The 72,089-nt window shown below is 33.8% G+C and overlaps 2 protein-coding genes, 3 long non-coding RNA genes and 1 pseudogene across 5 annotated transcripts; 1 reads left to right on the forward strand and 5 right to left on the reverse strand.

Moving 5' to 3' along the window:
• Positions 1–4,446: 4,446 nt before the first annotated feature.
• On the reverse strand, positions 4,447–5,000 carry LOC25497759 (uncharacterized). The gene is made up of 2 exons (XR_003006910.2): positions 4,857–5,000; positions 4,447–4,740 (listed from the first exon to the last, which is right to left on the reverse strand). It is a non-coding gene; the product is annotated as an uncharacterized lncRNA (long non-coding RNA).
• Positions 5,001–20,536: 15,536 nt separating this feature from the next.
• On the forward strand, positions 20,537–22,518 carry LOC25497760 (probable endo-1,3(4)-beta-glucanase ARB_01444; annotated as a pseudogene).
• A 1,882-nt stretch (positions 22,519–24,400) lies between these two features.
• On the reverse strand, positions 24,401–24,910 carry LOC25497761 (agamous-like MADS-box protein AGL62). The gene has a single exon (XM_013592482.1). It carries the CDS (start codon positions 24,908–24,910, stop codon positions 24,401–24,403), a length of 510 nt encoding a protein of 169 aa, XP_013447936.1.
• Positions 24,911–46,232: 21,322 nt separating this feature from the next.
• On the reverse strand, positions 46,233–46,858 carry LOC25497763 (uncharacterized). The gene is made up of 2 exons (XR_003007284.2): positions 46,699–46,858; positions 46,233–46,518 (listed from the first exon to the last, which is right to left on the reverse strand). It is a non-coding gene; the product is annotated as an uncharacterized lncRNA (long non-coding RNA).
• Positions 46,859–52,188: 5,330 nt separating this feature from the next.
• Positions 52,189–53,972, reverse strand: LOC25497764 (uncharacterized). The gene is made up of 2 exons (XR_003006674.2): positions 53,829–53,972; positions 52,189–52,534 (listed from the first exon to the last, which is right to left on the reverse strand). It is a non-coding gene; the product is annotated as an uncharacterized lncRNA (long non-coding RNA).
• Positions 53,973–67,856: 13,884 nt separating this feature from the next.
• Positions 67,857–69,547, reverse strand: LOC25497765 (EPIDERMAL PATTERNING FACTOR-like protein 4). The gene is made up of 3 exons (XM_013592486.3): positions 69,249–69,547; positions 69,082–69,125; positions 67,857–68,200 (listed from the first exon to the last, which is right to left on the reverse strand). Exons 1-3 carry the CDS (start codon positions 69,349–69,351, stop codon positions 67,955–67,957), a joined length of 393 nt encoding a protein of 130 aa, XP_013447940.1. The 5' UTR covers positions 69,352–69,547; the 3' UTR covers positions 67,857–67,954.
• Between the last annotated feature and the right edge of the window lie 2,542 nt (positions 69,548–72,089).

The following is a 72,089-nucleotide window of genomic DNA, read 5'->3' on the forward strand; positions in this document are numbered from 1 at the left end:
TAAATCGTTTTGGCACGTAGGCCCCATCAAAATATTTCAATAGTTAATCAACATTATAAAAATAACACAAATGTTCACGTAAGAGAATGAAGCATGCATAACAAACACCCCATCCCGTTACGTATCAGAGCGACCTAGACGACTCAGTGAGGCAAGGCCACTCACGACAGCAAACTGCACACTTAAGCACGATCACCTGCAAGTTACTCATACGACGAGCAACATTTTCAAGCAGAAGGGGTGAGATTTCATAACATAATAACATTAATCAATATAATTCGAAATCATAATTAACATCATAATCAGTCTTAATCAACATTGCATCTTTGATAAACAATTATCAAGTAATCACAGCTTCAATCATCATCAATAACATAAACATCTTTAAACTCGACAAATGCGACAATGCAACTTAGACACTTATATGCATGTGGTACCAATCATCATCATAGTATTAATATACTTTAATCGTTGGGAGGACAAAGCTCCTATCGTGTGGAGGACAAAGCTCCGATCGTGGTGAGGACAAAGCTCAATGTATGCTAATGCATGGACTCTATCAACAAAACATCTTAATCAACTTATCACTTATACATCCAATAATTTGGAGTTCATCATCAACTTAATTCAGACTCATGCAACTTAGTTAAATAACAATTGCAGCATAATCAAATCACATCAAGCTTAATAACAATTCATTTTCAACAATTTCTTGATCATTCAATAATAATTCAAGTAAATGCAATCAATCCATAATTTACTTTATATTCACTTAAAATTTCATAAAAGCTTCACAGTTCTCAGTTAATATCTTTATTAGGTCTCATTAGTACCTAAAGTTCCTTTCCTAACCAATCCAAACAACTCAGGTCTCACAATCTTCAAATGCACTCAGTTCTGGAAGTGCTCGCGAGGCGAGAGCATCTGCTCGCTATGGCGAGTACAAGCCAGATTTCCAACTAAGGTCGTTCCAGGTTCAATCTCGTTCTAAATCATTCTCTAATCAATAGTAGACACCTAAAGGTACTCAAAGGCATCTAAGGTTCAACTCAAAAGTCAAAAACTCAGAAAACGACATGCTCGCTATGGCGAGTAGGGTTGCGAGGGGTTTTGGCTCGCGTGGCGAGCGATGAACTTCATCATTCGCGAGGCGAGGATCATCACTCGCCAGGGCGAGCGATGAACATAGGCTCGGGAAGAATGCAGTTCTTCTGAAAAATCCATCTAATCTTATGGTTTCAAGCCTAATTTCGTTTCCAGAATTCATCCTAAACATATTCTAAGGTTATAGGACAGTTTCTACATCAATCTAATCCAGTTTTACCGTTTGATCATCAAATTTAGGGATTTGACCTAATTTCAAAACTTTTCTAAATCAATCCTAACTTTGTCAATTAATCATCAGAATTATAGCAATCAACATTACTGAATTATTAGTCTCACCCTTACCTTAGTTTGAAGAAATCGCAGCCCTCTCTCTAGCTCTTCTCTTGGTTTTCCTTCTTTTCCAAAAACAGTCGTACGTGCAATTGTTTTTTTTCTAAAACTAGGTCTATCTCTTTTATACCTCTTTCTAATATCTTATCTTATCTCACTTTCTCCCCCAAAACTCTCTAAAATCTCAAAACAGCCCTCAACTAAATATTTTTATTTTCTTATCAAATCTTATTTTATTTAACAATAAGATAAGTCTCATAATCTTATCAAATCATCAAAACACATCAAATCATTCAAATCAACTAAATCATCTTAAATCAACAAAACTCACACATATATTATATAAATATAATATAATTGCCTAAACTTGATTAAATAAATAATTAAACGAAAGTGGGCGTTACAAATCATGCTTGAATCCTTTCTTTCCTTAACCATGATTCTAAATCCATTATTTTGTGTTAAGACTTGATTTCACCATATTTGATCCTTAAATAAAATAACCAACGATTTGAAGCACGAAAGTTCTAAAAAGACACTAAAACACATAAGATTTCTAATAAACTAAACACTTAACCACATAATTATTGACTTATCAGTAGTAGAAGTTGGTGCTTATACATAATGGTGTTGGTTTAGAGGTGGGGAACTGGTTTGAAGAGTATTTACTAAGAAAGGTTGGAAATTGCGCATATATTTTTTTCTCGTCGGATTTGTGGTTAGGGGAGAATACTCTGCGTGAGCAGTTTAGGTGGTTGTATAATTTGTTTATTCATAGTTGGAGAACAATGACAAAGATTTTTACTTCTTAATGTGACTTTGCAGGTTAATATTGATGATAAGTGGCGTTGACAGTTAGACCCGGTTGATGGATACACAGTTCGTGGTGTGTACCATTTTGTCACTGCTTAGGAATCACACCGTTTTGCTGCAGCTTCAGAATTCATCTGGCATAAACATGTCCACTTGAAGGTTTTATTATTTGCTTGGTGTCTTCTTCACAATAGGTTGCCTACTAAGGATAATCGGTTTATACATGACATAATATGTTTAGACGCGGCATAATCGCTCACGAATCACAAATTCGTGTGAGTGGGTGTTGTAATGTTGAAACAACAACTCATTTGTTTCTAATTTGCAATATTTTCACTTCCTTTTGACACCTTGTGATGAGTGCCACGGAGCCGTCGGAAGCAAATTATGAATATTGTTGGTGGAAATGGTGAAAAGACTAAAAAATGAAGAAATGAAATGGATAGACAGGGACGCCACACTTTCTAATCCAAGAAAGTGATAAGTCTATGGATGCGAGGATCGCCACAAGAAATATGATTTCTTGATAAGATCAAGGATGGTTCAATCCAGAACCACAAGAGACAAAGCTCTCAATACACATATGTGTAAAATTCTATAAAATTCAACTTCTTTACATATCATTTTCGTGCTCTATTTATATGAGTTTATTACATGATGATTTTGACTCTAAAACTCTTAGAAAATGAAAGGAAATGCAGCCACTAATTACAATAATGTTTTGGTGGCTGATTAATTCAAATAAAAGTTTACAAAATGACTCTCTAAGTTGGTGGCTAATCAATGCATGAGGTGGTTACATATTCATTTGGACATTGATTTGTGAAGGCTTATTATTTCTAGACGTTACAATTCCACAAACACCTCCTTTAATTCTTCAGCTTACACACTTTAACCACGTTTTCAACTTACAACTCATTTTAAGCCATTAAATATTCCGAATTTGCACTTGAGTCAAACAGATGAAATGTAGAGAATTTCGTAAGCTTTCCAACGAGTTAAAGATCACCTCAAACGAACATCGGAAGCTCCAGACATAGCCAAAACAAGACAGACATATCATGATCTACGAAAATAAAACTTTGAACCCAAAGTTAATTTGGTTCTTTTATTCCACAATAACTTTATTATTATTGTCAAGAGAGAGAATTTTAGGATCACATCGTGCTCTATTTATATGAGCTTATTACATGATGATTTTGACTCTAAAACTCTTAGAAAATGAAAGGAAATGCAGCCACTAATTACAATAATTTTTTGGTGGCTGATTAATGCAAATAAAAGGTTACAAAATGACTCTCTAAGTTGGTGGCTAATAAATGCATGAGGAGGTTACATATTCATTTGCACATTGATTTGTAAAGGCTGATTATTTCTAGACGTTACAATTCCACAAACACCTCCTTTAATTCTTCAGGTTACACAATTTAACCACGTTTTCAACTTACAACTCATTTTAAACCATTAAATATTCCGAATTTGCACTTGAGTCAAACAGATGAAATGTAGAGAATTTCGTAAGTTTTCCAACGAGTTAAAGATCACCTCAAACGGACATCCAGAGCTCCAGATATAGCCAAAACAAGACAGACATATCATGACCTACGAAAATAAAACTTTGAACCCAAAATTAATTTGGTTCTTTTATTCCACAATGACTTTATTATTCTTGTCAAGAGAGAGAATTTTAGGATCACATCACCTTGTGCATAATTGGTTAAATTTTTCTTCGATTGATCCCTGTGAAATTTCAGATCATTTTCATTAGTTTTCTCTGTCAACAAGTGTTTCTAAAGCACAACAATCCTTAATGCATTTAGTTTGGTTCTCTTGTGCTTGAGTTCTATGGAATTAAAGTAATAGCATAGTTTTTAATAATAAGGAAAAATCAATCCCTCAGCTTCTGGATAAAATCAAGCTGCTTTCTTTTTGTTGACTAAAAGCAAAATATGCTAATTTTATTGTATATTACCATAGTTGATGGCTTTGTCCTCTTCTTTGTTTCGACATTAATTAATTTCTTTCTTTTTCATTATTTTTTTTCTTCAGATATTGTTATTGTAGTAAACTTTGATGTTTTTCTCAATACATCTTGTGCTAGGAGAATGCTTTTTGGGTGTTAATATATATCTTGTTTTGTTAAAAAAAAACTTACTTATTGAATACTAAAACTAAAACATATATATAAAAGTAAAATAGTCGGAATTAAATTATAACAAATTTATAATAATTAAAATACAAGCACACACTAGAATATAACATAAATAGTATATGAGTATCACTTAAATTTGTCAAAAACAATAAATAAATAGTATCAATTAATATTCATTGTTTTAATGAGAATTCCATATTTTTCAACAACATATCATAAATAGTGGTGGCAACGTGGATCGTCTTGCCTCACAGCATAAGTCACTATTCCCCTCTTACACGGAGGTCGTTTATTTTCTTGACCAAGGAATCTTTTATTTGGACCCATTTCATTTGCACCTACAAAATAATTAAATTTTAAAATTCAGGGAAGCTTAACTATATGATTCATTCTCCATAATTGTGTAAATTCAAATAATTTAAAATTGATATTATATTTGGTGAAGTTCACTTACCTGAGTAGAATTCAGAAACATTAGGAATGTTCCTTGCTAATGGTTTGGTAGAAAAACTCAACACACAAAGAAAGAGAACCCCCCAAATCAGGAAGAACCTCTTTGAAGACATTATTCTTGCTACAACATATGTTCAACACATGATGTAATTTATAATCGAAAATTAGTGGTGGTGGTTGCTTAATTGCTTTTTAAAGTATTTTTTTAGTTTGATTTTGGCGCTACTTTTGACTTTGCTAGGTTGTGTCCTTCTTGGATGTTTCCTTGTAAACCAAGTCAATGCTTTGAGTGACAAAGACAATGTTGTCAAAATCGCATTTTTGAGTGGTCAGTCTCTAATATGGCGATAGAGTTATTAATCAAAGAGGAATGCTAGCGATACTCATTTTTAAATACTCTCTGTAGCACTCACTATTTAATTGGATAAAAAATCAATGTATGTTCCACCACTTTGTGCGGGTTCTGTTTCCAATGTGTATACCCACAATGATTTAAACCAATAAGATAATAAATACTAGAGAAAGTGCTCAAAAAAGAGTATTGTTAGCTCTACTCTTAATTAGATTATATAACTTGGTTGTATAACTCAATTTTAAATAAAAAAATTGTCAATATTAAATCGGATTGGATCAACTCTTATTTAGACACAAATCTAAATAAAAATTATATTGACAAGCACATAGATGGTAAAATTTAAAAGTAAAATGTATTAAATAATGTGAATTAATTATTTTTCATTAAAATTTTATCATTTATGTGTAAGTCCAAATACTTTTGATTATAGTTATTTTCTAATCGGTCCTTAAAAAAAAGTATTTCTCATAAATTGTCACCTATAAATAATTATGACACTTATAAAAGATAAAACATACTTCTATAAAACATTGTTGTTAGCATGTTTTTCATAATTTAAATTAAAGATAAATATATTAGTGTATAAAGTATATTTTCTGACACGAGGTATGTAAAATATTTGAACTTATGATTATATTATATTGAGAGGTGTTTTTTTACCAAACATTTTGAGGTGGTGGTGGTAGGCGATGGTTAACTATTCTGGCATGTGTTTAGGTGAGGTATCATTAATCATTTGACAATATGTTCGTCATTCGGTTTGTTTCCCTATGGTTGATCTTCAACTATTTCAAACCATTTTATTCCGTTTAACTATTTAACAGACGATTTAAAGGTTGGACGATCTATTATGTTTGTAATTTGGTTTTCATGTTTTGGGTAATATGAAAAGAACAAAATACTACAATATTTAGCAAAATAGAAGACTCTATTCATGTTGGAACATGTGTGGAAATTGAGTTAAAAGACTAAACACAAATTCCCATGTTGGGTAGAACTAGTGTTGTGTGAATTGAAAAAAGTGGAAGTTCCACATCGGATGAAATACACACATTAGTAGTGTTTATATAGTCCAGGTGTACATCTAAGAGGTACATAGTTATGTGAATGAAGTAAGCACTAGAGAAAAAATATATATTGATATATATTTTATTATTTGGAAATGATAAATTAAATAATTAATTTAATCATTATTAGAAAGTGCTTTCTTAGTCCCAAGTTTTGCTAAAATATTTTGGATTGCAATCTAGAATATTTTGGAACACAATTTGAAATATTTGGGTAGGCAATCTAATAAATTTTAGTACATGATCTGAAATATATTTTGATACTCAGTAATATATTTATGTACTGAATAGTATATTTTTGTACTCAATATGATATATTTTGAGACTCAATTTGAGATATTTTTGTACTAGATCTAATATGAGAATTACTTGCTCCCAAAGTTTCTCACTTATTAGTTGTGAACTTTATCTATAAATAGAGAGCTCACACAGTGCATTCCACAAATCGAAATTCACAGTTGATGCTTCCTGTGTTTTTTCCTCTCTTCTCCCTCCTTCGACTTGTGTTGACAAGTCTTCTCCTTTTTCTACTCCTTTCCGTCCCTTCGGAATTAAGAGTGTTCTTAAGACCATATAGTCCCTTGTAGATATATTTTCCCTTCGGAATCAAGAATGGTCTTAAGAGCATAGCCCCTCAATTATTTATGTCTTTTTAGAATAAATAATATTTTAAGATCATAGTCCCTTTTCGGTATAATAAGAATGGTCTTAAACATATATATTCTTCTTCAATTCTTGAAGAAGTTAGATGTTAGAATGGTCGTAACACCATATTTGAGTGGTTGAAATACCATATTGATATTTGGAGAAGTTAAAAAATTAGAATGGTGGTAACATCATATTTGAGTGGTCTCAACACCATAATAGAGTGGTCATAGTACCATATTGGTTTCAGTATTAAAAGAGTGGTCTTAGTACCATATTAAAAGTGTAATTCTCGAACGGTTTTCTACAGTGCAGTAGTCAACCGTACAGTTGCAGCAGCTGGACTTGTTTTATCCTGGAGGCGGCGTGGTTGATAGTCTGTCTTGCACAATTTTGGGCAGTGCCACGAAACGTCTTAAAGAGAGCGACCTGGTCGTGACTCAACCTAGTAACAACTTCGGTAGAAAACAGAATTTGGAAAACCAAAATACAACAGTTTGAAAATCCAAAAACAACAATTCATCATTTATTAGATAAAGTCATGTTACTATCCTACCGGCGGCCGAAGGCTAAATAAGTTAATTCAAATTTTGATTATCATGGCCGGTGGCTCTGAGGAATGCTTATTGTTATTACTATATTTTATTTTGCCTTGTTAAAAAGATACATATATGACATGTGCTCCTCTTAAATATTCTAAAAATTAATCTTTAAATTACAAAAAAATAAAATAAAAATCAAACGGGGCCAAAATAATGTTAACCTGCTATACGAGGGATTTGCTCTTCTCCTAAAGGGAATTGCTCAGTCCCATGTGTTGTGCCTAAAATACCCGCCACGTGACTTAAGTCATGTTCGGTAGTATTAGGTCACGTTGAACCAGTCACGTTGAGGCAACGTGAGTTAAGCCACGTAGGTACAAAGCCAACATGAGTTAACTCATGTTGGTTTTAGGTAAGTTAAGATTTCATCAATTCTTAACAATGATGCTATTTTTTTAATACCCCAAACGTACAATATGTTATGTTCATTTTTTTAAAAGCATGCCATGCCTTAGAAACATCAATAACTACAACTCATTCATGATCCAAAATAAATCATAACTAAAAATACACAAGTACGCGTAATAAATTCCAAAATTAATAGAATACGACAAATTTATTTAGTTTTAGTTTTATCTCCGTTCAAATAAACGAAACAAAACGTTGCATTACATTACATTCTCCCTAAATATGTGGTATCATCGTGATGTTGTATTTAAATTAAATTTTTGAAATTTTGCCAAAAATGTCTTATACTTACCGTGGCGTCGCTCCAAAGCCTGCATGCCACGTGTCTACCGAAATTCGATAGAAGCGACGTTGAGGCTGTAGGCCCCCTAGGAAAACCCTCCAGTTTGGCCTTCTCTTGGGCCTCATGTTGGGCCTCATTATGTTGAGGATGAAGTTGCTCGTGCTGTTGTTTAGGGTCCAATATCTAGGACATATCCGCCTAGGAAGACGTCCTCTCCACATCCTCACTCCTACTGCTCATAACGCCATGCCGGCTCTCAACTTGTTCGGTCTCTCAAATATATCTACACAAAATAAAACATGTAAAAGATCAATGATTTTCATAAGGACATTGTGTCATTTCTAACTAATGAACAACAACAACAATTCACATTGTATTTGTACCCAAACTACTACATTGTGTCATTTCATTCTCTAAGCTACCACATTGCACTCAAACTCACTATAATCAATATTAACAATTCAATTTCATCATTAACAATGCAAAAAACAAACAAATTTGTTGGTCGGTATGACAATGTAATACGCAATAGAGGGGGTGCATAGCATTTTAAAAATCAATTCGAGTTTGTAGCGAAAGCGTTTTTAGAAAAGGTATTTTACGACTTGTTGGATTAAGCACGATTCAATAATAATGAACAAAACTCACAAGACTACATTTAAGCTAATATTAACTTTGAATTGAGAGATTCTAAGTAATCTTAATACAACCCAATATTAACACAATTCACACAAATTACAAAACAAGCAAAATCTCAAACCAAACCTAGAAACAATTAATCAATAATACTAATTAACACAATTGTGTAAGTGTTTGATAAATTGTCAATGAATTAGAACCAAGTGTGATCTTATAGTGATGTTAGACAAATCAAAATCAAGTTTAAAGAGTTAAACCTAGACCACACTTAATTTCATCACTATCAATTTATCAAGCTTCAAATACACAATTAAGCAAAATTAAAGAGGATTGAGAAGAGAGAAAACACCGAGATTTATAGTAGTTCACCCTTTCGTCATTGCTTTGGGCTACGTCTACTCTTCTTGATGGAAAACGCCTCCACCAAGGACTTCCACTAGAATATTGAATGTTTGATTACAATGTGATGACAAGAATTCCTTGAAACTACCCTAGTTATTCAATTCTTATGCAATCACTCCCCCAATTTTCAAAACCTTTTGAAATTGGTGCTTCTTGATGTCTTCGAATCTTTGATTACTTGTGCAACACTTGAAGTTCTTAACTCAAACTCTTTGATGTTCCATCCGACAATTAGATCCCTTTAAACACAAGAACTTTATAAAGAACACCCAAGACATTTGGAGGTGGAATGAGATTATTCACTTCACTTTAGAACCTTGATTAACGCAATCGATTTCCTTGAAGCAACTAACAATTCCTATAGCGCTCTAGCAATCTTATGACTCAAAAAACAAAGTGATTCTAAGAAAAAGTGTTTAATGAGGTTTAGAGACTCTAGAGAGAATCGATGTAACTAATTCAATGAGTTGGGTGTTATGAGGAAGTGAGTATATATAGAAAAGGGTGCAAGTGAAAATTTTCGTCCAAAAACAACTATGTGAATCGATTCACTAAATGTGTGAATCGAGTCAGATAGCTAAAAGACAAGCTAGAAGACTATGAAGATGCTATGAAGATTGAAACACATCAGACCAAAAATGAATCGATTCAAAAGATCCAGGATGAAGATTGAAATGATTCAAATAAATTTTAGTCGATTCAATCTTAAGTAAGAGAGTTTTATTGAAACGATTCAAAGTAATTTGACTCGATTCAGTCTTGACACAATTCAGAAAATCATGAAACGATTCACCTCAAGTCAGAGACTTTTGATGATACGATTCAGATTTGGATGAATCGATTCACAAGCTTGAAAAAAGGGTCATGCATGCAAAAATTCTATCCAAGACACAAGGAACACATTAGACATGGATTGTTGAGTGCTTTCACAAGATTTTATGCTATATTGCTTAGAACATAAACAACCAACAAATAAAACAATATAAAGGAACTATAAACTGCTATATCCTAACATCATCAAAACAAGAACCTAAAGCAATACAAGCTTCAAAATCTCCTTTGAGATATTTTATCAAACACCTAGAGTTCAACATAAAATCTAACAATTTCTAGCTCTAACCTAACCACATTTGAGTCAAACTTACACTAATCAACATCTAAACAACAATTTCTAAGTTAATTGATCATTAACAAGCAAAAATCTAACATGCAAATCAACCTTAATACCTTAAAATTCCACAACTTTTATCAAAAAATCTAATATTTAAATAAAAAAAACCACTGCCAAATGTTTATAATCACTTGCTTGATGTTGGAGTTGAAATTGAACTTGATTTACATGAGTTTGTGGGAATTCAAATTTAGGAGAAGTTGGGAGAATTTGAATGTGAATGGTTTCTATTTTTGTGTTGTTCTATAGCAGAACGCTACGTGATTTAAGTCATGTTGGTATATACCGAACGTGAGTTAATTCACATTAGCTCAACATGATTTAACTTATGTTGATATATAACAGTCACGTGAAGATATTTTTGAAAATGTCTATAAGAGTGAGCATTTTTGTTTGTGGGAAAAGCAATTTCGCTATACAAAAAGCCAATTTCAAAGTACAACTTTACACCATTTCCTAAAGTCCATATAAAAAAAAAAGCAAATTTTTTATACTCTTTTATATTACTTTATTTTGACAATTTGAAAGTACCACTCTGTTCACATTTTATTTATAAGGTAATATTTTATATATATAATGAGGTAATATTTTTGTTGCTACTCATAATTTACTATATTTTGACAATTTCAACTTTGACTTCATTTTATTTTCAATAGGTAATGCGTCCGTCGAATCAATCCAATCTCAAGTTCTATAATTATTATCACTCTGTTATGGAAAGCTGAGAAACTAGTTTATAGTTTATAATTTTATTTGGTTAAAATATATGTATTTGGTAAATATTTTTCTTTTTTTAATTTATAGTTTATTTCACGAGCCTATAATTTATTTGCACACATTATTATAAAAAATGTTTCAATTTATAACTTATACTTTACAATTTTTATTCCATTTTTACTCTTATCATTTTAACTAATATCCATGTTTGTTCTTTATAATTAATTAGTTTATTATAATTTAAAGCAAAACGAAGGCTTCTATTGTACTTCATGTACGCACGACACCACCATATATATATATATAACCTATTTTCGTTGTAGTCTTTTTGGTTGTTATTAAACATTTTTGTTTCTAATTTTATCGATTAATTAATTTAGCGAAAAAATTAATTTATTAATTTATAAAATATATATTAAATTAAAAATTACCAAATATCTTAAATATTAATTGCTATAAAATTTATTATGAATTAAAAATTTTCTTTTATGTTTTTTTTTTTATCAAAGCACAAAGATATTAAAAGATTGGAGAGGCCCGAACCAATCTAGAGAGGTAAACCAGAGCTATCTCTAGAAAGAAGAGAGCCTAAGAATAGAGGAGGGTCATTCCACCATTGAGAGGTAAAGCTAGGCAACCCATAGCCATTTTTAGCCAAAACATATGCAACCCATAGCCCTATGAATATGTGTACAAATAGTATTGAGATTTCTAGCTATCTTGCAATTGTTACAGCGATTCCTTAAGGGCCAATGCACTCTAGTATTCAGGTTGAAGGCTCTAAACAACAGTAAGGAGTCACTTTAAATCCAAATAATAGTGAGGTGCAATAACAGAACCTCTCCAATAGTATACATTGTTCTAGTGAGCTCGGTGATCAATGCAGTAGCATGACCTAAGTTCTGCACAAATCCCCAAGGAAGTGTGGTACATTGTTCCAATAGTATACATAGTACACATTGTTCCAACCAGACATAGGAAAAAGCCAGTAAACATCATCAATGCTACTCCTAAAAGGATTAGGCCTGAAAGGAATGTAAAAAAGCTAGGATACTTTATAGTCAGTCATATAGGAAGTGTGAGCTTGTAGGGACTTAAAACTGCAACTAAATTCCAATATCACATTATTGATCAGGTGATCTTTAGAGTTGATATTGTCATTGAAATACCTCCTATTTCTTTCTATGCAATTTTTCCAGACAATTTGTAGGACCGCAGCTATAAGAATCTATTGCACTAGATTGCTTTAGTTCCTTACACAATTATTGATCAAAGGAAGCCAATATGAACAATCAATACATTTATCAAAGAGAAGGGTATGAGTTTGTGGAGTGAAGCATCCCATTCCTCTTCCTAATAAATCATCTTACCTACATAGATTGCTTTCAATTTCCTTTCTTAGCACTTTCTCTCTCTAAGCTCTCTCTAAACCAAACAACTTTCAGCAGCTTTTCCCCCAATCCACAACCAAGGCAAATCGATGGTGGTACGATGAGATTTTCACACCATACCACTGTCTCACCCTACCTCACTCCTCTGATGCTTGCTCTCATCCCGTTGTTATTCTTCCTCAAATCTCGTCGTCAGCCCTCGTTCTTCGACAACCAGATCATCCATCATAGAGTGGTTGGTTGTTGGCGTTCTGGGGTTTGGTTTACTCACGAGTTCGTTTGGGTTTGTAGGTGTGTTGCTCTGGACTGTGGGTTTGAGTGGGGTGCGTGGATCTCGCCGGACAAGAGGTTGTGTGGTGCTGCATCGAGACTGCATCTCCATACCACCTTCTTCAGTCCCCCTCTAGGTCTTTGTCGGTGTTCATTTCTGTGTTTTTTGGTCCATTTTTTGTCCTTGTTTTTCTTCGATATGTCCAGATCTGAACTCATTCTCGTTTTTTGGTGGTGATGAAGTGGTGGTGGTGAGGAGGTCACGAGTTATGGTGGCTCGATGGTGGTGAGAAGATTGTGATGTGGAGTGTCTTGAGGAGTACGTAAGTTATGATGATGGGGTGGTGGTTTTCGGTGGAATGATGTGTATGGTGGTGGCGATGTAGTGCAGAATTGAAGGCGGTGACCATGGATATGGGAGGGGGTGTTTTGGTGATGTTTGGTCGTGAGATATGGCGGTGATGGGGTGTTAGGTTCTACAGTGGTGACATACGGGGTTTTGGGTGGTTTTGTGGTGGTGACAGGCAGCTGTTTCTGGTGTTTTAATGGTGGTTTTATGGTGGTTATTGGTAGGAAGTGGTGGTTCACGGGGTGGGTCAGTGGTGTAGTGACGTGGTTTGTCGTGGTTGTAAGGGTGTGGTTTAGAAGGTATCATGGTAGAAATTATGGACTCAGAGCGGACGTCAAATCTCTTGGTGGACTGGAGTTGATCAAGGGGGTACAAGTGTTGTTTAGATAGGGTTATGGATGTTTTAACGGTGTTTTTTGGGGTGGTGGTGAGCTCGTGGTGTGGTGAGTTTTGGTTGTAGTGTTTTTGTTGTTAGACGCCTATGCTTTGGGTCCATGTTCACCATCACTAGCTTTTATGTTGGCTGCTTCGACTATGGGTGGTTTTTTAAATGAGCCTTTTCTTTTTTGACATGTTTTCTGTTTTCACCACTGTCCCACCTGTCGATATCCTTTCAGGATTTTTTCCTGGATTATGGTGGGCCGATTGATTTCGCTTCGAGATCATGAGTTAGTATCTAGTTGCAAGTTTTTTGAATGGTTATGGTGTCTTCTCCGGTGGATCAAAGGTGAAGGGTACCTTACTGATTTGGTTTTTGAAGTATAGTGGACCGATCGCTTTTGATTTGAGATCATGAGTTAGTGTTTGACTCAAGTTTGTTTTGGGTGTTCCGCATATATACAGCGTCTTTGTTTTGTAGTTTCTGAATGACCGGTCTCTGTTCGTCTTGTGCAGGGATTAGGTTTTCTAATAAAATTTGCCTTTAACCATTACATAATTTCCAAATTTTCAGTGTTACATGGTAGTTGAAAAAGATGTGTGAAGAGGTTTCTTCATGTTGCCTGCAAAAACAGCTGACAAAAACAATATAACAACCTTCTTTCTTAAGATTCTTATCGGTTGGTAGCTCGTTATGAGGTAACCTCTAGAATATGAAGGATCTAGAAGGTGGAACAAAAATGTTTGTATTCTTATAGAAATGGATGAAGGGAGTATAACCTAATATATTTTCATATTTATTTAACTCACCTTTCGTTTTCCATTCCTTCTAATAAGAGTATAGGTCAGGCTAACAAATGTCTTGCATTTGTTATGGAAGACAAAAGTAGTAGGTTTGCATTGGATTCAACAATATTGTACCTTTAAAGAAGTCAAATTCATCACTTTTCTCCACTTAACAATGCAATATTTCAATTTTTATCCTTTTAACCAATGTCTGAGGGACCCTCTAACCTCTCTTTAGCATATCATTAAATTTCAATTCGTCCCCAACATCATATACCATCATTATATTAAGAAAAATGCTAACTTGTGCTTAAGACACAGTTAATGAGTCAAAAGTATAAATTTTTTGTTGTAATTAATGCATTTGAATTTAATTTTTTTACTTTTGATTAATTAAATGAACAAAATTTAAGAAAAAATTTCTACTTTTGAGTTGCTTAACATATGCCCTAAATGTGCAAGTTAGCATTACCCTTTGTATTAAACCAAAAACAACCATCAATAAACACATCCAAAACCCTAAACCCTATGCTAACAGGGCATTTGGGAAAGAACCATCAAATATTGTAATCCCTCTGTCCCAAATTATATGTCATTTTAAAAAAAAATTGTCCCAAATTATATGTGGCTTTACAATACTAATGAAAACTTATTGTTACTTTTTGTATTATATGTTTAAATATTTATTACTCTATTTTCTTTAATATCTATTTTATACTCCATCCGTCCTATAACAACTGAGTCATTTGCAAAAAAAATATTATCCTAAAAAATTGACTTATTTCACTTTTCAATACATTATTAATTACTTTTTACTAATTATAATTTTAATTAGTACTATTTTCATCACTCCTAATTCGATATGTTCTACTTTACATTTATCATAAGGGAAAATGCACCAATAGTTCACAAGACACTCAAAACCATTTTTCTCTCTCTTTCGCTTGTACATTTTTTCTTAATATGTGTGAAATGAATAAAATGCTCGGGTTTTTTTTTCTAGATTACCCTATCTTGTTTAGAGGGTATTTACCCTCTCATGATATAAACCAATCAAAATGTAATATACATTGACAACATTAAATGTCATAAATGAGTCAATTTTTTCTAAGAAAAAAATCAATTATAATTATAAGGTAACTTTTAATACTGTTAATTTTTATTTAATTATAGACATGATTACATTAGAGATCCTTTATCTTATTTATTTGTAACATTTTGGTCCTTTATCTTTATTTTTTTTCCGTTTAGGTCTTTTATCTCTTATAAAAGCACATATACAACCTTTTTCTCATTTTTTTTTTTTAAAAAAAAACACAATTTTATTTTTTCAAATAGGCTAAAATATGGTTTTGCTCCCTGCAAATATGTCTCGTTTTGATTTTAGTCCCTGCAAAAAGAATTTGTTGTTTTTGGTCCCTGCAAATATGCCTCATTTTGGTTTTGGTCCCTGACTCCACTTTTGTGATGATTTGCACACGTGGCACATGATGACTGAACCCATTTATTAGAGAAATAGTCCCTGCAAAATATTTTGTTTTTGGAAATAATCCATGCAGGGACTATTTCCAAAAACAAAATATTTTGCAGGGACCAAAAACAACAAATTTTTTTTACAGGGACTAAAACCAAAACGAGGCATATTTGCAGGGACCAAAACCATATTTTAGCCTTTAAAATATATATTTATTAAAAATGAAAAAAAATCCAGAAATATGATGAAGATGTTCATGATCTTCATCTTCTTCCTTTGAATATTCATCATCTTCATTGAATCAAAAAAAAAATCTACACAAGTATCATGAATTAATGTTATATTCACCTCAAATATTCTTTTAAACACAGAAATCAAAACCCTGTAGAGAAAGAGATTTAGTTTCATCGCAAAAAAAAAAAAAGATTGTCACACCGTATATTATTATTATTATTATTTTCTAACTCAATATTCAAATCCGGCATAAAAATAACCCCAAAATTGAGAGCAGCTTTGCACATCAATTTTGTTGTTTCTAGAACAATCTTAACTTTCGTAAAGCATAACCCTTCCGCCAGTGACTAAGCATCCACCATCTGCCTTGCAACGTTTGTGAAATTAAGGTTTGGCTTAATAGGTCATTTGGACCCTTAATTAATTTCAAGTTTTCATTTTGGTCCTATTTTTTAATTTTTTTTTTGGAGAAATCAAAATGGATATATAGATATAACAATAGTGTAGCTCCATGCACAAGGAGTGCAAAGAACACCACTGACAAAGTTTACAGAATCAAAGTCCTACAAGAGATCCAACAAACATAAAAAATAAATCAGCAGACACCCATACAAGGCAGCGGGTATCTCCACCAATCATGATAACAATAATGAAAAGAAGCTTGTTTAGCTTTAAGCCACATAAAGATAATAACTTGCCTTTCTCTAAAAGGACCAAGGATGAAGACACCGTCTCTTTGAAAATACGGTTATTTCTTTCCTTCCAGATTATTCTGACATAAACAAACCATATAACCTTGAAGATCGAATGGGTAGCACTCGGCATCCCTGCCATGAAGGAAACCTGAATGAAATGATCACGAAGCTGACAAAGAGGGACCATCGACAGCCTTATCCAATTCCAGACAAGAACCCACAGTGTATAGGCCATATCACAAGCAATAAATAGGTGTGTAGCTGTTTCGGAAGCTCCACACCCGGTTACACAAAACAAATTGTTAGCATAATAAAACTCATGTTTTGGTCCTTTAATTGTCTCTCCGTCGGTCAAAAAAATCTCTCGCTGTTAAATTTAACTTCAAGTGCCTATGGTCCACCATAGACCTTATTAATTTCTCTAGTTTAAACCGTTTGATATTTTTTTTCTAAAAATACAACCATTAGATCATGCATGTCTACTATATCTAATCGTATACGACCACCAACTATTTTTTCAAATTTCTTCATCTTCTTCCCTCATTCTCTTCATCATCTTCATCATCTTCATCACCATCTTCATACCTTCATCAACACAAACCTAAAAAAATCCAGAAAATTATTAAATATTAAAACTCACTTTATTTTTCTAAAAAAATCTGGATCTTCATCTCTTCCAACATTCAAAGAAATCGAAAAGAAAAAAACCATAAAAATCCCAAAAACAATTTCCATCAAATTCAAATAGTTAATTCATAATATGCAAAATCCAAATCAATAACAATAACACAAGCTTCTCCTTCTTAGGTTGAATCCAAATGTGGATTCAATCCTCAAACACAAAGGATGTTCAAAGAAACAGTTAGTAATCATTCTTATTTTTTCCATAGAAATCATTCTTTCCATCGAAATTCCTATTTTTTCAAAAGAAACATAACTGCAAAATTACAATTGTAGAGAAGCAGTTAACTCACTCCATCAACTCCATAGCAATTGAAAAAATAAACGGTTAATTCTTTTCTTCTCCGTGATTCAGTTTCATACAAAATTTTGCAATCCTTACCACATTCCATTGAATTCTCACTCAATTTCCTTCATCAACAAAACATAATCCCAATTCGATTTAATCCGTTTCAATCCCAACCAAAAAAACACCTAATTCCCCTTGAACCCCGACGATGACACCGCACCTCATGCGACATCCCCTCCGTCCCGTCTTCCACCCTCGTTATGTTGTTAAGTTTTGAATTTTTTGAATCTAGGTTGTGAAGTGGAGTGTTTGAGTAGTGTTGATGGAGTGGTTGAAGAGATAATGAATATTCAATTTCATAGATCTTTACCTGTTAGGCAGGGTATTGATGAAGTTGAAACAACAAAAAGGGTTGTTTTGGATGTTGAAAAGGAAACCTGAATGAGGAAAATGAATCCATAATTTGAGAGTTTAATTTTGATGGTAGAGAGGAAATTTGTTTAAGAATATTTAATAATGATTAATGATGTTCCTATTTTTATAATATGAATTGAGAATGGTGGAGGAATTAAGAACATGTAAATGATTTTTGATTTTCTGGGTTTTTTTTGGATTTTTTTATGAATGTTCTTGAAGATTGTATAAAGAAGTTGGGGAAGAAGATGAAGAAATGGAAAAAAAAATTAAGTTTTGATGATTCATTGGAAGATACAATAGACTTGCATGATCCAACGGTCCTCTCTCTTAAAAAAAGATCAAATGGTTAAAATTGAAAAATTAATAAGGTCTATGGTGGACTATCTATAATGTTGGTCCACCATAGACATTTGAAGTTAAATTTAACAGTCTGGATTTATTTGACCGACGGAGACAAACGTGAGGGACCAAAACATGAGTTTTTTTAGTTATGGAACTAAGATGAAAACTTGAAATTAATTAGAGGACCAAATGACCTATTAAGCCTTAAGGTTTTGATTTTTGTGTTTAAAAGAAGATTTGAGGTGAATATAACATTAATTCACGATATTTAGAGATATATTTTAGTAGAATTTTTTTTATTTAAAGAAGATGATGAAGATTCAAAGGAAGAAGATGAAGATGATGAACATCTTCATCATATTTCTGAATTTTTTTTCATATTTAATAAAAAATGAGAAAAAAGATGTATATGTGCTTCTAAGAGAGATAAATGACCTAAACGGGAAAAAATAAAGATAAAAGACCAAATTGTTACAAATAAATAAGATAAAGGACCCATAATGTAATTTTGCCTTAATTATATTTAGGTGTTCAATCTTAATTAATTTACACTATAAGACTGGCTTAGAACAATTAAAATTTCACATAATTTTTTTTTCATCTGAATGTCCTTAAATTTATCAGTTATATTCATAAAATTTCTTCTTCCCATTTTGATTGTTCAATTTTGTCGTTCCCAACTGCCGCATTTTTCAATTTTCGTGAGAATCGTCGTCGTTCGTTTGAGTCCAAATATCTTGAAAATTGTCGTTATTTCCAGTACCACGTCAGGTATGGTGACTTGATTTTTCTTTTTGATTTGATTTTTCTTGGTTGTGAGGTAGTTAATTATAACAATTGAGTAAGTCATCTGTTGTACTTTGAGGGCTTCTAGCAGGTGTTACCGCTGTGTTGTTGTGGGAGTCTGCTAGCATATTTTTGGTTGCTGCTGAAATGGTTATATGTGATGAGGCTTTTGTTCGTTTGTTTGGACTTAAAGACTTTGGCTGATAGTGAGGCAGGTCTATGCGTGTTATCAGATTTTATTAGGTTGGCTGCTTAAATAAAAAAAATAAGTCACGATACCTGACGCATTTCTAGAAACAACGACAATTCTCACTATAATTGGATGCGGCAGTTTGGAACGACAAAATTGAACAATCAAAATGGGAAGAAGAATGAAAAAGAAACAAGAATTGATCAATAGGAAAGAATAAAGAAGAAATTTGAATGAAAGAGATGTTTTTGTTCTAACGTTCGGGGTTCTGGAATGGAAGAAATTTTATGAATGTAAGTGATGAATTTAAGGACATCCAGATGAAAGAAATTTGATGTAAAATTTTATTTGTTATAAGTCTTGTGGTGTAAATTAATTAAGATTGAACACCTTAATATAAAAAAAATAAAAATATCATTTGCTGTTTAAAAAAAAAAATTAAAAGTATTAAAAGTTACCTTATGATTAAGATTAACTCTCCTTCAAAAAAAAAAAGAAGATTAAGATTAACTCTTTTTATTTTTAGAAAAAATCTACTCATTTATTTGACATTTAATGTTACTTATGTATATTACATTTTGATTGGTTGATATCATGAGAGAGTAATTACCCTCTAAACAAGAGAGGGTAATATAGGCCTCACCAATGCTCGATTATAATGGGACGGATGAAGTACCATTTATCAAGAACAGTTTTGTACAACAACCCGTAATATCTCTTTCTTGTATAAAATTAATGACATTTTTTAATACGCATAAAATAACGAAAACATCATATAATTTGAGACGAAAGGAGTAAAATTATTTTAAAACTTATGTTGTCAATGTAAAAAATAATCATTTAAATGCAAAAAAAAAAATTTCCTTACTTTTTTTTTAAAGGAAACCAAAGATTAATGTAAAACCTTGCAATTTCCAAACCATAACGGTTTAATACTACTAGTGCATCATTTTCTAAACCATGACGGTTCAATACTTCTACTAGTTGACAGAGCAAAACCCTACACCTTCTATTCTAAACACTAAATTTTACACATCACTGAACTGAATCTATAACTTTCATCATTTTCTAAACCCTAAAATCTTGATTTTCCTTTCACCACTAGTTACAATGTCTACTAGCAACAACAAAAAGAGCAAACCTTTTCAATTCCCAGTGGCTAATTCCACTCTCCTCCCCGAACCTTCCAATTTCTTCTCTCCAAATCTTCTATCTACACCCCTCCCTACAAACTCTTTCTTCCAAAACTTTGTTCTCAAAAATGGTGACCAATATGAATACATTCACCCTTATCTCGTCAAATCGTCGAACTCATCACTTTCTCTTTCGTATCCATCTATATCTTCAAACTCTACAGTCATATCTCAACTCTTTCAACCTGATATAACTATCTCCTCTATCGAAAAAACCTACTCTTCATCCCATTTCAATCATAAAATATCTTCTTACAGTGATCTTAGTGTTACTTTGGACATTCCTTCATCGAACTTGCGTTTTTATCTTGTTAGGGGAAGTCCATTTCTGACTTTATCCGTAACAAAACCAACACCTCTTTCAATAACAACAATCCATGCAATTCTCTCTTCATCATTCAATGGTTCCCTAAGAAAACACACTTTTCAGCTTAACAATGGTCAAACATGGATTTTCTATGCTTCTTCTCCTATCATGTTGAATCATGGTGTTTCTGAGATCACTTCTGAAGCATTTTGTGGTGTAATTAGGATTGCTTTGTTGCCGGATTCTGATTCAAAAAATGAAGCTGTTCTTGACAAGTTTAGCACTTGTTACCCTTTATCAGGTAAAGTTATTTTTGGAAAACCGTTTTCTGTGGAGTATAAGTGGAAGAAGGAAGGGTGTGGTGAATTGTTAATGGTGGCTCACGCTCTCCATCTTCGCCTTTTGTATGATATTGATTGTGATGTTACGGTATTGACTTGTTTTAAGTATAAAAGCATTGATGGTGATCTTGTTGGTATTGGCGCGATTTGTGGCATTTAAAAACTGATCCGGTTTCTGTAACATGGCTATCTACAAATGGCGTGAAGGAAGAACACCATAAAGAAATCGTTTCATCGCTTTTGAGTGATGTTGAGGGTCTAAATTCATCTTTAATAACAACAACATCTTCATACTTTTATGGAAAATTGATTGCAAGAGCAGCTAGGCTTGCATTGATAGCTGAAGACGTTTTTTTCTTTGATATGGTTCCAAATGTTAAGATTAAGAAGTTTTTGAAAGAAACTATTGAACCGTGGTTTGATGGAACTTTCAAAGAAAATGGATTTCTGTATGATCAGAAATGGGGAGGAATTGTAACCAAACAAGACTTTGCTGCTGATTCCAATGATAGTTTTGGTTCTGAATTTTATAATGCCCAACTTCATCATTTGGGATATTTCCTTTATGGGATTGCTGTTATGGTTAAGCTCGATCCCGATTGGGGTAGAAAGTATAAGCCTCAAGCCTATTCACTTATGGAAGATTTCGTGAACTTAAGCACATGTTCAAACCCTAATTACACGCGTTTGCGGTGTTTTGATCTTTACAAGCTGCATTCATGGGCAGGAGGATTAAAAGAGTTTCCAGAAGGAAGATATCAGAAAGGAACGAGTGAAGCTATTAATGCATACTATGCAGCTACATTGATCGGTTTAGCTTATGGTGATGCCAATGTTGTTTCAATTGGATCAACACTTTTTGCTTTGGAAATTCAAGCTGCTCAAAATTGGTGGCATCTAAGAGAAGAAGGGTATTTGTACGAAGAAGAATTTACGAAAGAGAATAGAATGATGGGAATTTTGTGGTCTAATAAAAGAGAAACTAATCTATGGTTTGGTCATTCTGGTGCTAGACAGTGTTTACTTGGCATACAAGTTTTACCATTGTTGCCGATTACAGAAGTGCTTTTTTCCGATGTTGATTATGTGAAGCAACTTGTCGAGTGGCGAGTGTCTGCTTTGGAAGAGGATGGCATTGGAGAAGGTTGGAAGGGTTTTTTGTATGCTTTGCAGGGAATTTATGATAAGGATGGTGCTTTGGAGAAGATAAGAAAGTTAAATGTGCTGACATGCTCAATACAAAATATATGAAAAAGAACATTATATGAGATTGATGGAATATGAAAGTACAGTAGAAAGTGCTGCAAGAGGCGCTCCAAAATAATCACTACCTCTATTCATTTGTAATACTTGATGATTTAATGTTCAATTTGCACTATATACTAGCAACCTTAAAGTGTTGGCGAGTGGCTAGCTAGCAGTTGAAGAGTTTGAAGTATGGGGTTGATGCATCATTGATTGTTGTCAGTCTGAAACGAACCCCTTTGCAGTAGTTTTGACGCGCATGTCGATCCCATGCTTCGTTTCATTGAGGCGACGTGCTTGATAGTACTCACGTATATGGTTACTTCTTCGAGGATCATCCCATGACATTGGATTGATCTTTTTGAATTCCGGCAATCTTAGGACGTCGATTCTTGCTTCTTCTTTAACTATATATGCCCAAAGGTTGGGGTTTTAGGGAGTTTCATTCTTTTTTCTTGATAGGTGCTTCGTTTTATTTTGCCTTTCCTTCTTGGAATCGTAGAAAAAAATATCTTCATCAACCTTCACGGTGATACTGATCGATGAAGGGTTCTTTTGGTTTTTGGTCATGTCGTTCCTTCCTCAGGCTTCGACGATCCTGATTTAATTTGTTATCACATCGAGTCAGGTGGTGGCGCTGAAGGTGTGATCTCATAAACCAGAAGAACCCCATATTGAAGGGTTCACAAACCAAAAGAACACCATTGAGTCCCTTTTTGATCTAGCATATAACGTTATGGTCAATTTGAAGGTGTGAAACGACTTCATTTTTTTTTTTCCGAAGTGGTTCCAAAGGTAGACAAGGTTGTTGATGTTATTAAACATATTTCTTGGAAATGGTTTTTAGCTAGAAAGAAATGAGATCCTTGTCTCTTTTTTTTAAAGATTTGTATTTGTCATTAGACTAGATTTTTTCACCCTTGTAGGGTTTTTTTTTTTTTTTTTGAAATGATGTAGGGTTTGTTTTTAGTACTACTCGTTATATATATATATATATATATATATTGTCAAGTAGTCTAGTGGCTGGATTCACACACATTATGTATGGAGAAGTGGGAAATTTGGGGTTCGAACTCCAGCCCCTACACAAATTATCTCTGATAGCTACCAACTGAGCTACACTTACGGGACCCTCATTATATATATTAATTAATATATCCTTCTTTACCATTAAAATAAATGTTATTAATTAAAATGACATCAATAATCACTACAATTGATTTTCTCATTTCTTAACAAAAAAAATCCTATAATTGATTGTCTCATATGAGATTTGAACTTCGAAGTTAATAAAAAAAAAATATCAAATTTTTATTTTTGAAGAAACATTGAATAATACATGAACATTAATTTTGAGAGATGACTATAGACATTTTTTAATTTAATTTTATGGAAAGTATTAGTGTATATATTTTATGATTTAAAGGATTATATATATACTTTTATAACATAAAAGACTAATTTAAAACTAAAAACCCTAAAAGAAATTTTTCAAAAAAAAGTTAAACTTTAAGACTACATAATGCATTTTTTTTTTTAACTGAACCAATACATTCTCTCTAAGCCTGAAATTAGGTTTGGTTGATCTAGATCGGTGCTAGCCAACTCATGCCTGTTTTGCTCTTTCTACCTCATTAATTAACTACTATTTTAACTGGTAATTGACAACAAAATATAATTTATAAGAAAATACCATGATGATATGATTAAAAATTAATATAAATAACATGTGAGAAAAACCCAACCAAATTTTATTACCATTAAACAAAAGGTTAATGGAAGTATACATAGTGCAGACTGAAAGATCACAAACAGAAAAGAAAAGAAAAAAAACCTAATGAAAGTTTGATATAACACAAGGAAACTATGATAAACAAACTAAAAAAGTTCATTCATCCAGATCAAGAAATTCCATGGTCCTGCAAAGCATTGGTTCATTAAGGTTAGTCTTTAACTCTTTAATGGATTCCATAAATTGTTCAAGCTCTTCAATACTCATATCATCAATGGAATCATTCCACCAATCGCTTTTGTTCAAATTTTGAACATCGGCTAGTTTCTTCTTCTCCGACTCCAACATTTTTAATGCCTCCTCATATCGTCTATTGTACTCTTCATATGATGAAGTCTTCGAATCCTCAAACTCAGTGGTTTCGTTGATGTAGCTATTAAGAATTGTGTCGATGTTGGGTTGACCAAAGCAAAATAGTTTGTCGGACGGGGAAAACACCACCATGGCTACATGTGCGTCACATAAGACACAAAGTTCACTTGCTTTTTTGAATAGACCTTGTCTTCGCTTTGAGAATGTGACTTGTCTGTTCGATGCTTTGTCAATCTTCTTGATCTCGATCTTCTTGTGCCCTACACTTTTCTTTCTTTGGTTATCCATATTCATGGTGAAATTTGGAGTAGTGTATTGTGAATCCCTCAAGGATTTATTTATAGGGGAAGAACCGCGTTAGTCTTAACATGCCATAAAGTAAGATCCTACAATTTCTCCCTATCAAAGATTATTCCTTTCACGGTGTATTGCATAATTATTTAGATTCCTTTTATTGTCAAAATAGTTTTTTTTTGTCAAGTAGCCTAGCGGCCAGAGAAATTCACCTTAAGGTGAATAAATGAGGTGTTTGGGGTTCGAACCCTAGTCCCTGCATAAATATGCATTATCCCTTACCAAGTGAGCTAAGCTCACGGAGACATCAAAATAATTTTAATTAAGCGTAAATAATAAAAAATGACACGTAGGTTTTATAAAATAACATCCTACAATTCCTCCGTATCAAAGATGGTAAATCAATTAAGTATTAATTTATTTAAGGAAAGTATTAATTTTTTTTATCTCCTGAAATTGTTTAGTTTATAAAAACAATTTTAATTGCTGTATAAAAAAACTAAACAATTTTCAACACTTCCGCCTCCATTCACTTTGTGGTTGCATGTGGTTTTGCACGGGTCACCTAACATTGCTGTTGTTATATAAGAAATAATTAGATTGTTAATATTGTTGGTTTAAGGATATTAAATGAAAATTATCAATATTAATGTAGTGTTTTTATTAAATATTTTTCTTTTATATATACAAAAATTTGTTAAATGGTTTAATCTTGTTAGTTGTTGATTAATAATTTACTTGTATATGCGAAAACAAGTTTTTATGTACATATATAACAATCCCTAAAAAAAAAAGTATATATATAACAAAGTCGATATACTAAAATTTTAAAAACTCATGACTATTTTCAAAATATCAAAATTTATGTAGTGCTTCTATTAAATAACTTTTTATTTTATATGTAAAATATTATTCACTGTTTGCATCTCACCCATTGCGGATTTTTTTTTTGAACACTCGGTATCCGATATATCCGTTGTAGATTTTATGTGCTTATATATGTAGAAACAAATTTTATATACATATACGAGAAAATCGATATGATAAAATATTGAAAACTCATGACTATTTTCAAAATATAAAATTAAGGTAGTGTTTCTATTAAATAACGTTTTATTTTATATGCAAAACACCGTTCAATGTTTGCACCACACCCGTTGCAGAGTTTATGTGCTTATTTCTGTATAAACAAAATTTTATATACATAAATGAGAAAGACGAGAAAGACGATATGATACAATTTTGGAAACTTGTGAAAATTTTCAAACAATAAACATTAATCTACTGTTTATATTAAATAACTTTGTATTTTATATGCAAAACATCGTTCAATGTTTGCACCGCATCTGTTGTAGATTTTATGTACTTACATCTACATAAACAAATTGTTATATACATATGTGAGAAAGTTGATATGATAAATTTTCTAAAATTCGTGACAATTTGAAAATATCTACATTAATCTAGTGTTTCCATTAAATAAATTTTTATTTTATATTGAAAACAGTGTTAGATATTTGTTTCCTTCCTTCCTTAAAAAAATGTTAGATATTTGCAGTACATCCGTTGATGATTTTATATGCAGAAGAAATTTTTTATATACTGTTAGGAAATATCTATCTTATGCATAGTTGACTCTCCTTAATGTGTATATATTTACCTTCTCTAATAGTTAACTCTAGTTATTTTCCTTTCAATGCACAGTAAATTAGATCCCACTGATTGAGGATCATGGCTGTCATGACTTAGGATTAGCTTAACATACGTCTGTAAATATATTATATATATATGGCCTAGAGTTACATCACTACAAGAAAAATGCCCATTTGCTAGGGATTTTGACAGGGGTATTTTACCCCTGGCAAATTTACCAGGGAAAATGCCAAGAAAATTCCTCACAAACGGATTTTCAGAAATGCGGGGACCACTTACCATAACACAGGGGTTGTCCCTCGCAAAAAGACACAGCCCCTGTCTTTAATTTAAGCGCCAAACTTAAAATTCAAAAAATCTGATTGTGCAGGCTTTTTCAGGAAAAAACGAGGGGCATATACAGGGATTGGCCGTGGCTTAATGAAAAAGTAAGAGAATATCTGCAAAACTGTGTGTTTGACATGACAAAATCCTGCAAAAGCTGAACTGCCACTACTGTTACTACACAATAGCTGGGACTAGGCTAGGTGTAGGATGTTGACTATTTTTGCGTGGGGTTTCCCCCCTGTGTGTACCCTTGGTAAATTTTTTTCCCTATAAATTTAGATGCCCATTGACAAACCGTGTTCCTTTAATATTCTTCAAGACATTGAAATTTTTTTTACTCAAGTTTCTTCATACACTCTTCAACATCAATAAACTTCTCTAATTTGGTAAAATTTTCATCACTTCTTATATTTTGTGTTTTTATTTTTTTACTACTTATTACTTCTCTAATTTTCATGATCTGTTTTTATTATTCTCATCACTTCTCTAATTTTCATGATCTGGTTTTATTTTGTGCAAAAAAGAATTCTATTTTTTTAATAATAAAACTGTTAAAGAAAATGATATTTTAGAAGAAAAAAAATGTTAAAACTAGAGAACAAAAATGAATAATAATATATACTGTTATTTTTTTTCTTTTGAAATTCAAATAAATAAATGTTATATAAAATGATATATGCTGGTTTTTTTTTCTCACAAGAAATGATATATGTTGATGATGTTAGATGTTATTTACATGATATTTCCAATTATTTATGGAGTATATGTTGATGATTATGTGCTTTGTGTTTGTAGGTAGATTTGTTGATTATATTTATAGTTAGAGTAGAACACCAATTAAGTTTATAGTATACAGAATTTTTTATTTAATTTAGAATTGATATCTATTGTAAAAAAAATATAGCATTTTTATATTTATTATAGAAAACTGTTGATTTGCTAATTAAAACAGTTTTTTTAAAACTTAATTTTTAATTTAGGGAAATTCGATTTTTAAAAATAGTGTATTAAAAATCAGTTTTTTTTTTAATTAAAACTATGTTAAAATTATTTTTTTATAAAAAAATAAAGCTGTTTTTTAATAAATTAAAATCTGTTTTTAAATTAATTTTTTTTATAAAAACAATAATATAATATAAAAATGCCTATTGTTTGAAAAGAAGGGACTCAAAAATAGTATATAATAACAATTCATAAAAATTCGATTTTGTAATTAATTTAAATACATTTTATTAATTAAAATTATTTTTAAAATATTTAATTAATTAATAAAAAAATTGGTTTTATTAATAATACATTTTTTTTAAAAATAATAATTTACCGTTTGCCAGGGGTTAAATCCCTCGCAAGTCCCTGGTATATACTGATCTGATTTGATGTTCCATCAGTCAGTCGTCGCGTCAGTCAGAGCAGATTGCATAGCTGCAGAAAAAGTGAGGGAATATGCCAAGGGTTAAGACAGGGACAAAGCCAGGCCATATCCCAGGGGTTGAGCCCCTCGTTTTTTTCCCAGGGGTTACACCCCTGGCAAAATGTTTGCGACGAGCGCTTTTGCCAGTACTTCCGCCCCTGGCAAATTCCCTCACAAACATCCCTTTTCCCAGGGATTCTGTCCTTTTGTCAGGGATTTTGCCCCTGGCAAAAGGTAATGTTTCTTGTAGTGCATACAGTATAATATATATATACACAGAATTCTATTCCAAATTGTTCTTCTCATATTCTATATTCCATTTTCATACTGTTGTCTTAAGATGGCATCAGAGCTCGATCAGGAAACTGAAAAATCAAACAACAACAGTAACAAATCAAATAACAAAAACAACTCTGATATGGATTCATCAAATCCATATTACATTCACCCTTCAGATCATCCTGGTCACTTGCTTGTCCCAACAAAATTGAATGGCACTAATTACTCATCATGGAGCAGATCGATGGTTCATGCCCTCACAGCCAAAAACAAAGTGGGTTTTATCAATGGATCCATCAAAACACCATCAGAAGTAGATCAACCTGCAGAATATGCTCTATGGAATCGGTGCAACAGCATGATTTTATCGTGGCTCACACATTCTGTAGAACCAGATCTGGCCAAGGGAGTCATTCATGCCAAGACTGCTTGTCAGGTTTGGGAAGATTTTAAAGATCAATTTTCACAGAAAAATATTCCAGCAATATATCAGATTCAAAAGTCATTGGCCTCTTTATCCCAAGACACCATGTCAGCCTCAACCTATTTTACAAAAATCAAAGGCCTTTGGGATGAATTGGAAACATACCGCACTCTTCCTACTTGCAGCCAGATGAAGGCACATGATGAATAAAGGGAAGAAGATCGCTTGATGCAGTTTCTCATGGGCCTTAACGATTCTTACAGCACTGTTCGCAGCAATATTCTCATGATGTCACCATTACCCAACGTTCGACAAGCCTACTCTCTAGTCATTCAAGAAGAAACACAACGCCAAATGACTTCTGAAACAACAGAGAATTTCTCCATTGCTGCTGCAATCCACACTCATCAAAACAATTTCTCCAACAAGCTTGTCAAAGACAAGCGCTGTGAACACTGTAATAGAGAGGGCCACGCAATTGATAATTGCCGAACTCTAAAGTTTCACTGCAGTTTTTGCAATAAGAAAGGGCACACAGAGGATCGATGCAGGTTTAAAAACGGAATATGGGGTTCCAACAACATGGGAAATCAAAGCAGCAATGCGAACCAATCACAACAGCAACAACATGGACCTCGCAGCGCTGCATCTAGGTCATCCCCTGCTGCAAACGCAGCGGAATCTTCACAATCTGCACTTGAATTATTGGCAGAGCAGATTCAACAACTTGCTCGCGCATTGAGTATGATTTCTTCAAACAATAATGTTGGTAATAACAACACTCATGCTAATGCTGCAGGTCTGTCTCTCTTCTCTAACGCTTCTATTAATTCTGTATTCACTAAGCCTTCGATTTTGGATAGTGGAGCCACTAATCATATCACATATGATCACACCATTCTCTCTAAAACAAAGTCTTCCATCATTCCTTTTGTCAATTTACCCACTGGCTCTTCTGCTCCAATCACATCCATTGGGGACTTGTCATTCAATTCCAATATAACCCTACATGATGTTTTATGCGTTCCTTCATTTCGACTAAACTTGATGTCTGCTAGCAAACTTACCACATCTTTAAATTGTTGTGTGATTTTATATCCTGACTTTTGTGTATTGCAGGACTTGGCTACGGGGAAGATGATTAATGTGGTGGTCTCTATTACATGTCTCCCTTACAAAAAACTCCCGAATCTCATCAAGTTTCTCAACCCTCAAACTTATGGCATATGCGCCTTGGACACCCATCTCCATCTCGTCTTAAATTAGTTTCTCCATTACTATCTACAAATAACATTTCTTTTGAGAATAATTGTAATGTTTGCCCCATGGCCAAACAGACTAGACTTCCTTTTCCTTTAAGTTCTATATCAACTCATGCTCCATTTGAATTATTACATTGTGATATATGGGGTCCACATAAAGTTCCCACACATTCAGGGGCACGTTTTTTTTTAACTATTGTTGATGATTTTACAAGATGCTCATGGCTGTTTCTTATGCAATACAAATCAGATTCACAAAACATTTTGAAATGCTTTGTTAATTTTGCTTATACGCAATTTCAAGCAACTGTTAAAGCAATTAGAGTTGACAATGGTTCTGAATTCATGTCCATGAGAGAATTTTTCCAATCTCGAGGGATAGAACATCAACGAACTTGCGTTTACACTCCACAACAAAATGGAGTTGTGGAACGCAAACATCGTCATATTCTTGTTGTGGCACGAGCATTACTATTTCAGTCACATCTACCACTTGAATTTTGGGGTGAATGTGTATTGACTGCTGTTTACCTCATAAACCGATTGCCGTCTCCGTTACTATCCAACAAATCACCTTTTGAATTATTATACAACAAACCACCATCACTTAATCACTTGAGAGTGTTTGGTTGCTTATGTTATGCTACCGTTGTCCACCCTACACATAAACTTGATCCCCGTGCAAAAAGAGGTTTATTTGTTGAATATCCTACTGGACAAAAAGGTTATAAAATTTATGATCCTGAGACAAAGACTTTCTTTGTGAGCCGGGATGTCAAATTTTGTGAAACTGATTTTCCTTCCATTCCAATTGCATCTAAACCTAACATGACTTCATCTCATCCTTCTTTTGAAGTCTTGGATGATTGGCCTGTTCCTACACCATCTCATTATCAACTACAACAAACTCATACACCCTCTACACATGAGCCCAATCTTCCTACAGAACTATCCACTGAAACATCTTCCGCTGCCTCACCTATAAATGAATCAATTTCATCCACATCATACACTCCAGAACCTCAAACTTCTCCCATTCCAGAAGTTCGACAATCCCTTCGTGACAAGAACCTCCCGATATGGCATAAAGACTACCACATGTTCGCAAAAGTCAACACATCCTCCTCGGAGCCAACGTCTAAGTCAGGTACTCGGTATCCTCTATCTCATTATCTTTCATATTCACAAATCTCTCCTACACATTGTGCCTTTCTAGCTAACATTACAACACATAAAGAGCCCAAATCATATCATCAAGCTATCCAAGATCCACAATGGCAGGCAGCAATGAATACAGAATTAGAAGCGTTACAACAAAACAACACATGGAGTCTTGTACCTCTTCCTCCTGGTCATAAGCCCATTGGTTGCAAATGGGTATACAAAATAAAGTATAAATCTGACGGCACCATAGAGCGATATAAGGCACGCCTTGTTGCTAAGGGATACGCTCAGGTTGAAGGGATTGACTATCAAGAAACATTTTCCCCAACTGCCAAAGTTACTACTCTTCGCTGCCTTCTTACCATTGCAGCTGCTCGTAATTGGTTCATACACCAGTTAGATGTGCAAAATGCCTTTCTTCATGGTGATTTGCATGAATTAGTGTACATGGAGCCTCCACCTGGTCTTCGCCGACAGGGGGAGAACGTTGTATGTCGGCTCAATAAGTCACTTTATGGACTCAAACAAGCATCAAGAAATTGGTTCTCTACTTTCTCTGAAGCCATTCAAAAGGCTGGTTACCAACAATCAAAGGCTGACTATTCTCTTTTCACCAAACCTCAAGGTACTTCATTCACAGCAGTTCTCATTTATGTTGATGACATACTTCTTACAGGGAATGATCTTCAAGAAATGAAACGCCTTAAAAATTTCCTTCTTAAGCGCTTCCGTATCAAAGATCTTGGAGATTTGAAATATTTTTTGGGCATTGAGTTCTCTGGCTCTAAGAAAGGTATCTTCATGTCTCAAAGAAAGTATGCTCTAGACATCTTGCAAGATTCAGGACAGATAGGTGCTCGCCCCGACAATTTTCCAATGGAGCAAAATTTAAAACTTACTCCCACAGATGGAGTGGTACTAAATGATCCAACCAAATACAGAAGGCTCGTTGGTAGGTTAATTTATCTTACTGTCACCAGACCTGACATTGTATACTCTGTACAAACATTGAGTCAATTCATGCAAGAACCTAGAAAACCTCATTGGGATGCTGCAATGAGAGTCCTAAGATACATCAAGGGCGCACCTGGACAAGGCATATTATTTTCGACCTCTAATGACCTTACCTTAAAGGCCTTTTGTGATTCAGATTGGGGAGGTTGTCATGCCACTAGAAGATCCGTTACAGGGTTTTGCATTTTCCTCGGAAATTCTCTCATCTCATGGAAATCTAAGAAGCAAGTTATAGTCTCTAGATCATCAGCAGAATCTGAATATCGAGCTATGGCTAATACATGTTTGGAGCTGACTTGGCTACGGTTCATATTACAAGATTTGAAAGTCTCACTTGCTGCTCCAACACCATTATTTTGTGACAACCAGGCAGCTTTACACATTGCAGCAAATCCTGTATTTCATGAGCATACAAAGCATATTGAAATAGATTGTCATATAGTACGGGAAAAACTGCAAGCTGGTTTGATTAGCCCTTCTTATGTGCCAACACGATTCCAGTTAGCAGATGTGTTCACTAAAGCTTTAGGAAAGGATCAATTCGTGACATTGCGAAACAAGTTGGGACTTCACGACATTCACTCACCAACTTGAGGGGGAGTGTTAGGAAATATCTATCTTATGCATAGTTGACTCTCCTTAATGTGTATATATTTACCTTCTCTAATAGTTAACTCTAGTTATTTTCCTTTCAATACACAGTAAATTAGATCCCACTGATTGAGGATCATGGCTGTCATGACTTAGGATTAGCTTAACATACGTCTGTAAATATATTATATATATATGGCCTAGAGTTACATACAGTATAAGATATATATACACAGAATTCTATTCCAAATTGTTCTTCTCATATTCTATATTCCATTTTCATACTGTTGTCTTAAGATATACCGATATGCAATAGTCGAGATGATAAAATTTTAAAACCTAATAACTATTTTAAAAATATCAACATTAATATAATGTTTCTAATAAATATTTGTTGGAGTACGATTTTTATATATTGATAGTAGACATCCTACAATTCCTCCATATCAAAGATGCTAAATTATTGAAGTATTAATATTTTTTTTAAGGAAAGTATTAATTTTCTGTTATCTCCATAAATTGTTTAGTTTATAAAAACAATTTTAATAGCCATATTCTGATACGGCTGATTAGGATAAAAACATTATATTCTTATACGGCTGATTAATCAATCATTATATTATTTCTTTCTTCAAAAAATGCAAATAAAAACATTGCTTAATTAGAGTTTCCTTAATTAGAATAAATTTAAATATGATGCAAATACACAAAATAGTGCAATTTGATTGAGTCATTATATAAAAAATGACACAAGTTATTACGTTATAATTGGCTCAAAAACATAATAACGACACAAGTTAAATTGTCTTGATTAAAAATTATATATAATTACACCTCAGCTTGATTAATACATGAACCAACTAAAAAATAAATTATTTGGTTGAACCTGGATTACTAGAGTCCAATCTCCTAAGAGCTGAAAGGTTAACAAAAAAACCATCATTAATACTTGTGTACACACCTCATCATCAATATTTGAATTTATTATTTATTACAATTGATTTATAGTGCAAATTAACCCAAATTTAATTACGTACAACATGCGAATTAGCCAAATTGTTCTTCTTATTTTTAATGGCTAATCAATGAATTAATTTTCCTTTTTTAAAAATGCATAGTTTTCAATTTATGTAACAGAATAGGCCATATCCTTTAATTTTAGCACCTTCTTTCACTTTCTTTATTCTTCCATCCACAAATCATACGTTAATAGTGATGTTATTTTTTATTTTTTTTTGTCATGTAATCGATTGGATAAGGCTCACACATTTTAAATGTGGAGAGATGGGAAGTTCGGGGATCAAACCCCAACCCAACCCCTACAAAATATTATCCTTACAACTACCAATTGATTTGGTTGTGACTACGGGACATATTGATGTTATTTTTATTAATCAAATCAACATGTTGAAATTTCATCAAAGATATGGAAGCTAAGTAGGGATATGGTTGCCTTAGCTAATTCATGATCATAGACAACTCCATTTGTTTGTCTCCTAATAAACTCAACATGAGAATTTGTTAATTTAGGAGCTAGAAAATTTGATACTACTATCCATAATGAGACCAAATTCGTTGATGTCTCTCCATCCTCTATTAAAATAATCAACTACATTTTTTGAGTCAACGTCAAAATCAACGTTTATGAACTGTAAGTGATGTATCCACCGAATCATAAGATAGAGTCCTAAAGCCTCCCCTATATCAATTGAACATAATGGAGTGAACCACATTGTTTGTACAAGTTTGTTATCTAGAAGATGGATTGAAAGCTTGAAAAGTGTTTGTTTTTTCTTTTGTCAATAGAGCCCTTCTTCTTACTAAAAGTGAAAATGTGGAAAGTTTTTCTCTTGTGATCACTAATAAGTATGACCTATCTCTTCTAAGTACATGGATCTCTTGCATGTTGAAAAACATGCAAACAAATTTTCTATCTCTTCGAGTTTAAAATTTCCTTTCTCTGCTCTTACATCTCACTGCCTTTTCAATCATGCCTATACTTTAGAAGAATTTGGTTTTCAAGATGTGTTGTTGTGCTATCAAAGTTCCTCCTTGCAGATGTTATCTTAGTTTTGGAAGGCTAAAACTCCTCGAGCCGTGTAGAATTATATTTACAATTGACAAGTGTTGTGAAAATGACTCAAAATTGGAGAAATTAAGTATGTTGAAGCTGTCAAAATCGGAGCACAATTTTATGTTGCAGAATAGGCACTTTCATTCGTAAAACGTATTTTTATGGGTTTGATTTGGTTTCAATTTATGAGGGATGTTTTTACTATAAATATAGATCTTGTATCAGATGTAAACTTTGAGAGAGATAGAGGGGGCTGAAACAAGGATCTAGAATGACAACAACAAAACTAGGGTTTGTATAGAGTTTGTCTCTTTGGCAACAAACACTAGGTTTGAGGATTGATTCACCTTGGGAAACACTATTAGGATTGAGTCTCTTGGTTACGTGAAGAGATTGGGACTTTGGGTAGAATTAGGCGGGAGACTTATTCTTGTAACCCATTGATATCTCTTTTGTAAAGTTACTCATCATATAGTGAAACGGAGTACTGCTCTCTTTCCCAGACTAGGTCAATTTGGACCAGACTGGGTCAACAAATTCTTTTGTGTTATCTCTTCCTTTCTCTCTCGCTGTTTTCTACTTTTGACTTGTGTTTATAATTGTTCCATACACTTTGATTTTGGTTGCCTGATTATCACTTGCTCCACACATCAAGTTTGTTATTGGTGTGTTTTCTCATCGAAGACCATCATGGAGCTACTTGTGGAGTTCAACAAAATCATTGGTGATTTGGAGAACATTGAGGTGCATCTTGAGGATGTGAGTGTTCTTATGGTGTGGTGTTGTTTGGAGGATGAAGAAGATGATGTGTCTCACCTTAGGAGTGATACCTAGTGGAGCGGTGGTTGTCTGGAGAGACGTTAAAAACTCAACATCATCCTGAAGAGGCGGTGGTAAGAATACTCATGATCAGTCTGGAGAGGTGGAGGCAACAATACTCATGATCAACTTGTTGAGGTGGAGTTTCAAGGTTGAAGACATAGTGGGATGTACGCATTTGCTAGTTGAGGTAGAGTACGCTCAGCGTGAGGTGGAGTTGAACACCGGTAATGGTACTGCTATGGAGGACCTTGGGTGCTATGCTCTATGGTGAGAAAGAGATTTTTTCATGAAGACGGAATGCATTTCGGAGGTTGAAGAATGTATAACACTACTTGCAGGATTACCCTAAAAAAAGGCCAAGGGTGATTGGATGCATGGAGACCTTCAAGGAAGCGGGAGATGTCATGTGTTGAACATGTTATGGTGAATGCTTGTGGAACTACCTAAAATTTCTAGCGTAGTCTGACTGCAAGGACCTTCGAGAAGGTGGAAGACATTACGAGGGCCGAAGGGGTTAAGGTGTATACTTGTGGATTACTCTAAAAGCCAAGGGTGATTGGGCACAAGTAGATCTTCAAGGAAGCGGGAGATGTCCTGTGTTGAAGAAGCATGGTATAGTCTTGTAGAACTACCTGAAATTCCTAGCATAATTGGACTACAAGCATCTTCGAGAAGGCGGAAGACATTCCGATGGCTGAAGAGGTTAAGGTATGTACTTGTAGAACTACCTAAAATTCCTTGAGTAGTTTGGACACAAGGATCTTCAAAAGGGCGGAAGGCATTCCGATGGCTGAAGAGGTTAGGGTGTAAACTTGTGGAGCTACTTGGTGTAGTACGACGCAAGGGAAAGAGCAGCAAGGAGGTTGATGGTTTGACATCATCACTAATTTAGAGTCAAGGTGGAGATTGTTGTGAAAGTGACTCAAAATTGGAGAAATTAAGTTTGCTGAAGCTGTCAAAATCGGAGGCCCGATTTGGAGAAATCAGAGCATGATTTTATGTTGCAGAATGGGCACTTTCATTCGAAAAAAATTGGAGCACGATCTGACAAAATCGGAGTACGATTTTGCGCAGATTCAGAAAAATAAAATGTATTTTTATGGGCCTGATTTGGTTCCAATTTATGAGGGATGCTTTTACTATAAATATAGACCTTGTATCAGATGTAAACCTTGAGAGAGATAGAGGGGGTTGAAACAAGGGTTTAGAAGGGCAACAACAAAACTATGGTTTGTATAGAGTTTGTCTCTTTGGCAACAAACACTAGGGTTTGAGGGTTGATTCACCTCGGGAAACACTATTAGGATTGAGTCTCTTGGTTACGGGAAGAGATTGAGACTTTGGGTAGAATTAGGCGGTAGACTTATTCTTGTAACTCATTGATATATCTTTTGTAAAGTTACTCATCATATAGTGAAATGGAGGGCTGCTCTCTCCCCCAGACTAGGTCAATTTGGATCGAACTAGGTCAATAAATTTTTTTGTGTTCTCTCTTCCTTTCTCTCTCGATCTTTTCTACTTTTGGCTTGTGTTTATAATTGTTCCATACACTTTGATTTTGGTTGTCTAATTATCACTTGTTCCACACATCAAGTTTGTTATTGGTGTGTTTTCTCATTGAATGCACAACAAATCTCTTGGTTTCCCGTTATTGAAAAGGTTTGAGACAAAAAACTGCTCTTGATTAAGTGTATCTTATGTCACCGTAGAACAAAAAGCACCTCTACTTGAATTTGTTTGCATAGAAGAAGTCCATAATTCGATGACTCGTGAGCGTGAACCGCGTATCCTTGATGGTTCCATATTCTCTTCATAGGTTGGAAGTTGTTGTATTCCATATGGTTCAATACTAATCAGTATCCTTAATGTTTGTCATGTTTGTCATCCAAGTTCTGACATAACCAAATATGGATGTTTTACTTAAATTTGCAATGTTGAGCCAATTTGGATCATGTTCTCAATAATCTAGTTCTCAAGGTTAGTAATTAGCATACTTATTATACTTTAACCTTTATATCTCATTGTATCAAAAGAAAAACCCTCTATATCTCATCTAATTTGAACTTTGTTTGATTACTACTTTATAGGGAATATTGAAAATCAACCAAGAGCTTCTGAATTTTGCTGTTGTGCCAGATTGCTTGGCATTGACTCTCCAAGTTGTGAAATTTGGGAAGGCACGTGGATACGAGCATGAGGTTTTTTTTAGCTAAATATTTCATGGAAAATGGAATAATGCTTGAAAGGATGTACTTCTCCCTTGCCAATCCATTACGTATCACATATGATGATATGTTTTCTACAATTTTTCGGTATGAAAATAATCAGAAAATGTAATCGACAAGTCAACATATATGGTTAAGAATTTAATCCATATACATCAATTTTGTAAGGGAACTTCTACACTACACTTCATAATTTAAAGTGTACCGATACTCTTATTTAATAAATTTACAAATTAACGATGATTTTATGAAATAAAGAGCTATTTGCTAATATTTATATTTTATAAAACATTATTTCATAAGCAAAAACATCGTTTCTTTATTTATAAGAATCATATTAATTTTTTAGTATTTTCTCATAAAAAATAATCAATATTCATGTTTATGAGTAATAAAAAATTTGAAAAATTAATTTTATTTCGTCCATGCTTTAGATAAATAAGATTTAATTATTATAATTGTCGATGATAGAAAATAATTTTTTTTTTCACAAAACACAACTCATTTAATTATTAATTTAATGATTTGGTGTACCGGTACACTCAAATTTTTGGATGCACCATAAAATTTGCCATTTTTTAATTATTTATTTGACTTTTTATTTCATCGGAGGGAGTATAATGTTAACTGCAAGTTATTGCTTACAACAAAAAAAAAGTTTTTTTTTTGAGGGAAACAAAAAAAAAAGTTGTACTCGTTTAAAAGACGTAACTACGACAGTCAATGTACTTGACACTTAATCTACTACCTCCGTCCCTAATTATAAGACTCTTTTGAAAAAATAATTTGTCCCTTTTTATAAGACCCCTTTGGTGTTTCCAAGTACATTAATTATTTCTTTACCAACATACCCTTATTTATTTTACATTTTTTCTTCAATCAACGATAAATATTATATTGAAAACATAAATTTACTCTCTCTCTTAAGGATAAAATTGTAAAAACAATAGTAATTATATACAAATTTAATACTACAACCAACTTTCTTAATGTCCACAATTTTGGCAAAATGCTCTTATATTTAGGGACGGAGGTAGTATGTGTTTACCCTACATATAGAATTAATTTGATGTTACCATGTTTATTTTTTGAGTTTAATTAATATTCTTTATCAATGTATAATTGTTTTATTTTACACGCATTTAATGTTGTATTGTCATGTCAATTAATTAATATGAGAACTCATAAATCAGGGATTTTATTCCAACAGTTTCACACAAGTTTCAGAATTATTTTCCACATAACATATGTGATTAAGTACAATAAAACACAGCATATACAGTGATATACCGTTTTTTTTTTATTTTTAGAATTTCCTTATTTTTCTCCATCTTCATTCTTACAATTTATTAACCCAAAAGCAGATCAAAAGTAATGGTGGCAACGTGGTTTATCTGCCCTGATCTCAGAAGTAATTCTGCCCCTCCTACATTTAGGTACTTGGAAGAGGAGTCTTTTATTTGGACCCATTTCATCTGAATCTATAAAATAGTTAAAATAAAAAAATAAGCATGGAAACTAAATTATAATGTTTCTCCAAAATTGTTTAAATCCAAGAAAAAAAATAGATATATGTATGGGATAGTTTACTTACCTTCCAAGAGTTTAGGAACATCTGGAATGTTTCTTGCTAGTGCTTTGGAAGAAAAACTCAACATAAAAAGAATGAGAACCACCCAAATAAGAGAGCACCTCTTTGATGCCATTACTCTTCCTGCAACATACTCAACACATGCTAGCTGTAATTTATAATCGAAAATTGTAGGTGGTTTTTTAGTCGCTTTTCAAGCAATATTTTTTTAGTTTGATTACCTAGTTTCTTTCTTTCTTGGATGCTTCCTCGTATACTAAGTCAATGCTATGAAAGGACACTGTTGTCAAAATCTCTTTTATGGATATCCTTCTGTTTTTATAATTTCGATCTATGACTTTTGGGGTTTCTGCATTCACACATATGGGACATCAATCCATTTGCGGTTGGCCTAGTGGTTGACTTGAGATCTGGGAGTTTGCTCCTCTAGAGGTCTCAGGCCTAATTCCCTCTAGTGCCAATTTCGGTGGGCTAAGTCCATACCGAGCTTACTCTGGCTTTAAACGGGGTCCCCACAAGTGGGCGGTAGGATAGGTCCCCTCGGATTAATCGATTCTTGGATCGATTACCGAGTTTAAAAAAAAAACACATATGGGACATCGGTAACTGTCTTATCTTGATTAAATGGTTCAAAACTAAATAACAACTTTTTAGATTTGTCTCTCATTAATTTGTTGTTTAACAAAACAATTTTTGAGAATTTTTTATATGTTTTTTGATGGAATTTTTTTAGACAATTGGGTTTCCAGGGTTCACCAAAGTTAAGGCGGATCCCAAGACTAAAAAAACGTTTGCAGAGTACTTATATATCATCCTTTAAAGAGATTCTCACACCAACACCAAACTATGAAGTACGAACATTGGTCAGATTATGTACGTCTTGATGTCAGACATACGTCAATGTTCAACATCTCCACAACCCCTATGTTGAACCGATAACATTGCAAGTGAGCCAACTCCTTACCAAGGGAGTTGACAAAATTGGTTATATTTTGATTTAACATCTTTGTTGCTAGTCATATTTATTTTACTTTGACAACTTCAACCTGCTTCATTAATAACTAATATGTTTCTTGAATCCATCTAATCTGTTTTATATTTTTGACTAATTATTATTTTTGGAGAAATTAGACTACATCCCTGATGTTTTATTAAACAACATATAGACATCCCTGTAAACTTAGTTCAGTTGGTAGGGATATCACATATTATATGCAGGTGTCGTGTTTCGAACCCCGAACATTCCACTTCTTCACATTTAAAATGTGAGCTTTAACCACTAAACTACTTGACCAAAAACAACATATAGACCCCTCTAGTTTTCTAAAAACACTCACGTCCCCTCCGTAGTAATACCAAAATCCGAATATATGTTATTAATTCATATTAATTTTAAAAGACAAATGAAAAAGCATATAGAAAGGGTAAAAGGTTGTAAAAGCTTGAGTAAGTGTGCTTTAACGAGAGTATAATAATCTCCCTTTAATTTCTACTAAAAAAATGAAGATTGTGAAGTTCGTTAGGAGTTAGCATATAAACAAGGCATTGCTTACGCTTGCTGTAGAAGAAACACTTTGACACTTACTCAGTTTTCGTTTCCATTAAGACGGCAATAACTGAGGTTGTAAAGATCCGGACTTTACTTCTGGTCGAAAAGGAATAGCAAAATCAAGACTCGTAAAATCGCAATTAAAATCGAAGGATTTTACTCGAGGACTTTTATAGAATCGATTTAGAAAATTTTAAAATCACAATCAAAATTGCTGGATATAAATGACTTAGTTTATAAGAAATCATAAAATCGCAATTAAAATCGATGGATTTTGTCTATTTTGAAATTCTAATATGGATTTGAGTCGTTGAAGGTGAAAAAAGTCGCAAAATCCTAAATTTTAGGATATAAGTCGAGATTTTGACAACAATGAATAACGACTGTAAAGTAAAGAGGGTTATGTGTAATTAAAATAAATCTACAGGGAGATGAGTCTAATTTATCATTTTTTAAGGAAGGACTAAACGCAAATTAAATAACTATGCAAAGTATCATTTAGTAACACGTGAACATAAATTATGTTGCATATCCCTTAGGTTTGGTATCAAATCTTTAATAGACGAGTTTCCCTAACTCTTTGAATTCGGATCGACATGACATTGCTAATTAAATATAGTTATCGTTAGTGCTGGCCGATTCTGTTTATCTCTTCAATAACACCCTGTTTTTGTTTTTATTAAACCAATTGTTGTTTGGGCTCCAGTGGCAAGGAGCTCCTTCCAAGCACGTATCCGGGGAATATCGGGTTCGATTCTCAGGAGGAACAACACTTAACCTCTACGCATGAGCCGGATTAGTCATCCACCATTGATGGATAGGAAACCGGTGCAAAAACCAAAAAAAAAAACCAATTGTTGAAATAATTTAAAAGAGATGTCCAAATTTCACAGATACATGAATATAAATTGCATCTTGATGGAAAGAATCCATATGCAGCAATCGACCCATGTTTGGAAAAGTTTTCTAAATTAGTGTTGATAGATCTTATGTTTTAAGAGGATTTCTTTTTAGATGAGTTTTTTGTGGTATTTTTTTTGTGGCAATGGCTGGGTATTGATTTTGTTCCACCCGGCGTGATTGGTGAACATTTTGATCAGTTTATTCATTTGCCGAATCTTCTCATTTATTCTTTAAGGTAACTTGGCTTGTTTGTGTATGGGTAATTTGAAAAGAAAGGAATAACCGCATCTTTAAAAATGTGGCTGCTTCTGATCTGTATACCCTCTTAGAGAAAGTGAAGTTGAATTCGTTTATGTGGTTGAAAACAAATCAGCCATCATTTATTTTTGGGTTAAATAAGTAAATAATCTCCCTAAATATACTAATATTTGATTTTTAGTCCCCAAAAAATATTTTTTAAGCTTTTGGTCGTTCTAAAATTTTTCATTTATGAAATTAGTCTCTGCTCTAGTGTAATACTCAATGTAGAGCAGGGACTAAATGAAAAATTTTAGAAGGACCAAAAGCCTAAATAATATTTTATGGGGACTAAAATCAAATATTGATATATTTAGGAGGACTATTTACTTATTTAACCTTTTGTTTTTTGTTATCACGACCGATTTCGTCACCCACTTCTTGCATGGGTGTTTCTATGTAATATCATTTATTTTTTTGCTTTTCAGGTGCCTTTTGGCGACGCACCAACTGTGACTTTGTGACATTGTAAATTGTTAAGTGCTTCACTTTCAGCACGTCTTGTGCAGAATGAACCACTTTTGGGTTAATATTATATTCTATTTTAACTTGTTAAAAAATAAAGGATTTCATTTTAGATCCATCAATATCTCGTTTGACAGAATAAAAAGCCCTGAGCGAGTTATTTACCAGAGGCGTTGAAATTAAAAAAGAAATAAAACGACATCCAAAAATTATTTCTTGAAATTTTTAGAGTGCCTGAGAGACGTTAAGATGGCCTATAAAGAACTTTTCATGTTTTAGGTGTGAGAGTATTCTGATCGAATGGAAATTCTTCATAGTCGCTGACCTTTAGGACAATTACATCAATTTGATATTCAAAGTCACCAATGCCTACCATTATGTTTTTAACCATGTCTTTAGGAGTTGTTATAGACTCGATAGACGAAATTGACAAGTGTATCAAATCGTAATAAGTAATAAAGTAGTAAGTTTATCGTTCCACACAAAAATTGTCGTTCAACTTAGTATTTAATAAAACTTATTTTAAAGGATGAAAGTAAAGTAAAATTGAATAGAATTGCATGGTTGAATTACCCTGCCTAATGCTAAGGTTTATGATTCAGATAATTAATGGTGATTAAAAAATCCTTTGAATCCCCCTTCGTCTTTCTTGAAATTAAACTTTAAGAAACAAACATTTATGTGTCATGCTTATGATTTAATGAAACTAGCGGATAAAACTCACACAGAGCTTCTCACAAGAACTATGTGTCGGACTAACCTAGATTATGTACGATATTGTCCAAAGAAGAGAGTAATAAATGGCCGGAATTCAAACTAGAATTTCTTAACCTCTATGCGAAATAATAATTAGAATAGCCAAACAAAGTATGCTCTGGAGTTTCTCTAAAAGTTTGACATGCAAGACTGCAAATCAATATCTACACCAATGGCTTCTGCCCTCTCAATAGAAAAAGATAAATTTGATATCGACGTTGATGCAAAAAGGTATCACGGTATGATTGAATATTTGCCCTATTTAACAACAAGTTGGCCAGACATTATATTTAGTGTATGCATGTGTGCTAGATATCAAGCTTCCTCAAAGGAATCACATTTAAAGGTTGTTAATATAATTTTAAATATTTAAGTGGAACTTCAAATTTGGTCTATGATATCCAAAAAGACCGAAGTGTTTGCTGTTTAGTTGGATTTTCGAACTCCGATTTTGCCGGTTTTAAATCAGATAGAAAAAGCATGAGTGGTACATGTCACTTATTTGAAAAATTGCTTAGTCGCATGGCATAGTAAAAAGCAACATAGTGTTTCGTTTTCTACCGCGCAGGCTAAATAGTGGCAGCCGGTAGTTGTTGCTCTCAAATTTTATGACTAAAACAACAACTACTTAACTTTGATTTAAAACTCAGTTTTGTTCTAATTAACTGCAATAACATTACTACATTAGTGCCATCAACCTTACAAAAAATCATGTTTTACACTCATGCGCTAAACACATTGAAATAAGACATCATTTATCCTTAAGAATCTTGTAGAAAAGAAGGATGTAATCTTTGAATACATTGACACCAAGTGTGAACTTGCCCACATTTTTACAAAACCACTACCATCCGATTATTTTCTCAAAATATGTAGGGAGTTAGGTATCCTAGATACCTCTTGCTTTAAATAAGAAAGACAATTTTTTTTTTTTTGAAGAAACCAAAATGAAATTAATAATCACCAAGAACAATTCATCTTGTACAAGGTGTGTTAAGTGAAATGCTCCTCAGAAGAAATACAAATCCAGTATCTGTTGTCAAAAAAACACATAGAAAGACAATTATGCTATTTATTATTCTCTCTAATCATGATTGTTTTAGAAATTCGTTATTTGAAATTAAAATTAACTATTTTCACTCAAACCTAAAATTAGCCTTTTTAAGAACATAAATAGAGTGATGGAGGATTGCTTGCACTAATCTGTGGTGTACTGATATCTGTACTTGCACATTATGCTTGTATTGATCTTTAATAAATTTTTTTTTTTGCCTTTTATAAAAAAATCTTCAGTATGAAACTGTTAACTTTGGGCATAATAGCAAGCAAAGAAAACGAGCACATGGATTTGTCGAAGACAGACTCTAAGAAATAAAAGATAGAAAGTGCAGCCTCCTTGTTTTGTTGAAAGTCAAGGGATAGTTGCAAGTTGGAAATTTGCTTCCCTTCTTAGAAATCCTGGTTGGGTTTAACACAATCCCATAAAACCAGCCTGTGAGGTGAGGATTGCATCCACTCATAAATACAGTGTCAGACCATCATCTATCCGATGTGGAACTCTTAACACCCCCCCTCACGATCAACACTATTGGGCTTGGTTCGTGGCATAAATCGTGGGTGGCCAGCGGAAACCTGATAGCAGGTGGTCCAATGGATCTTGGAGAGGCTCTGATACCATATCAGAAATTGTGGTTGGGCCTAACAAAACCGGCTTGTGAGGTGAGGATTTCCCCCACTTATAAGCACATTGTCAAACCATCACCTATCCGATGTGGGACTCTTAACAATATATAAAGAAAATAGGGTTAATATATGTTTACCCTCTGTAATATTAGCGATTTCCGGTTTACCCCTGTAAAAAAAATTTGGTTAGATTTCAACCCTGTAATTTGAAGATTTTTTTGATTTTGGACCTTCATGACATCAAATTATAAAATTTAAGGTACTTTTGTCCCTTGTAATTTGAGAGAATTTCGGTTTACCCCCTACCATATCATCAATATTTCGGTTTACCCCCTACCATATCATCAATATTTCGGTTTATCCCTATGCCATATCATCGATTTTGTACAGTCATAATTCATGAAGGACCAAAACCAAAAATCTTTGAATTACAGGGTTGAAATCTAAACAATTTTTTTTTACAGAAAGGTAAACCGAAAATATACTATATTCTATACTGATTATTCTATACTGATTTTTTAAGAAGAAATATGCTATATTCATATATAACTTTAATGATCACTGTGTATTTTAACATCTATGTATAAAGATAAAAGAAGAAAAAAAAAACATCATTAAGAAAACTCAAAATAGACACTGTAAATTATTTTTGGGATCCAAACTCCAACCCTCAAATACTATAATGATGTCTCTGCTACAACAACTGAATTATGCTCACAGAAACACTCATGTCACCTAAAAAAAATAGTACAAGTGGTTACTTAATCAACATCGTTAATGAAGTACATGTGAACTATACATTCTAATTTCAATCATATACCAAATTATTCTATTACCATCAAAGTAATTTATTACCATAGAAAATAATTGACAAAACTTTTATTATCAATTTGTTTTACAAATTTTATTCTTTGAAATTGCATGAAGGAAAATCAAACTAAACAATCACATTTAATAATACATCTCTTTATTTTATTTTTCTTTCCACGTTACAATTATTCATTAATAATTGTGGCAACCAGGATTATCTCTTTCCTCTTGATTTCTTCTACTCTTGCATGGAGGTAGTCGTTTTTGTTGCAGAAGAAGTCTCTTGTTCATACTCTTTTCATCAGAAACTACACAAATTAAACAAATAATATAAGAACAATTTAACTATATATAACGCATTTACATATTATCGTGAAGTTTAATTTTTATGGTAGCCAGAGTTTGAACCTCGGACGTTGCATATTTTATGCATCGTTCTTACCAACTGAACTAAACTCACGAGGACTCGTGAAGTTTAATTTACTTACATGCATAAAGCTCTGAAGCATCAGCAATGTTCCTTGCTAATATATTTGATGAAAAACTCAACATACAAAAAACCAGAACAACAAAAATAAGTGAGCATTTCTTTGAAGCCATTACTCTTGCTAACGCATTTCATAATGAACTCAACACATGCTAATTTATATAATCCAAAATCAGTGATTTTTTTGTCTTCCAAGTATTATTTTAGTTTAATTTAATTGATACTTGTTTCTTAGTTGCAACCGAGTAGACTAAGTCAATGCATGGTAACAAATTACCGTTGATTTCATAGATACTATTTCTAAGAAGTTTCTTACTTTTAAGAACTCTTGTCAAATCAATGTTTTTTAGATAATATTTTTATTTTATTTCTAAGAAGTTGCATGTTTTGAATGAGATTATTATATTCATATTTTCATTGACTTTGAATTAAATACTGGAAATTTCATATTTACAGCGGTTAATATTATAAACAACAATAATATTTGCACACCACATATACTCCAACACCCATTCAAACCTCGTTTTATCTCGAGTATTGCGACTACCTTAAATCATGTTAGGTTTTGCATGATAGGAAAAATGGTGTGGTCACTATAATCATATAGGAGTTTCCAAGAAGATGGTTTGTAGCTTTACACACAGATGGAGTGGTCACGAGAACAGGAAATATTAGAATATAAAATATTCATTGTGTAAATTATTAGTATATTGTATATTATTCCGAGATAATTGAGGATCAAGTATCTTTAACTTTTTTTTGAAGGAAGTATCTTTAACTTGGTCCTCAATTATCTCTCAATAATATATAATATACTAATAATTTAACTTGGTCCTCAATTTAACTTTGTACTAACAACAATATAATGATAATCATCAACAACCCAAAAATACAACAATCTGACAGTAGCAAATAACATAGATTTTAACTCAATTATGAACTAAATAACTAAATACTATCATCATTTAACCCTAAATTCTCACTAACTCAGTATCATACCCTAATATGATTAATTTCTTCATCATGAATTTATAATTCAACAATTATTTTACCCTTCACCAAATACAAGATTTGAGATAAACATCACCTTTAACGGAGAGATTCGGCGACAGAAAGAGAGAAGGAGAAACTGATTCATACAGAGGAAGGGCGAAGGAGATCGAGAGAGCTAATCAGGGTATGGAGAGAGAGCTACGGGCCGCCGTCGGACCAAATGACGGAGAGAGAGCTATCTGCCGTCGTAGCAAATGGCGGAGAGTGAGAGATGGAGATCGCACGTCGTCGTCGCGTGGTGGAGAAAGACTAGATCTGAAACCCTTTCTATTTCTTTTTCTTTTCTATTTCTTATTTCTTTTAATCATTTTTCAATTTAAAGATCAAGTTTTTAAATTTTTTTATTGCCATGTCATAGATGGTATAAGGGGATGTATGGAATTGGTATGTCCATGTATCTTTTTCCTTTTTTTAGTAAACGATATACCATATTAAAAGGCAAGTGCATTAAAATATATTCATTATTCAGTAGCACGCCATACAGTAGGTTATACACGACCCTTGGAAATTCAAATTTTTGAGGTGATCGTTTATTGAATTTAAGAAACTCAAATTGAAGTTGAGACGTACTTTTTCTTTGGAGAAAAATTTCAAGGAAACAAAATACTAAAAATAAACTAAAAAAATAAACAACTCTAAGGAAATTGTAGTTACTTCTTCTTCTTCTTCTTTTGTCCGATATCTTCTAGAATTTGGTCTGCCATTTATGGTTGGATGGGTTATTCAATGGAAAATTGCTCTTCTCCCAAACGTTTTTGTTCATTCTTACCTCAAATTTCTTAAATTAACTCCAACGTGAGTTAACTCACGTTCGGTACCATCAACGTGAGTTAAGTCATATTGAGAATATGAGTTAAGTCACGTAAGTTATAGTCCAACGTAAGTTAACTTATGTAGCCGAAAAAAACCAAAAGAATTATTTTATTCAACTTTGTATCCACTCTATCTTATTTCATTATACTCTACTCATTTTAATACTGCAAATGATATATATTAGAATGAACAAATATCATGGTCAATGAACTTGCAACGCCCCAATTTTTAATATTAATTTATTAGTATTGTTGTTATTTAATATTAGTAATATTAGCATTATCAGGTAACTGTATGTTGATGTTTTCGATAAGAGTTATGGGTATTGAGCGAAATAGGTGAATCAATTAATTGTTGAAAATTAGGAGATTATTATAGATTAAGCGAAAAAGAGATATTTTTAGCAAAACAGAGGTTTAAGTAAGTAAGTTGAGTAGTGTTTTAATAGAAGGAGGTGTAAATAGTGGAGTCGAATAGTTATAATAGAATTAGTAACCAATCTGAGGGTGTACAGATAGTAAGTCTGCTAAAAAGATTAAGTGAGAAACAAACTCTTGGTGGTTATAAACAGAGGAGGAGATTAGAGAATTAGGGTTACAACAAAAAAAATGAAAAAGATAACAGAGGCAAAGAAGAAAACTAGTTAAGAGGAGAGGAGGCATAAAGAGACGGTCAAGGAGAGATTCAGCCGTAGGAATTCATCAATTTTCAAAACATCGAGGTAAGGAGGAGAATCTTTGCACTTTAGAGTATCTTAATCTATGATGGGAGGGTTGTCTTAAATTTTAATAAGTTGTTGATGTTATGATGAGAAGTTTGATGAGAGAATAACGATGAACGAACTGAAAGATGAGAATTGAGGAAAACTAGTTTAAGTTTTTTAATTGAGTTTTAGCCTTTAAAAGAGTGGATAATCTGGTAGGTTAATGAATAATTGGTATTTGAATGATAGGGTAATCATGGAGTGAAGATTAGAATCGGGTTTGGTGAGTTTAGGGTTGAAAACGGAGTTAGGAAAAGTCCTTCAAGGCTAAATCGCAGATTTCGGTAACCGAAACAAAAATAAAAAATGGTACTTTTATGTTTATAATTAGGCTTTTGTGTAGTCATGAAAGTTGTAGATATGTATGTTATCTTTAATTTGGCGTCGGTTTGACCTCATTCCAACATCTAAAACTCTAGATATGATCAAAATACTACATAGGGGTCAGCAGGGTCGTGCTCTTTTCTAAGGCTTAGTAAAACCAACTATTTGACTCTTTTCTGTTATGAACTAGGTTTCCATGTAAACATGAAAGTTGTATATATGAATGTTCGATTTCATGTGTCTTTGGAGTGACTCCAAAAGGACGTTAAAAACTTGAGCTATGATCAAAATACTACACAGAGGTCAGCACGGTCGTGCACCCTTCCTAGGTTTAGGAAAACTAACCTTTGCACCCCTCTCTATATCGAATTGTATTTAGGTTCCTTCATGAAAGTTGTTTATATGAGTGTTATCTTTCTTTTATCTTTGATTTGACCTCATTCAGACATTCCTAAGTTGAGTTATGATTAAAATGTCGCACATGGGTCATGCTGCGTTTTTCATGAAATTTCAGCACAATCCTTCTAGTGGACTCTTCAACATCTATAAAAGCAATCGTGAGTTTAAGATAGCCATTAGTGTGTAATGTAAACGTAAGGATCCCTAAACTATATATCTAAATGAGAAAGTGTGTTTAGGCATAAATAGAAGTGATTACCTCAAAGTAAAGGCGAGTCTAAAACATGAACTGGTGATAGTGTCTTAAGAATGTAGAAGATAGTAATGATGAAACTATATATGAAGATATATTCTTAAGCTTAACGAGCCTAAAAGAATAGGAGGGAAAATGGTAAGGTGTAGAGCCAAAATTAACAAGTAGAATGGTGAAGTGGTTTAAGGTAATGAAGATGCTAGGTGAAGGAATAAGACAAACATAATTGAAAATATAAAGGCGTAAATTAAAGTAAAGGATGTTGTTTGAAAGAATGGTAATGGTGAAGTAACGAACTTAGGTTAAAATGAAATGAGTGGTCGATTTAAGAGTGTATATGATGCTGAGAGAATTGATTGGACTAAAAAGAATGGGAATAGAAAGTTGTGTGTTAATTAATGATTAATGTTAGGGGTATGGCGTGTTGCCGTTAGAATGAAGTGCGTAGTAAACAAGGGGAGCCAATGTTGAGTGTGAGTTTTAATAAAAATGTTAAGAAATGAAAATGTTGAGTAATAACAATGTTGAGCAATGAAGAAATCATAATGTACATTAATGATGACGTAAATGATGAGTCTGACATATGAAATTCTGTTGTAGTTATGAGTTATTGATGATGTGCTATATGTAGTATTTAGAGAGTCTCATCTCATGCATCATATCATATTTAGGACCATGTTGAATGACGAATGTTGTATGTATGTTCAGTAACAGAACTCTGACATACAAATGTTGATTAGAAACCGGTACCGGGATGAAGTATATGTGATATGTGTCAATGTGATGTATTATGCGTGATATGTGCATTTTTTTAATGTGTTAAAACTTAAAAATTATGATAATGATGATGTGTTAATGATGTTGTATAACCCGATGAAGTATTGTGAATATGTTGTAAATGATAATCAAATGATGTTATGCCTATTTATATATTATTCATGTATCGCAATATATGTTACAATGAATATTCTCACCCCTTTGTTGTTGTTGTGTATTATGATGTCTGTACTCTTGGGGTACATACACTCAGGACGAGGAGCTTTAGTTTGCGGGACGTTTAGAAGGTGGCGAAAGAGATATACTTCCGTAGCTATTATCTAATTATTTATGTAGTCGAATAATCACGTGCTCTGATCTGTAACACTAGGGTTGAGGTCAAATGTTGAATGTTTAATTTTAGGAATCTTAAGTATTTGAGATCATTATGATATTTTCCACAATGACGATTGAGAAAGAGACTTCATTTTATGAAATATTTTTGAAGTATTTTCCGCATTATGAAATATGACATATTATTTATTATTCGAATGAATAATTGATGAGTATATGTAACATCCTTTTTATTTAAATTTATTCACATTATTTATTAAATCAACGTTGGGAATTAGGATGTTATAGAGCTCACATAGAATGGTAGATAATTGTCTTCCATTGATGAGTCCACTTGTAGATAATCAAGCTTTGATTAATAAATCAAAATTTTGCTTGAAAGATTATAATCATTAGGTGATTAAACTAAAGATCTATTTTGAATTAGAACAATTGAATAAGTGATTAATGTTGTTGTTTTAGTTGGTTTGTTTTTTGGTTAGGACATGTTATCCTATGCACACAACAACATAGACTAATCCCTTGAGTAAGGTAGAATTGTAATGGATGGTAAAGCTATATCCATAGAGATTTAACATTGATGCATTTTCATGGTTACATTCAAACCTAGACCTTTGATTATGTTGGAAGATACTGCTTACTATTTCATACAAGTGCTCTTGAATTTTTAATTGATTTATTTAAAAACATATTACTTGTCATATTCATTGATTAAAGAAAGAAGTACATATCACTGAATGTACGAGAAAAATAACCTTAAGACTATACATATAATGTAGTTTCAATAATATCTCAAATTATTCAAACCATTTAAATTTACAATGCATTGTAAAAAAAAGGTACATAGTTCTATTAGTATAATTTGCAGTGAATATAAATCAAACTAAAAATTTGTCAAAAATAAAAATCAAACTTAACAAACAGTATGTCTCTCTATTTTGATTTTTCCCTAACATCTTTCTTACAATTAATTACAACCTAATAACACCTATATCATTCATAGATAATTGTGGCAACGGGGATTATCTCTAGCCTGTCTCATTTGGTCCCTTTTTCCCCTTTTACATGGAGCTCTTCGATTTTCTTGGAGGAGTCTCTTATTCAGACCCTTTTCATCTGAAACTATACAAAATAACAAAAAATGTAAAGAAAATTAAACTTGGAAAAAGTACAATAATCGTATTAGGGTTTGTATTGTATTGGTCATGCTTTAAGAAGGTTCTCAAGGGTTGTATTTATAGTCATCTATGAACCTGATTTGTGATTACTTTGGCAAGTAACATGTGTATTTAGGTATTTAGGTGTGTTCTAGAGGTTTCTAGAAGCGAGTAGAGGCGGCGCCTTGGGCCCCGTGACCTTTCTGGAGGGCGCTGACATAGAGCTGTCAAAACGGGCGGCCTAGCGGGCTTCGGGCTTTAGCGGACTGGGCCAAAAAGCCCGGTTGACAAAACGGGCTTGAAATATACTACCCGAGCCCGGCCCTACACGGGCCGCGGGCTAAACAGGCCGGTCCGTATTAAAAATTATATTTTTTTTATTTTAAAAAAGTACTATAAAACACTGCTATAATTTTTTTATAAATAATATTTTTAATATGTTTAAATAATGTCTAGCACAAAAGTAAATTGTAAACATTTTCGTACAAACATCGTAAACTAAAACGACGAGGAAAATGATTTTAAATAAATTAGATATGTTATGGTTATAGATATTTATATATTCGATCTTTAAAACTATAAATAACAAAATGAATAAATATAATTTTATATTACATTTATATTTGTGTTAATTCATTGAATTTTCACTTTTGTTTTTTACTTTGATAATCAACTAAGTAAATAATTATTTGAAAAATATATATAATTTATAGATTTTTTTTTGTTATGCGGGCTAACGGACTACCCGCGGCCCATTCGGGCTAGCCCTAACGGGTACCGGGCTTTTAAGGGCCGCTATTAAAATTCGGGCTCAATATTTTAGGCCCAAACCCTATATTTATTCGGGCTAAACGGGCCGGCCCGTTTTGACAGCTCTAGCGCTGAGGCATCTGAGAGGGTCTAAAAGCCCTTCTAGAGGTCTTTTAGGTCCTTAAGAATATATTGACAGTTCAAAAACTTTATGTGATTAATTACTATGGTAAAACTATTTTACTCATGGTAGGAAAAATAAATTATATCATTTCATTAAAAATTAAATCAGTAATACATGTTGGAATCTCATCAAATATAAGGAAACTATAGTACTAGATGTGGTTAACGTAGATTATTATGTCAATTTCTAAAATATGAATCCATCTATAATTTTTTATCTTCACTAACGTGGATACAAATTAAAGTCATACATAATTATCACGTGTTTCACCGTAATAGTTCCTAAATACAATAATAAAAGGTATCTTAATGGGAAGTTAACTTACATGCATAAAGTTCAGAAGAATCGACAATGTTTCTTGCTAATGTTTTGGCAGAAAAACTCAAGATACAAAAAAAGAGAACTACAAAAACAAGCAAGCACTTCTTTGAAGCCATTATCTCTTGCTAGTGAATTTTACAACGAACTCAATAAATGCTACTTTATATAACCCAAAACATGTGGTTGCTTGCCATTCAAGCCATTTTTTAGTTTAGTTTAATTGCTTGCAACCGCGTAAACTAAGTCAATGCATGGTGACATCATACCATTTATTTAATAGATAGATAGATAGATGCATGGACTTTTTTGGTCAAGTAGCCTAGTGGCTAGAGCTCACACAATTAAATTGTGTAGAAGTGGAGTGTCTGATGTTCGAACCTTATCCCATGCATATAAAATGCAATATCCATACTAACTAAGCTAAACTCACGGAGATAGATACATAGACTTGATTGTATTGTTTTTTATTTTTGGTTCAAGATTGCATTAATGTACTGCAGATTTCACACATTAACGTATCTTTGGGTTTTGAGCATGGGTCGAAAGGGCGCAGCCAGTGATGGATCTTGAGTTAATTTGTTGGAGGTGCAAAAATTTTATGGAATATATATTAAATGGTTTCAAGTATTAAATGGTTTTGAAGGAGCAAGAGGAAGTGGGTTCGAATCCACTCAAGAATGTTTTTTTTAAATACAATATGCAATAATAGAAGATTAAACATGTAAATGGCTAGAAGTTGAACCAGTGACCTAAAGCAATTTACAGTACCCCTTTCCACTACAGAGCTCAATACTAGTAATTATTATACTCTTAATATAGTATATAAGGAAACTTTGGAGGATACCATGGCACCTACCGTCCCCCAAAGAGATCCGCCCCTAGCGGCAGCCTAGAGCATCTTATTTTTAGGGCTGTATTTTTTTATTTTTTACATGTAATATGAATAATTCAAGAGTCATATTTATAACTCTTATATATTAACACTCAAAAGTCATATTATTTAACCTGACACTACTAGAAAAAGCAAAATTAGCGAGGGAAATTAGTGACGGAAATAATGAAATTCATCACAAATTCCTTGGTCATAAAATTTAGTGACGGAATTAGAGAGGAATTTTACGTTTTCCCTCACTAAATTTCCCTCACTAAATTTAGTTTTTTTAGTAGTGTGAATTTTTTTCTATCCTTTCTTTCTAATCTCTCAATCTCAATTATGTTAATACAAGAATATAAGTAATTAAATTCCAACAGCGAAAAGCATAAGTGTGAATAGTCTCTTAAGAGTAGGTTTCAAACTATCTATTTTCTTATTTATTAAATACTCATGCAACTCTTTTTTTTTTATATTTTTTTTTATAGATATAATAGAAAAAAATCACTTTAGTTACTTTATAGTGGTTTATGAATATAACCATTAAATTATGATCCATGTGTGTTATGAATATAACCAAAAAATCATTAGTGGTTTAGTTACTTTATAGTGGTTTAGTTACTTTATGATCCATGTGTGTTATGAATATGATCCATGTGTGTTATGAATATGAACCATTAGAATATAAACAAAAAATCACTTTAGTCACTTTAGTTACTTTTAAGTGGTTTATGAAAAAACCACTTAAGAAGAAGTTTCTTTATAGTGGTTTATAAATATAACCATTGAATTATGATTCATGTGTGTTGTTCTGTAAAATATGCTCTCTTTAGTTACTAAACTCTTAAGTGTTGAGTGTGAAAAGTATGGATCCTAGTTTAAAGGTACTTGGTTCACATTTCAAAGATCCACACCCTTGTTCTTTTTGCACAATATCAAATGAAAATATACATAAATCTTCCGGTTCATCTTCTTTTATCCTGGTGTATTTTTGTTAATCTTTTTATAGGGGCGCCATCTCATGATTCGTCCAAGGCATCTAAATTCAAAGGATCGACTCTGTATCCTTCCTATAAATATCGTAATAGTCCATTTTTCGTTCTAAATATAATACTACATATTCTTAGTTACAAAACAAAAACTAGAGAAGAAAAAGAAATGAAAGGACAAAAAAGTAATCGAGGGGCGCAGACACGCCACTCCCATGGCATCCGCCAACAAAATTGACAATGTATATTTTAAAAAAAAATTGACAATATATATTTTTTAAATGATAAATGTTAGAAGTTGTTAGATTAATATAATCAAATTAGCAATCTCACCCAATTGACGAATTCTCCAGAAGAGCCTCTAGGATGAAAGAAATAATGTCACTATTCTGCCCTCAACATAGCCATGTAATAAGTAGAATAGTTTACATCCTGAAGGGTATGACACAAGTTTTGTTGGAACTATCTTTAAAAATAGTTTAAAAAAGATTCTTTAGCCACTGAAGAAATTGCTGGTATGACTTTTAGACTAGGTCGCTCTTTTTAAGAAATTTTGTGATGGTGTTCAAAAATGGGCAAGCAAATTTTCAACCATGTCGTCGCTATGATAAAATAGCCCACTTGCGACCCTATCAGTTCTACATCACTATAACATGTGTTCTAAAGGAATGAAAGAAAGAGGGAGAAGTTGACTTAGAATTGCATCAAGTAGAAAATGTAGAAGAAAGAAAATGCGCTAGTTGTTGTGTTTTAGTGTGAGAAGAAGTGAGGAAGAGTAACTCTATTTATAGGTTAGGAGCCAAGATAGATAGGTTACAAAAACAATGGCTAAGATCATTTAACTGTTACAAAATCAACAATGTGATCTTGCCTGCTTGTTGTTGTGTTTTAGCGTGAGAAGAAGTGAGGAAGAGTAACTCTATTTATAGGTCAGGAGCCAAGATAGATAGGTTACAAAAACAATGGCTAAGATCATTTAACTGTTACAAAATCAACAATGTGATCTTGCCTCATTAAAGATGAGCATAGATTGGAGTTGATCGAGTGAGGGCGTGTGCATGCACGTGTTCAACATGTGTTGGTGTGCACCAAGCGCATAATGACGCGTGCCAAATGCTTACGTGACGATGAAGTGTACCATAACCAAAAAGTCCAAAAAAAATCGTGAAACAACATCTCAAACTCTATTTATTTTTAGAATTTGACAATAAATTCATTTGTCGTCAGAAACATTGCGAACCATAAGGCCATTTTGAACATATGGACGAGGCAAATTCATTGGTCAACTCATTTCAATATTTTAACTTTTGTAAATTATGTAAATGCCCCTACAATATTCAAAAATACATATTGAATCAACTCATTTCAATAGTTTTAACATTTTAAAAAGACGAAAACTCCTTATCGTCTAGGCAACATTTTTCGAAAAAAATAATAGGTATCGAATCAACTTATCTACTCGTCTAGATCATCGATACAAAATAAAACTCACTGCTCCAAAAAATTTCAAAAACTCTAAAGTTTGAAAACAATTCGATTATCAATATTGTTATACTTTAAGACTCACAAGGGCGACCAACAACACATGACATCAGTGACGAAAATCAAAACTCAACACTCTTAGCCAACAGAACACCAAAATCACACTTTAAAGAGAAGAAAAAGGGGAGAAATACATCACAATGACAATAGGTTATGTGCATCTATTCTAGACCTCACGTTCTTAACTTGCTCAATATATTTTCAATTCAAAGTAATGGTTTTAAAATCAGAAATAACTTTGTTACAAAAAATTTATTTCAACAACTTCACAATTTTGTCATAGCTAACACAATGTTCATTTTCTATCAACAACACGTTCGGGACGTTCAGTTCTAAAATTTTCTAGTAGACAACTAGCAGTCACAATGGAGGTGTAGATCATCTTAATAAAAAATGATGTGTTTCTTGCAACTCTTACTCACGGTTATCTTAGTTATCCTGCTACTTCGCAAGAAGAACAACCTCTAACATGCAACGAGAAAGCTCTCAACATCAATGAGCCACTTTATTTTATTATGACTGTTGATGATTTATGAGACTATGTATCGATGATGATATATGTTGTATGATGACATGGTTGCTTGGAGATTTGTTTTGTTATTGATGAATTGTTGAGATGATTTTTCCGCTGCGATGTTTTGAAAAAATTATTCATGCATGTTTTTGAAATTATAGAAGAAGTACATCTAAGTTCTTTATATGATTATATCATTTGCGTGTGTTATCGGTTTTACAGTTTAGGGTGTTACATCCAACGTCTTTCAAATCAGTGCCTATAAATGAAGCTGAATGATGCTGTATCAAAAGTAAGTATTTTTGTTATTATCTCCACAGGGACTGGTGCGATATTCTAAGCCGTTCAACAATCTATGTTGTTCTGAGTAATGGAGTGGTAATAAGTTTTGTTTCATAAACTAGAAAACTATGAAATGATAAAAGATTTGAGAGTTAACAGGGAAATGGTTATGCTGGGATTAAACTTCATCAACCTACGTATACGTATTCTCGGATTAGTGTTGCGGATTCTAATTATCAATTGATATTATCACATATTGCTCAACAACATCATTCATGTCCAAATGATGTCGTGATTTCTATTGAGTCGTTTAATCGTCGATTTCCCAAACTATTAAATGATACAAAAGCTTTAAGTTCCAATATTCAAAGTGATTATCAAAACCTAAATTCCATGTCTAAAACAAAAGCTTTGATAGAAGATTATTCTAACCTAGAATCAAAAGGTATTTTTCAATAACATTTCAAACCCATAAGATTGTAATGGAAAACAAGAATAACTTCAACATCATAAGATAATTAAAATCAAACAACATCATAATCAAAGGGAATACATACCAATAGAGTTAATTACATTTAATCCCAACAAAAAGAGTCTAGCTACTCATTGTCATGGTAACCTTACAAGGAGAAAAGAAGAGATGGAATGGAAGCAAGCCATGATGTCTCAATGATCTTGTGAATCCCTTCAATCCTTGTGCTCCTTGCTCCTTTAGGATCTCTCTGTGTTTCCCCTGTTTTCTCTCTTCCTAAAGTGGCATATTGTAACACCCCGTTTTTCCCAACATAAAAATTTCTTAACAAATATCAGAGTAAACATCATAAACGGGATATCACATTTCACATAATCATAAATAGTCAAATAACAATTTAACTTTCAACAAAATACTTCAATCATCGCAGCGGAATTATGTCATCAATCATAAATAAGTTTGGCATGCAGGCCTCATCATAATATCTCAGTTAAACAACTTAAATTATAATATCATAGTCAAATACGTAAAGGAAATGAAGCATGCAATCATAAACCCCATCCCGTTACGTATCAAAGCAACCTAATCGACTCAGTGAGGAACACGTCACTCACGACAGCAACACAACACTCTAAGCTCGATCACCTGCAAGTTACTCATACGAAGAGCAACATTTTCAAGCAGAAGGGGTGAGATTTCATAAAACAATAATATTAATCAATATAATTCAACAATCGTAATTAACAACATAAATCTTCAACATAAACATCTTAAACATCATAGCATCATAACATCATTCATCATTGACTCGACTATGCGACTATGCAACTTAGACCTCTTATATGCATGTGGTACCAATCAGGGCATGAGCCCCCATCGCTATTTGAGTATTAATATACTTCCAGGGCATAAGCCCCCATCGCTAATTTCAGCTAATGCTCCATCGTGTTGAGTACTAAGCTCCAGGGCATGAGCCCCCAACATATGTATGCTAATGCATGGACTCGATCTCTTAAAACATATTAATCATCATCTCTTATGTATCCAATAATTTGGAGGTTGAACATCATCTTGATCATCTTATATCAACTCATGCAACATAGTTAAATAACAATAACAGCATAGGCAGATTGCAACAACAGTATGACATCACATAACGATATCAAATAAAAGTATGCATCATCTCAATCATTCATTCATAATTCAAGTAATGCAATTAAACGTAATCTCACATCATAATCAACATTAACATTTCATAACAGCTTCACAGATTGCAGTTAACTTCTTATATAGGTCACATTAATACCCAAGGGTCCATCTCTAATCAAATTATGCGACACGGATCGCAATATCCTCACTTGCACTCAGTTCTGGAAGTGCTCGCGAGGCGAGAGCATCTGCTCGCCATGGCGAGTACAAGCCAGATTCCCAACTAATGTTGTTCTAAGCTAAACCAGGTTCAATCTCATTCTAAGTTATCATTTAATCTTTAATAACCACCTTTAGGCACTCAAAAACATCTAAGGTTCAACTCAAAAGTCAAAAATACAGAATTCTACATGCTCTCTGGTCATGCTCGCTATGGCGAGCTGCGACGTGCAACTCGCGAGGCGAGGGAAATTGGCTCGCGTGGTGAGCGATGAACTTCATCACTTGCGACGCGAGGATCATCGTTCGCGAGGGCGAGCGATGAATATAGGCTCGGGCAGAAGTGCAGTTTTTACGAAAATCCATCTACTCTCATGGTTTTATGCCTAATTTCAATTCCAGAATTCATCCTAATCATAATCTAAGGTCAAAGGACGGTTTATACATCAATCTAACAACTTATCATCATTGGATCATCAATTTCACCTATTAACCCTAATTTCATAAATTTCTTAATTCAATCCTAACTTGTCAATTTGACTATCAGAATTACAAGGATTAATAAAACTGAATCGTTAGTCTCACCCTTACCTTAGTTGATGAAAATCGCAGCTCTCTTCTAGTCTTCTACTTGCCATTCCGAGTTAACCTTGTACTTTTCTTTGTTTCCCTTCTTTGTTTGGTGTCTTAAGTTCAATTCTGCACAAATGGGTAGAGTAAGGTAAATAAAGCGTAATAGGGCAATAATCATCTTTTTCTCGGCTTTTTCCTAAATAACTTGTAAGACAAGTAACAAAAGTGCCTTAAATGTAACATGAAATTAACTACTTTCTGGAACTTATCACTGAAGACCTGAAGAAGATGAAACAAGACTCATCTATTTTACTGTTATATTACTTTTTCAAATCTAATAGCGCAAAACACATAGGATTTATTTTCAATATATATCTTAGAAACCCTAAGAAGTCTGTTCATTTGTTCAGTTTAAACTAACTTTGTTAGAAATAGTGTAAGAACATATTAACTTGTTTGCAGTTGGGGAAAATATTTTAGAAAGTATCTCGCCTGTGTGCTTGCGCATATAAGTCTCTTGGTAAATCCTTGAGCACCTAGGAGTCACAATCACTTGTAATTGAGCAAACAGAAGCCTTAAGTAGTTGTGCTCAAGCAAAGGGAAGTCTCTTGGAGTTTTCCTTGAGCAAAAGTATTTAGGTAGAGAGTCCTAAAGCATAGAAGTCTCTTGCAGTTAAGGTTGAGAAAACAGAAGTCTCTTTCAGTTGTGTAGCATAGAGAAGTATCTTGCAAGTCTCTCTCTCTCTCTCTCTCTCTATATATATATATATATATATATATATATATATATATTTATGTTATGTACTTTCTCGCTGCATCCAGACTCTGCATCAAACTTTGTGTACCTCAGATTCAGATCTAACTTTTAAACATAAAGAAAACCACAAAAAGCGTATGTGTAGGAGATTGAAATAAAAGAGGTTGAATAAACAAAAAGTAGCATGAAAGGGGATGACATCCAAAAATGAAATTTTAAGATAAAAAATCAAGCAAATAATATCCAAACACTAATAAAGTAGGTTATCCTAATTTTGGGACTTCGGGGGAAGACGAGACTAGGTTGGATCTTCAGATTAGGTTAGGAAACCAAGCGATTAGGCTCAAGTGGTTAACGAGCTCAACGAAAGGATGAATCATTCAAGATAACTTGCGTTTGATTCATAGGTGGAACTTTTTTTGGCTAGGTTTTACTTACCACACGATTGAACTCCGGATTAATAGGACTCCTTCCTGTCGAAACTAGAGGGCTAACACCAAAAAAATCACACGATCCTGCCTGCATTGTCATCCAGCTGAACGGATTTGAACTTCATGTTGAGGGTAAGGTGCTCGAAAGCTAACTTCTCTTCCAAAGGGAAAGGCATCTCTTGCCCTTTATCACGTTTGGGGTACTTCTGCTCTCGGTGGGCGTCTTTCCTCCACCTTCAAGTCTGCGTAAATTGTGGCCATGTCTCGGTTATTGTTGTTGTATTTCATCTTTAAGTTGACCGTTGACGTGGTTGCGTTGAGCGCCGCTAAGGTGAGACGACCCATAATGCAGTTGTAGGTGCACACGACCAGTATGACAAGGAATGGTATCTTGACCGTTCGTCCGTCCATATCTTCTCCAAATGTCACGCTCAGTGTGATATATCCCCACGGACATGTGCTCATCTCATTGAAGCCGTGAGGATCGGTGTCGGCGTACGGATTCAAATCTTTTCAATTCAGGCCCAACTTTTTAAAGGCCTTTAGGTACAGGATGTCGACGGAGCTGCCTTAGTCAACCAAACATCTTGCTACGTCGTGGTCTCAAATGGCCACGATGATGACGAGCGGGAACTCTTTGTTGGACACTTCATTCACCTTTTCGTTGCCAGCGAATCCTAACAATAATGTCTACTGGCTGCTTTTATGGGCGCCTCATGTGTTTCCATTACTTTGACTATTTTTCTTTTGGCCATCCCCCTCGGTGTGTCATTTGGTGCTGAGAATCCGGCCATTATTGCCCCGAGAAAGATGCTGCCTCCATCTTCTTTGGCCCCGTTATTGTTGTCTGCGTTTGTTTTTTCTCTATTGGCAGTACTCCGCGTTTTTCTTGGTGAGTTTTTCTGGCATCCCTTATCGACGAAGTAACATAGTTTTCCTTTCTTTATCAAATCTTCAATTGCTTCTCGGAGTATGAGGCATTCTTCCGTATCGTGGCCCCAACTTCGATGGTAGCGGGAATACTTCGCTTTGTCGGTTCTTGCCGATTCTTTGAGGGACCCTGGTGCTGTAATGCCCACTGCTCTGAACTTCGTGGCGTAACACTCCCAGATGATGGTTTCAAGAAATGCGTTGAGTGGAGTGTAGTCTCTTGGGTGAGGGCGAGAGCCTTTGGTTTTCTCAACATCGCTACCGTGTCCGTCATTACCTACTTTGTTTAATTGTTTGCTCTTGAGTGCTTCCTCTACCAACTTCTTGTCTTCGTAATTGATGTAAGGTTGGGTGTGCGTCAGGAGGTCATTCATATCCTAGGCACTGAAACCGGAAAAATTATAAATAGAAGCACACTAAAGCATATGAAGCTGATCAGCAAGACTGATTACAAGAGGTTGAACTCATACCTGAAGTAGTCTTTTGCTGTATCAAATTTAATGCAAGACTTTCCTCCCATCTTGAAGCATGATCCTCTGGATGTTCAGATGAATTATAGCAAGGATCATTTTGCATCAACAGGCCCAATGATTAATTTGGAAGATGTTCCTGAAACTATGTATGGTGGAGCTCTTCTAGTTGCAAAGAGCAGGAAGAGTTAGAGGAAAGCTATCAGCAAGGATGATTACTTGGAAGATGCTTTTGAACAGTCTTCCAAGGCCAAGAAAGCAAAGAAGGAAAAGGCCTATTCTGAAGTGAATGTTGGTTCTGATGTACCAACTATTCAGGAAGAAGTTCAGGACCTATATGCTGAAAGGTTACTGAACAAAAGGACCAGAAGTGGTAAAGAAGCTGCTTCTTCTCAAATTGTTCATGATCAGCCTTCTATACCTAAGAAGAAGAGAAAGCAGGCTATCAGTAAATTAAAGGTGACAACAGATGCTGCTGAAGAAGAAGAAGAAATAAATGCTGCTACTAATCTTGTCACAAGAGAGGTAAGGAAGAAGAAAGCTGAAGATGCTGCTACACTCCAGAAGGCCTTGGAGTTAGCAAAGCAGATTAAAATCTCTGCATCCAGCATAGCAAGGGAAGATGTTGGTGCATATGCTCAAGAGGTGATAAGGGCTGCTGAAGTTGCGCAAGAGATGGTGGCAATTGAAGCTGAAAGCTTGTTGGATATTGCTGCTGGTGTATTAGAAGCTGCCATTCCAGAAGCTTCAGAAGGTATACCTGATTCTCAACACACTGATAATTTAATTATAGTAGAATCAAGTTCAAACCTATCCATATCATTTCAATCCACCTCATCTACATCCTCATCAGATTTAGATGATGTACCTTAGGTTAGATATACATAACTATTCACAAAGGCCTTTCACCATCGACCAAAACCCACAAAAATCCTGGTGTCAACTACAATACCTTTGAACCTATATGATCCCTAGTGCTGATGAAAGGATAGGTAGCTTGTCTCAAATGAGAATAGATGTTTGTAAAAACCTACCTCCTAACGATCCTTTCCAACCACCAGTAATTCAACCACTTAATTTTATCCTAGCGGAAAGTAATCCAGAATCAACATCACAACACCCCACTTCAACCAACCTAGAGCAGGAATCATCCAACCCACAAAAATCCCCTGAGGTAGCTTCAGAAGAAGTTGCTTTAGAAAGCCCCAAACAACAATCACCAAAATCACAAACAACCCAAACAAATATCACTACACCTGAACAAGTTGTTCCTGAACCATCTGCTTTTGAACAACTTGATTCTGAACAACCTACATCATCCTCTATCGCTGAAATTGTCAGTGAACCTGAACCTATGATCACATCAGATGCTTCTGATATTGAGGAAGAGCAAATAAACTCTTCTTCTACTGTGATTATGGAGTCTGGTTCTGATCAACCATCAACCCTAAACAATCAAACTCGAACCTCCACAAACAGCCAACCTTCATCATCAATTCTAGCTATCCAACTTGTAGCTCCTACCAAACCAAAAATTTCTTCTCCCACTACAATGTTTCTTGATTCTACTATACTATCAGATGTGTGTGAGAACATTTTTAAGGAGCTGAACAATCTAGTTCAAGCAAGGGATAACCATCTTCACAAGGACAACTCTGAAAAGTTCTGGAATAGGCTAAAAGAGAGAGTTGACTTTGTCTTGAGTGAGCTTCAAAGATCATGTATAGATTCTCAAGACTTAGCTCAACAGAAGCTTCAAGACTGTCTAAGAGGTGTGGACAACAATCTGCAAGAAGTCAAAATTCTCAGAACTTGGGTGCAAAATCCTCTATGCCTAAGAGAAAGGAATGCTACAGATTTCATTCCTACTGGTGTGCATCCCAAGGAATTAAATTTGACCTTTCTGCGGAAGATCAACTTCAAGTCTGCCTCTTCTGAACTAGAACTCATGCAAAGGAATGTAGAGCTTGAATTAGAAAACAAGAAGCTAAGGAAGGAAGTTCTTGAACAGAAGCTACTACTGTTGGAATACAAGTCATCCACAGAAGCGCAATTAGAAGAAGCGAGGATTAGAGAAGAAAGATTGGTCAAGAGTAATGAAGAATTCAAGCAAGAAATGAATAGAAAAGTAGATGAAACAAAGAGAATGATGGAGATGATCCAAAAACAAGCCCAACCTTAATTTCACATCATTAGCTTGTTTAGTTTTTATCTATTATTTGTTTTCTGCTCATTGTTTTTATGCTTCTGAATTACTACTTCTGATCAATTTTGTTTATGCTTCTGAATATAATAATTATGCTCTTGAACTTCATTCTTGCTCTGATATATATATATATATATATATATATATATATATATATATATATATATATGATTTTATATTGCTTCTGAATTTATTCATTTACAAAATTTCTCACTGTTTTTCTCATCTCTTTCTTTTTATCTTTATTTTATACTTTTTGTTGATGACAAAAGGGGGAGTAGTTGTATAGTACTTATAGGCTCTGAGCCCATTTAATAGGACCTTCTTCTAATCTCTTAGTCTATTAATGTGAGATTTTTCTGAGAGTTATTGCGTTTTTAAATGATGAATTTAATTAACATGGATAGAACTCAGGGGGAGCTTAGAAACCTCACGTTAAAGTACTATTGGACTCAGGGGGAGCTTACAAACCTCATACCTTATAGTCAACGTGTTAATTAGATTAACAACAATTGAACATTTTAAATACTAATGTTTGTCATCATCAAAAAGGGGAAGATTGTTGGAACAAAATGTGTTGTACCCTTTGAGAGTTTTGATGATAACAAGGTATTAAAAATTGTCAATTGGATATGCTAATATTTGTTCAAGTGTACATAACCATAGACAAAATTTGACATCTTAAAAAGGTCTTGGAAGAACAATAGAGAGCAAATGAATCAACAAAAAGGAAGCTTAAAGCGTCTGAAGAAAACTGCTCCTGAAGACAAAGTGCTCCTGAAGTGGTGACGTCATCAGAAGCTGAAAATCACCAGAAGCTGCAGTTCATCAGGAGATGCAACATAAAGCTTCAAAGCCTGTTCAATGGATTTAATCTCGTCTAAGCATTGCAGAAGACTGGAAGAGTGAAGCAACGCCTAGTTTGAAAGGATTTGAAGGCATTAGATGCTTGTTCTTCAAAGAGCGTTGACATAGTACAACTGTACGAAGTGTAAAACCACTACATCCACTGCTCTGTTTTTGTCTCTGCTACAAGACAAGAAAAACAGCTCTGCCTGCAATGATGTTTATTCACAATGGGAATGCATTTGAAATTCATCCTTCATAGGACAATAACCATACCAGGCAAAAGATCATTGGTGATTGATCAAAGCTTCAAACGACTCTATTTTGAATGTACTGGCAATTCACAACATCTCTTTCACATCTCTATATAAAGAAGTGAAGACTTAGAGATTGGCAAGGACCCAGCAACAATTTAAAAAGTGCCAAAACTCTGCTGAAATTATTCTGCATTCAAAAATTCACTTAGAATTTCTTATTAACTTTCATATCTTAAAAATTCTAGAGTCTTAAGAGTCTGTATCTGATTTGTATTGTGAACACCACTGATCGTATCTCAAGTGTTCAACTTCAAACATTTTTCTTGTAATTCTGTTTGAATTTAGAAGTCTCTTGCAGTTGTGCTTGAGAATTAGAAGTCTCTTGATTGTGTTTAGGAGCGTAGGAAGTCTCTTGCAGTTGTGCTTGAGCAATTTGAAGTCTCTTGCTAGTTTTAGCAATGAGAAATTGTAATCAGATATTACATAGTGAACTCTCTTTGGAAGTGCAAGGGGGACATGACTGACTTCCGGTTTGTGGAAGGAACCTGTATAAATTGCTTTGTGTCTTTCTTCTCTCTCTCTCTCTCTCTCTCTCTCTCTCTCTCTCTCTCTCTCTGTTTTATCCGCTGCATCTAGTTCTGAACATCACTTCAGAAGTAGAACTCTATCTGCTTCTGATCAGTGTTTTTCAGCTTAGGAGAAAAAGAATAAAAGCAAACACAATTCAACCGCCCTTCTTGCGTTTTTCTCACCTTCACATTCAACCAAAGACCAAATGTGTAGGAGAATGAAATAAAAGAGATTGAATAAACAAAAATTAGCTTGATAGGGGAAGACATCCAAAAATAATATCCAAACACTTATAAAGTAGGTCATCATAATGTTGGGACTTCGAGGGAAGACGAGACTAGGTTGGATCTTCAGATTAGGCCAAAAATGAAGGAATTTGAATGACATTGGTTGAATAAAAAAATGAAATCAAAGTGAATGGCATCTAATAAACTAACTTTTAGAAAGAAAAAAAATATATTAAGCAAATGACATCCAAATACAAGAAAAAAGTAGTTCATTATAATGTTGGGACTTTATGAGGTTAAATTGGGTTGGATAATCACATTAGGTTAAGATCAATCATGAAACTAGGGTTGACATCACATATTCATCCAAATCTTTAAGGCATTAGTTATGTGAAGTCATCTTACTTAGATGTTTCTCACCGTATACTCTTGCATCTAATGTGGAACTTTAACTCATATATGAGATATTAAAATATCTCTCCTAAGTGTGAGCCTCTCTACATTTGTTATTAGATAACATAGCCAAATTAGACATGTGAAGGCATTACATTGTTAAAAGTAGGATGGTGGTGATTTAATGGAGGGAGATTTTTGTTCTTTTCTTTTAAGAGAGATAAAATAAATTACAAAAAGAAAGAAGGTAAAAATTGAATTTTAACATAAGAGGAATGTAACACAAGGTAAAAATAAATTCTTAGTATTACTCTAAGGAATGTTAATTAAAAATTCTGCGATAAAATATTTAATATTATTTGAACGTAACATATATTCCACTATTTATTTTAAGATGACATGAAATACATTAAACATAGAGATTACTAGATATTATATTTTTCCATATGGATCATATAACTTGTTTCCACATTTGCACATCCATCTCTCTGGAGCGGGATCTGTGACATCTGATGGAGGTAATTGCTCGCGGGTAAGTGTACATGGAGTACATGTACCACATTTGCCTTTGCAATTCGGAGGGTGTGATCCAATCAATCTAAAAAACCTCATTGACGAAACCTCATTCCCCTCTGATTTGCTTTCAGACACCATCCCTTGTCCAATTTCCTCAAAAGGCTGACCAAAAATATCACAAATAATATATTATTTAGAAGAATTGGTAGAAGAATTTAACAATTACTAAGTATTGACATTAAAAAATTATGAAATGAATCATGTGTATGAGAGAGCTACATTGTGAATTTTCCAGAAACATGAATTAGTTGTAACTAAACTATAGTTACTTTATTTGAAAAGCGATGAGCGTATGGAATATGTTATTTTACCCAAGAAATCTATCAACTTAACCATAATTTTTTTTATCAAGTAGCTAAAGCTCACACAATTTAATTGTGGAGAAGTGGGGTGTCCGGGGTTCGAACCCCGACCCCTGCATATAATATGCAATATCCCTACCAACTGAGTTAAGCTCACGGAGATCAACTTAACCATAATTATTGTTTGAGAATATTTTTTGGGGATTATATCACCATATCTAATATGCTTAAAAAATTAAGTAAGCTACCACAGTCTAAAAGCATCTCCAATTGTACTATTTGATTTTTATTTAACGGTTAATACTGTTTTTCACCCTGTAATATATGTTATTTCCGGTTTTCGCCCCTATAAAATTTTCGGTTTGGTTTGCACCCTCGTAAAAAAAAATCCAGAAAACACCCCTAATAGGCCATTTTCAGAATTTTTTTCAAGAAATTTTGGTTTTTGAATGGCCTATTAAGTGTGTTTTCAGAATTATTTTTTTACGAGGGTGCAAATCAAACCGAAAATTTTATAGCGGCGAAAACCAAAAATGACATATATTACAGAGGTGAAAAACACTATTAACCCTTTATTTAATTATAATGAAATAAAATCATGATGTTATGCCCAAGAAACTAAGAATGTAAGAATATATATATATATGTATGTTTCAAACAAAAAAAGGTAAGCGGTTATACCTTAACATCTTTATTATCTTTGAGATGTATGGAACATCTAGTATCTGAAATAAAAAGGATTAAAGGGTGTTAGTTAAAAGAAAAAGATGCGATAAAATCAAATGTAAAATTAAACCAAATTCTTAGGTGAAGAAGAATTAGAGAATTGGTGTCAAGGAATTGAATACCTTGACATGCGATGGGTGACACAATCGTAGAATTGAAGATTATTGTAAAAACTGTGAGCGTGAAAAAGGACGTATAACAAAAGTTTGTTTTGATCACAGACATAGTGCTTGTCTTCTATGATATCAAAACCAAAAACTACTTCATATAATGATAAGAACAAAAGTGTATATGTTTATATATATACAAAGGGATATCAATTGATTGTGTGAAATAACCAGAAATGCATATAATAGAATATAGATTAATAGAAGGATACAATAGGAGATACGATCTTCATTATCCTATTATGTGTTTCATTCAAATGGTATAATATTATTTTCTTTTTTCTTTTTTCTTTTTTTGTATACACTTTGTAATGGTTTGATACAATATATATCATTATTAACTAAAGAATTTTATTGTGATGGTTATTACAGTTTATTTGTAAAAAATTTATTGTCATGTTTTTAAACTTGTTGAAAAGGGATATCAATTTGATTGTGATGAGATAACTATAATTTCATAGAATAGAATATTGATTAAAAGAAGGATGTGACAGGAGATACAATCTACATTATCTTATTATGTGTTTCATTCACACACAACAATAAATGGTATAATATTAGTTTATTTTTCTTTTTTTTTTAATAGACTTTTTAATCACTTGACAGAACATATATCATTTTTAAATAAAGAAATTTATTGTAATGGTTATTACTTGTTCTCGACCGGCCAAAGCATTTAGGCCTAATAAAAAGAAAGCCCAAACTCCGCGTTTGGAAACCAGGTCTCCTGTATCGAAGTTTCCAGGCGTTACTTTCCTGTTGTAATTGTTGGTCATGGCCTGTTTGATGGAGCCCTCGGTTAGGGCGGCAAAGTTCCTTGATTCGTCGATGATGTTCAGCTCTTCAAGGGTGGCTTCGACGTTGGCGTTATTGTCGAGCGGGTGTGCCGTCCTCCAACTTTATTCTTTTACTTCGACCAAAATCACGGTGTCTGTTCCGAAGGTGATGCAGAAGGACCATGTTTGAGAGCCATTGTGTGTAACTGATTTCAGAGATAACTTTGGCCTGCAGCAGTCCCTCTAGTATTTCTCTGGCGGCCTGCGCTTTTTTGGGAGATTGGTTGCGCCTCTTCTGACTCACAGCCTTGGCCTCCGGGTTTATGTTACTTAGGTATATTCCTAACATTTCTTCAGGGGAGCACGCGAATAGATCGGCAATTTCTCGCAAGAATTTGATGAGGTCATTCTCTATCGTTGGCGGTAGGTATGCCCTGATATTGACCTTCCTGCCCGCGTTGTGATCCAGCTGAACGGATTTGAACTTCAAGTTGAGGGTAAGGTGCTCGAAAGCTAACTTCTCTTCCTAAGGGAAAGGCATCTCTTGCCCTTTATCACGTTTGGGGTACTTCTGCTCTCGGTGGGCGTCTTTCCTCCACCTTCAAGTCTGCGTAAATTGCGGCCATGTCGCGGTTATCGTTGACGTGGTTGCATTGAGCGCCGCTAAGGTGGGGCGACCCATAATGCAGTTGTAGGTGCACACGACCAATATGACAAGGAATGGTATCTTGACCGTTCGTCCGTCCATATCTTCTCCAAATGTCACGCTCAGTGTGATATATCCCCACGGACACGTGCTCATCTCGTTGAAGCCGTGAGGATTGGTGTCGGCGTACGGATTCAAATCTTTTCTCTTCAGGCCCAACTTTTTAAAGGCGTTTGGGTACAGGATGTCGACGGAGCTGCCTTCGTCAACCAAACATCTTGCTACGTCGTGGTCTCAAATGGCCACGATGATGACAAGCGGTAACTCTTTGTTGGACACTTCATTCACCTTTTCGTTGCCAGTGAATCCTAACAATAGTCTCTTCTTGCCTGCTTTTATGGGTGCGCCATGTGTTTCCATTACTTTGACTATTTTTCTTTTGGCCGTCCCCCTCGGTGTGTCATTTGGTGCTGAGAATCCACCCATTATTGCCCCGAGAAAGATCCTGCCTCCATCTTTTTTGGCCCCGTTATTGTTGTATGCGTCTGTTTATTCTCTATTGGCAGTACTCCGCGTTTTTCTTGGTGGCGATTTGCCTAATTCTGAGGATCGTTTATTTTTTGGAGATTTTCTTGGTGAGTTTTTCTGGCATCCCTTATCGAAGAAGCAACATAGTTTTCCTTTCTTTATCAAATCGGAAAAATTATAAATGGAAGTACACTGAAGCATATGAAGCTGATCAGCAAGACTAATTACAAGAGGCTGAACTCAGACCTGAAGGAGTCTTTTGCTGTATCAAATTTAATGCAAGACTTTCCTCCGATCTGCAAGCAAGATCCTCTGGATGTCCAGATGAATTATATCAAGGATCATTTTGCATCAACAGACACAACGATTAATTTGGAAGATGTGCCTGAAACTATGTATGGTGGAGTTCTTCCAGTTGCAAAGAGCAGGAAGACTAAGAGGAAAGCTATCAGCAAGGATGATTACTTGGAAGATGCTTCTGAACAGTCTTCCAAGAAGGCCAAGAAAGCAAAGAAGGAAAAGGCCTCTTCTGAAGTGAATGTTGGTTCTGATGTACCAACTATTCAGGAAGAAGTTCAGGACCTAGATGCTGAAAGGGTTCTGAACAAAAGGACCAGAAGTGGTAAAGAAGTTGCTTCCTCTCAAATTGCTCATGATCAGCCTTCTATACCTAAGAAGAAGAGAAAGCAGGCTATCAGAAAGTTAAAGGTGACAACAGATGCTGCTGAAGAAGAAGAAGAAATAGATGCTGCTACTAATCTTGTCACAAGAGAGGTAAGGAAGAAGAAAGTTGAAGATGCTGCTACACTCCAGAAGGCCTTGAAGTTAGCAAAGCAGATTAAAATC

Source organism: Medicago truncatula, chromosome 4 (assembly GCF_003473485.1).
Source record: "Medicago truncatula cultivar Jemalong A17 chromosome 4, MtrunA17r5.0-ANR, whole genome shotgun sequence".
In the NCBI taxonomy this organism is placed as follows: Eukaryota; Viridiplantae; Streptophyta; class Magnoliopsida; order Fabales; family Fabaceae; genus Medicago; species Medicago truncatula.

What these genes read in the sequence shown, in the direction of transcription:
- LOC25497761 (XM_013592482.1), bottom strand. Translation starts at nt 24,910, where the DNA reads ATGAATATGGATAACCAAAGAAAGAAAAGTGTAGGGCACAAGAAGATC.
- LOC25497765 (XM_013592486.3), bottom strand. Translation starts at nt 69,351, where the DNA reads ATGTCTGTGATCAAAACAAACTTTTGTTATACGTCCTTTTTCACGCTC. An exon ending in GTCACCCATCGCATGTCAAG is followed by an intron (nt 69,126 to 69,248) that starts GTATTCAATTCC and finishes TTTTTATTTCAG; the next exon opens with ATACTAGATGTTCCATACAT. An exon ending in AAGATAATAAAGATGTTAAG is followed by an intron (nt 68,201 to 69,081) that starts GTATAACCGCTT and finishes ATTTTTGGTCAG; the next exon opens with CCTTTTGAGGAAATTGGACA.